This window comes from Urocitellus parryii, chromosome 6 (genome assembly GCF_045843805.1).
Source record: "Urocitellus parryii isolate mUroPar1 chromosome 6, mUroPar1.hap1, whole genome shotgun sequence".
NCBI classification, from domain to species: domain Eukaryota; kingdom Metazoa; phylum Chordata; class Mammalia; order Rodentia; family Sciuridae; genus Urocitellus; species Urocitellus parryii.
This window is the reverse complement of record NC_135536.1, coordinates 134,520,491-134,592,579: the sequence shown is the minus strand read 5'-3', so window position 1 is coordinate 134,592,579 and position 72,089 is coordinate 134,520,491. Positions and strand designations below refer to the sequence as shown.

The window sequence follows — 72,089 nt, the reverse complement described above, 5'->3', positions numbered from 1 at the left end:
CTGATATGTTGTAGAGACCCTGGAGCTGTTATCCTCCTTAGTATAATACTGATTTTTTTGTTGTTATTCTTGCATGCAGTTAAATTACGGGAAAATAATCTTGATCTTGTGGAGCCATTATTTTAAGCTTTGGTGAGGTAGATGGGTGTTTTCTCTTTTCCCCTTATGCTAAAAAGTAGTCCCTAGTCCTTGTACATAGTCTTTACCCCTAGAGTTTGGCTTTTCTGACATTTTGACAAAAGGCTTTGTCAAGTCTCTTTAACTTCCCAGAACCTAGACTTTACATTGGGTTCCCACAGCATTGGGTAGTTATAGTAACATCTGCTTAGTAAGATCCTTAAAACTTTCTTCTGGGACTCCTTGGAGTCTTGCCCTATATCTTCTTAATTTTGGAATCAGATGAGGAATTGAGGGGAAATTATATGCAGATATGTGGGTTCCTTCCCTCTTTCCTTTTTCACACCCCCCCCCTCAATTTTCACCTATTCTAGCAGACCTGAACTGATGTCTGTTAGGAGTTCTGTATTCCAACTGAGCTCTAATCCCACACATTGATAATGGGAGTGTCTTCAGGGAAAAGATATGGGTCTCACCTAGGGTGTTTCCCTTATCTCATAGTTTGTACCCCCTCTAGTTCCTGTCTGCTTTTGATCACTGTACTGTGCCTTCCATTATTTTCAGTATTTTGCTAAGAATTTTTAAAATGTCATCTGTGGGAGAATTAGCCTGATATAAAGTCCTCTGCTATTACGTAAAACCAGAAATCTCTTGAAATATTTCTGTTATACAAATTGAGCCATATCCTAGACAGATGTCCATATATTTTACCACTTGAAACCCAGCTGTCCAGATTTCTGTCATTTACTTCCAGCATCCCTATCAAGTAAATCTACTCTGGTTTAAATTAGCCAGAACAAGTTTTGTTGTTTACAATCGAGGGCTGTGACTAATACTTAGGGTGTATGATCTGTATGTTGCCAAAATCTTATTGCATGAATATCTCTTAAGACCTCTCAACAGAAAATATCACCCTAAGTCAACTGCAACCTTGAGGTTTTTTTTCAATTTTTCATTAACATCTTGGCTTAAAATATTTTTAGTTTTATAATGATAATATTTCTAAGCATAGCTAAGTATACATTTCTTCTTGGCACCATTAAGTCATTTTATCCTCCTGATTTGGATACTGCTTCACTAGCACCCTCACTCTGCACCCTTACTGGTCAGAATTCCTTGCCTTTGTATCAGTAGTGAGGGTCTGTATCGTCGTCACCAAACCATCTGCCTTGCTCTCCACCCCACGCACACCATGCACATGCATTTTCCCACACACACAGACACACACGTCTTCCGTAGCCAGTGAAGGCAGAAATTCCAGATTTTCACACCCTTTCCTCCCAGTGACAGGCAGAGAAGAGTCTCAGACAATTAATAGAAGAGGAACATAGATGTATATTTTGAACAGGGGTGTATGACACAAAAGGCGGAAATACTGGCAGGGCAGGGAAGCCCTGATGGGGAAATTTCAAGAAGTCCCATAAGTTCGTGTGTTTGTGCATCATCCAATTATTTTCAGAATTCCAAACAAAGTTCTGCAGTTTATAATGAGTATGTTAATTACCCTTTAATTTACTCAGGAAAGACAACATTCATAAACTTTTCATGGTTCATTATGTAGGATTTCCCTATTTCTTTGAGATGAATTTCTCCAGGGAGAGGCTAAGAATGGGAATGGGCAAAGTTTCTTTAAAACTGGGTTCCTGGATTACTCTTCCCAATAACATCAAGAAGCGATAAAAATAAAGAGAATGGGCTTAGGTAGTAGACAGACCCAAATCTAGTCTCCACAGAGCTATTTACTATGTTCATGGGCTGGGCAAGTCAATTATGAATAATAATGGCTTATATATATGAAACACTAAGACTGTGCATTAACTTCAAAACACTTTAAAAACTTAATTTTATTTAATCCTTATAGTTATATATTGAGGTAAGTATTAATGTTATTCCTTTATCATAGATGAGAAAGTAGCATTAGAACATGTGATCTGAACCTTCCCACATAGGACAGACTTTACTCTGTTGGATCATTGGCTTCATGAATCCTGTTGCAGCAGGTGAAAGCAGCAACAGGATTTTAGCTATGTCTCATTGTACATTGGACATAGCTCCAGTTGTATCACTCTGGCTTCATGACTTTCAGGCTTGGGCTTCCTAGAAATTCTCTAAGTTTGTTAGTATAACATATTCATTCTCTATTGCTATGTAAAATATTCTCACAAACTTGGTGACTTAAAAAAATACATGGGGGCTGGGGATGTGGCTCAAGCGTTAGCGCGTTCGCCTGGCATGCGTGCGGCCCGGGTTCGATCCTCAGCACCACAACCAACAAAGATGTTGTGTCCGCCGAGAACTAAAAAATAAATATAAAAAAAAGAGAGAGAGAGAATTTTATTAAAAAAAATATATATACATGTATTATCCCAAATTTCCATGGATCAAGAGTCCATCCTGTTTTAGCAAGGTCCCCTGCTCAGGGTCTCACTGAATCATAGGTGTTATCCAATTATATCCTCATCAGGAAGCTTCATTAGGGAAAGACACACTTTCAAGCTTCCCCAGGTTGTTGGAAGAGTTAGTTTCCTATGTACATATGACTAAAGTCTCTGTATCTTAATTGTTGAGCAGGTACTGCTACTTCTAGAGACTGCTATAGGGTCCTTGCCACATGACCTTATCTACAATCTGGCAGACTGCTCCTTCAAGGACAGCAGAAGGGCACCTACTATTATTAATTCTTGTGCCTTAAAGGAATAGCCTGACTAGGTCACATTCACCTGGAATAATCTAACTTTTTATTAATCAAATTCAACATATTAGGGATCTTTACTGCAGCAGCAAAAATCCTTTGGCCATATGTTACAACATAATTACATGATACCCCATCATACTCAAAGTTTCTGCTCACACTCAGAGAGAATGATTAGACAAGGCATGCATCCCACGGGGAGAGAATCTTGGGAACCATCTTAGAATTCTGTCTACCACACATACTATTTTAATTCCTTTCTGCTTAAACTTGACAAAATGGATTCTGTTGCAAAACAGCAAACAAAATGAGGAGCAGATCTTTGAGGAAAAGAGAATATAGGACTGACACGTCCTATATTCTGGGGTGAGGATCCAGCCATGGATGAAGGATGTGAAATTGCTGGTCTAAAACATCGAGTGACAAAAGTATTGCCTAAATATCACCTGGGTCTACCTGCAGTGAAGAGCATAGCATGAAGACTGCAGTGGTCAGAATGGGTGCTCTGAGAGAACATTATCAGAGGCTTGAGGAGTGCAAGGACTGTGGAGTAGACAAGCGATTCATAACCGCATGGGTAAGCTTAGAAGCTAGAAATGAAAGTCTGGGGCTTAAGTTTTCAGATCAAAGAACTGAGCTGAAACTCAGAGAACTGAGTTTCTGTAACTACCCAGAAAAGAATGAGGTACTTATCTCTAGCAGGGCTGATGAAACTAAAATCAGACTGAGGGTCTGCTGCAGTGGTTTGCTGAATTGATTGAAGCTTTTGAAGTCAAAGCCTTAGCATGTCTTTTGAAAGAGCAGTTGTTAGGTTAAAGTAAGACCCCCAGGAACCAGAACAATGATATTTTGGAGAAGACAGACAACTCTGAGTATCCTAATCCCCAAAACCTACTGCACTTCCAACCTCTCTGTCTCAGGAGGCTGGTTCTACCTTGTGTGCAGACACTGTAATGACCCCTCCTGAGATAGTTATATTGTAAAGAGTCTCCTATGACCTCTATCTAGCCTGTCATTGCCTCCAGATCCATTATGAGGAACCTATCACAAGAGGCCAATTATAGAGTCAGACCTGATGGAAAATGATCAATACAGCAAAAGAAAAGCAGGATCTTGTCACTTAAGCTGTCAAAAATATAAGGAGGGGATTCTGGTTCTGGGTAAGATAAAGTAATCTGGCTGTCTTCTGTATTTCTAGTGAATATTCATATGAAACCTGATCAAAAATGCATGTAGCTATTTGAGGTTAGTACAAGGTGGGGAATTTGTCCAGAACTCAAAATGCCAAGTACCAATGAACTGATAGTGAGGGTTCTATTCGTTCTCTGATTATCCCCCAGCCTGAATTCAAGAAAGTTAGAGGGAAAAAAAATTCCAAGCATGAACAAAGAGAGCTAGAGAGTGTCCTCTAGTTCTAGATCAAAGAGCAAGAAAGAGAATTCCTAACCATCAGAGAAAGTGAGCATTTTCTCCATTACCAACTCCTCACCCCACTTCCCTTTTAACCATTCTCTGTGCTTCAACCTAAAGGCAATGTTATTGGCTAGGACAGGAATTGACAGCAGAGGTTCATCAGATTCCTAAACTCTGAGGAAGAAAATCTTCATCTCCAACTGGAGGTGCTATATTCCCAAGAGAATGAGGCTAACCCCAGAGCTACTTTGTCTCTCATTTCTCTTCTGGATTTAACACTGAGGGAGAGTGTTTGAGGTCCCAGCTTTCTGGCTAAAGGATAAAAAAAAGTAGTCCCCAGGAAAATCCCAGAATGATAACAGAAAGGGAAGGACTCAGAAAAACCAATCCTATAAAGTTGCTTATGAACTCGGGTCCTACCCTTGAGCTTCACATATATGGATCAGACCCTAAACAGCAGACCAAAGAACTAAACTACAGGATAGACTGGTACTTGGGTCCAAGATTGGCCACCTGATGACACAAAAATGAGACATATCTAATGAGCACTGCAAAGACTCTGAAAACCCAATTGATATTGAAACTACAACCCACAGATGGCTGGCTAGATGGAACTTGCAGCTTGAACCCAGTTGGGTCAATTGCCTGTTAAAATGAAAGTATTAATATTCTCCATGAGATTTAAATAAGATTCAAAGACTCCTTACAAAATATTTAAAATGTTCAGGATATACTCAAAATTACTCATCAAATGAAAAAAAAATCTCAGTTCACATGGGAAAAGACATTGAACAGATGTCACTGATATTGGAAATACCAAAGACTTTAAAGCAGTTATTATACAGATGTGTAAGAGGTAAGGATCTACTAAAATAAAAAGATAGAAAGCTTTGGCCAAGAAATAGAATATATAAAAAAAAACCAGATAAACCAGATACAAATTTTAGAACTGAAAGACATAGTCACCCAAATTTAAAACTCATTGGATGACTCAATAACAGAACTGAAAAACCCAATAAGACAAAGCTGTAAATTCTCCTCAAATTGACCTATAGTCTAATATAATTCCATTCAAAATCCTAGCAGGAGTTTTTATAGATAAAGACAAGCTAGTTCTAAAATGCATATGGAAATAAAGGAATAAGAATAATCAAGATAGTTTTAGAAGAGAAGAATAAAGTTATAAGAACACATTACCTAATTTGAAGATTTACCATAAAGGTACAGTAACCAAGACAGTATAGTATTGGTGAAGTGATAAGTAGATAGGTCAATGGAACAGAACAGAGAGACTAGAAACCAAAACACATATGGAAACAACTAATTTTAGACATAGATGCAAAACCAATTCAATGAAGAAAGTATTTCTTTCAAAAAATTGTATTAAAACAATCAGACTGCTTCTAAAGAGAGAATGAACCTTATCCTAAACCTCACAACTGATTTCTAAAACTCAAAATGTATCAGAGATCTTAGTACAAAATTTAACACTATGAAACTATTAGAAGAAAACATAACAGAAAATCTTCATGACCTGGTTAGACAGTTTTTTAGACATGACATCAAAAGCAAAATCCTTAAGAAAGTTATCTTCATCTATATCACAAGTTTTTGTTCTGTGAAAAGCATTGTTAAGAGAATGAAAAGACAAGATACATACCAGTAGATAATACATTGTTAAGAGAATGAAAAGACAAGATACGTACCAGTATATGGCAAATGATTTCTGACCAATAAATATTTTTAACTCTCAAAAATTTTCTTAACTCACAATAAGAAAAAGACAACCCAACTTTAAAAAACACAAAATATTTGTACAAAGAAAATATACTGTTGGCAAATTAGTACATGAAAAGATGCATATTATTAACCATTAGGAAACACAAATTAACATCAGGACGTGATACTACTACACACCTATTAGAACACAAAAGTAAAATAAAAAACTGACAATACCAAGTTCTGGAAAGGATAGCAAGCTACTAAATGCTCATATGATATGGGTGAGGATTCAAAATAACATATTCACTCCAGAAAGCAGTTTGGCAATGTATGACAAAGCTAAGCATGTGCTTGTATATGACTCCTAGTAATCCTGCTTATAGTAATATTTACCCTAAGGAAATGAAAATAACATTCACACAAAAACCTCATGTGGACATTTATAGGAGGCTCCATTTACAACACAAATCTAGGGGAAAAAAATATCCTTCAAAGAACAAATAGGTGAACAAATTGTGGTCCAGCCACACAATAGAATGTTTATCAATAAAAAGAACTATTGATACTAACAGTATGGATGAAGCTCAAATGCATTATGCTGTATGAAAAAAACAGTCTCAAAAGCTACATATACTATAATGTAATTTATATGACATTATCAAAGAGGCGAAACTATCTATAGTATGGAGAACAGATCAATGGTTAGGAGTTAGGGAAAGGCAAGGATATAACTACAAACAAGTAGATTTTTGAGTGGTAACAGAATCATTCTGAGTCTTACTCATGATAAGAAGTACACAAATTCATATGTGTATTGAAACATGAAATTATATGTCAAAAAGTTAATATTACTATACATTAATTTTAAAACTTAGGGTTAGGGATGTGTGTGTGTATATGTGTGAGTGTGTGTGTGTATATATATATATATATATATATGGAACATGTATGGGAATGTAGTCTCATAAATCTGGAACAAGGAGAGAGAAACATAATTTTAGTTTGAGTCAAATTTTTAATTTTTAATATGGTAATGCCTACCAGAAATTCTGATTCAAAATATATATACAAGCAACTGTTTGAACCTATTCAATTTGGTTGGTTGATGGACTGAAAATGATAGTCAACAGTAGCCTACTTGAAGTTGAAATCCAGAAAGAACTTGATATAGAGAAAAGACTCCAAAAAGTCAGAGATAGGAACATAAGAGCAGATATACCATGTCCCATCCCCAAAATAACCCCCAACAAAGTTCAGAAGACATCACAATATTGACAAATGCATAGATTACAAGAGCATCAGCATCCTTCAAAATCACATTAGTAGCTATCTACTGTAAGTAGACAATAAAAGTCAGGGCTGCTGCCATTATAATGAGCTCCTTGACTTAAATAACAATGATGGAAACTCAGGATGAAAAAGGTCTAGTAGATATCCCCAACTACCAGAGAAAAGGTTCATGTGGTTACTGTGATAGATAGCAGGGCCAGAGTAACAAACAAAATGGTTTTACCTATAGAGATCTTTGTAAATAATAAAGGCTTGACAGCTGAAATAAATTGTGCTACCCCCTAAGGTTCTACTGATTTGCATGTCAACAAAAATGCTAGACTTAGCAAGCAGAAAATTGATTTGAGTTACCATTATAGAGACTCCCTGCCTCTTACCCAATTCCCAGAACTAAATCTCTGTAAACCAGAGATTTCTGATTGAAAAGGAAACTCAGTGCCCTTGAAGAACAATTATGTTAACAATATCACAGCATGGACTATAAATCTTCTACCTGTTACCAAAGGGACATACAAATATTTTTCAGAGTAATTGTACCCTAGGGAAAAAGGGAATACCTAGAATTTTGAGAGATTATTTGACCCTGACTTTGAACTAACACTAGCCCCAGCAACATAAATATCACTGTGGTCAATGCTAAGATAGAGACTTGTGGAAATAAGGGTTAAATAGAGTTGGATGTGAGTTATGATTATTTCACCACTTCATGATTATATAGATTATAGTTGAAATAGGTAATATTCAGGATCCCTATGTTAACTCTATGACCCAGGGATTAATGGCTATTTTGTAATAAAGGGCCAAGCAAAAGACCTTAGTACTCTCTTTCCTAACAAAATTACTCTGCATTACTGGGGGTATTGTCAGAATTAATGCCACTATCAAAGATTTGAAAGGTGGAGGACTCATTTAATTCTCCCGTTTAGCCTTTGTAGCAAACAAATGAATCTTAGATGATATAATTTTTGTAAGTTTAATACTCCAATTGCAACTGCCATCCTAGATGTGTTAATTTTTTTATGGTTTGGACATGAAGTGTTCCCTGAAGGCTCGTGTGAGACAACACAGGAATGTTCAGAGGTAAAATGATTAGATTATGAGAGCTATAACCTTATCAGTGGATTAATCAATTCAGTGGACTAATCATTTGAAAGAACCATTGTACTGGGTGATAGACTATAAGCAGGTAAGGTGTGGCTGGAGCATGTCTCTTGAGACTTGACTTTGGGCCTCTCCTCCCCTCACGCTTCCTGGCTGCCATGAGCTAAGCAGCTTTCCTCTGCCCCACCTCAGGAGTCAGCTGACCATGGGATGAGACCTCTGAAACTGGGACCCCAAAATAAACTTTTCTTCCTTTAAGTGGTTCTTTTCAGATATCCAAGTCCCAGTTAAAAAAAAAAAAAACTAATACATACTTATTGTGTAATAATTAAGCATGGCCCCTGGAAAATGGAATCTGAGCTATCTCAAATATAGGCTTTCTCTACCCTAATAAATAGAACTCCAGAAGTCCTTTGCTTTCACCTGACAAAGAGAGCAATATACCTTCACATTCACATTCTTGTATAAGAAATATATTTACTTCAGGCTCTGTGCTATATTTAGTCTGCAGAGACTTGAATTATCACATATTTCCATATTTCTATTATCACATGGGACCACTACATTGATGACATGGTGCTGATAGCAGCTAGTAAGCAAGAAATACCAAATACCCTGGCTGGAGAGATAGTGCTTGCCAGATAATGGGAGATAAATTTCATGAAAATTCAGGAATGTATCACCTCATGGCATCCAAAGTTTAGAGTATGTCTCTCCAAAATGAAAGACATATTATTGCACCTTGCTGGATGTTTCTCTTCAGACATGGAAATGACATATTTGATCATCCCCTCATGACTATTTACTAAATAACCCATAAGGCTGCAAATTTTGTGTGGTACATAGAGTAAGAGAAGGCTCTGAAGAGAGCTAGGGTTGGTGCAAACCTCTATCACCAGGCCTTCATGACTTGGTAGGTATGTGGCTGACTGAGAGCCATGGAGAGTCTGTGGCCAGTCCCAAGATAAGAACCACAGTTAAGGCATCTAGGGCTCTGAAGCAAAATCATGTCCTTTCATCAAACAAATGTTCTCTTGAGAAATAGCTTCTGGCTTATCATTGGCCCTAGAAGAAACAGAATGCCCACAACTGTCAGGAAAACTGTTGACTTTGCAATTAAGCTACCTATCATTAATTGGAGAGTATCAACCAGCATTATGTTATGGTTCAGAGCACTTCACAATCAAATGGAAATGATGTATAATAGATAAACTTAGCAGATCAAATAGATAAAAGAAAACTCTATGATTTATAATCCTCTGGCTATCTACTCCCTCCACACTTCCATTCCTCTTCAACTCATACCTATTTCCTTAAGAGGCATTTTTTATAACTAGTTGGCTGATAAAAAACTAAAGTCTGATTTTTCTATGGCTCTGCACAACATGTAGGCATCAGACACAAATGAACTATAACCACACACATGTCCTACAGAACATGAAGAAAAATGTCTCCCAGCAGGAAGGCTTTCAAGGGTACATCTCATGCTCCACTTTGTTTGGGAAGAGAAATGCCATAGGGTATGGATCTTCTAGGACTCAGAGGCAGTAGCTAATGGTTTGATCAGATTTGAAGGTAACAAGATTGGAGCATTGATAACAAGGAGTATTAAAGAAAAGGCATGAGGACGGATCTCTTAAAATGAACAGTGTGAGATTACTTCGTGATTCCTGTTCAGAAGGAAGCTCACAATATTCAAATGATTGTTCTGTGAATGTCAGGCCTCTTTCTTCAGCTACTCTTATGTTTAATCAATACAGGCCTTGTGAAAAACATTACCACTGTAGCAAAGACAGACATTAGGCATGGGATCAACAACATGGACAGGGAGACAGCCGCTGCTAAGCACACAGTGCCAATGGTAATGACTAGATGTACTCCCTGGACAAGATACCTAATGCGAGGGAAATGGCTTACCACTTTGGGCAGATTGATTGCATTGGAATCCTTCTTCATAAAGGAGGCAGTAATTTGTTCTTACTAATAAACACTTATTCTAGATATGGTTTTGTCTTTTATTATGGACTGAATTGTATCTCCCCCAAAATTGTATATTAAAACTCTAAATCCTAATACCTCAGAACTTACTATATTCGGACATAGAGTCTATAAAGTTGTGAATAAGTTAAAAAGAGGCAGTTAGTATAGGCCCTAATCCAATCTGACTGGTGTCCCTATGTGAATAGGAAATTTGAACACACACAAAGAGAAACAGGGATGCACAGGCACAAAGAAAAGGCCAGGTAAGGACACAATGAGAAGCTGGCGAACTGTAAGCCAACCCAGAAGAAATTAAACCTGCCAGCACCTTTCTCTTGGACTTTTAGCCTCCAGAACTGTAAGAAAATAAATTTCCATAGTCACCCAGGGTATGTTGTTTTGTTATGGAAGCCCTAAAAAATACCTCTTCCCTGCTTTTTTTTCTTTCTTCTTCTTCCTTTTTTTTTTTTTTTTTTTTTTTTTTGTACCAGGGATTGAACCCAGAAGTATTTAATCACTGAACCACATCCATAGCCCTTTTCTTTGATTTTTTTATTTCATGACAAGGTCTCTGGGAGTGGAGGGGAGGGGAGGGGGGGATAGGGAGGGCAGAAGAATACAACTGACACTAGTATTGCTGTATGTATATACATGGCTGTATAACCAATGTGATCCTGCAATCTGTACACGTGGAAAAATGAGAATTCATACCCTATTTGAATCAAATGTATGATATGTCAAGATCATTGTAAGCAACTAATAAAAAAAGACAGAGTCTCACTAAGTTGCTTAGGGCCTCAGTAAGTTGCTGAGGCTGGCTTTAAACTTGCAATCCTCCTGCATCAGCCTCCCAAGCCTCTTGGATTACAGGTGTGCACTACCATGCCTGTCTCCTGTTCACCTTACTTCTGAAAACCACAAAATTAATGAAATTTACTAAATGCCTTCTTTTAAAATATTGGAATATTTCACAATACTGCTTTAACCACAGAATTCATGCACAGAAAGAGTATTGTGGTGATGGGTTGTTATGCAAAACATTTGCTGTCTTCCCATGCATTCCATCAACTAAAAGCAAGTGGCTTTGTAGAAGGGAGGAATGACCTACTGAAGTTATGGCACCAGTGTGGAAAAAAACCTGATGAGATTGAGGCATTTCCCTATAAAATTTAGCATATGCTTTAAGTTAATGGCCAGTATTTTACCTCAAGAAACAAAAGGTAAAAAGCAATCTCCTCTCATAATGATACCTAATGAATCACTTGCTCAAGTTTTGCATTCTATGACTTTGGGCTCTACTCTTTCAAGTCTTTGAACCAATGGGAAGGATACTTTCAAAAAAGGACAAAATAATGGGTCCACTGAATTGGAGCCTGAGACTTGCCCCTGGACATCTGAGATTTATCATGCCCTGTTGGACAAAATGACTGATCCAGACTATCAAAGCAAACTGCTATGATACATGTGGGCAGAAAAGACTATTTCTGTAAACAAAGAAATTCTCTGGGACATCTCTAAAATTGCCATGTTCAGTGATAAAAGTTAATATAAAGTAACTTTTAACCCCATATGAGCAGAGCCACTGAGTATTCAGATCCCCCAGGAATGAAGTTTGGGTCACCCCAACAGATAAAGCATCATGATTAACTGTCTTGCTTGCTGAGGATAAAGGGAACATGGATGGACATTATAAATACCAATGTCAACAGCATGACCCATTGTAGAAATAAGTTCTATAGCACAGAAATGTGTTAACATTTTCTTCTTCACTTATTGTATCATGTACATATTTATGTACATTTAATAAATTTTATTTTTTCTTCCTTAATTCTCTCTGCTATGTGTCTAGTCTGTGTGGGTTGTTAACTTTACAATTTTCAGAGTCTGTCCAGAGGTTACAAACTACCAGCATGATATTATGACTGCACCAGAGGAGAAATGAATAGCACCCAGAAAACCTGAATTCAGATTGAGATGTAGCAATAAAACTTTAGGTCCTCCCTTTGGGTTAGTGCATTTCATTTTTGCACAAGTTGTAGTTGTATTCTATCAGACAAGCCACAGGTTACTGTTACTATAATTACTGGTAATAAAAATATGAAATTAGTATACACATTGGTGTTAGGCAGCAGAGGATTATAATGACATCTCTAATTTTTTTAACACTTGCATATTGTAAATTCTGCCTTTCCAAGACGGATTCCAAAACCTACATTTCCCATCTTCTCTTTTTAATAAAGTATAGACATAAAATTAGCTTTGTTTGAATAGATGCATTAGCATGCAATTTAGAGATCAGAATAGAGACTAATGAGATAAATAATTAAAAAATAGTGAGATCAAGTCAGTATGGGGTCCTATGCAGTCTGGCAGGAGCTGTAACAGAAGTTCTAGTGCAGTAGAGGTCTAGTTGGAGCTTTTGTACAGGTTGAGCAGCAGTTCCCAGCATCTGCAGAGTCTCCAAATAATAAAATAATATCATCAGAATTTTTCTCTATCCATCTACACTTCCTGACTTTACTTTCCTCTGCATTGAGATCGTTCACAGTAGGTTCTGTCCTTCATGGTGGATCCTATAGTGTCCAAATCCAGTGGGAAGAGAATTTCTCTTTCCAATAACCACTCTCCACTTCAAAACGTTCCTGGATTGAATCTCATTGACCCAGTTTGGGTAATGTGTTCATCACTCAATCAATTGCCCTATCCAAGAGGGTAGAATATGCCAGGCCTAGGTAGTATGCATGCCCTGAACAGTGAGGGCAGGCTGAAGTCTGAAGGAGAAACTGGATCCCTTCCAAGTGTTTTGTCACTCAAAAGCCTTACAGAATAGAGGCATGGCCTGTCTGAAGTAATGGCACCGAGGAAGACCCATAAGTGAAGTTGACTATTGCTCTACAAAATGCAGCATTTGCTCTAAGTTAGCAACCCCTAACTTGAGGGTAATTCTCAAACCAAAATCAGGGTGTTAGCAAAGGAAAAAGCAACTGGATTGGGGGCAGACAGAAATAGTACACTTCCACTACACAGGAAGTTCTGGCTCTTCCGTTGGGCTTCAAGTGGGATGGTGACTATCGCAGCCTACAACTAAATTCCTGATTCTTCTTGCTTTGTTATCCCAGCAGTATTTTCAGTTTTCTGGGCTAAAATTCAGGTCTAACTTCCATTTTTCTTGATGTCTCTATGAATTTGAGAATCTTCCTTAACTTTTCTGGGTCTCCATCCCCTTCCTTGCTGAATGAAGAATTAATAAACCCTGCCTTATGAAGATTCAACTACATAAAACTCATAAAACTGCTTTGAAATCTGTAAAGCATTCCATAAATGTAATGGATCGTCTTCATTGCTTCAACCAGGGTTGACCCAAGCCTAGTTCATCCTACTGATGGTAGGGTAATGAATCCTACAACAATGGGCAAATGATGGAGAAACTGAAGAAGACAGGTGAAAATAAGACAAGTGGAGTTTAGATTGGACCCATTGCCATATATCCTTCACAAACAGGATGAACCTCTTTCCAGACTTCTGATCAAGGTGTTCTGAGCTTTTCTCCTTCCCTAGAAAAGAGTAAAAACAGTAGGTGATCTGTGACCAAAGGCTTAAACTCTAAATGTGTTTGACAAAGAATTTCTCATTGAGAAAATTTTTTTTAGAAAAGTAATTACATAGGAAAGCAAAGGTTCCTGTAGAAGGAAATTTACTGATTATTAGGATAACAAAAAGTTTGAAAGCCACTCCTCTGCAATAATGAATTGATTGCATAATTATACATACAAATTATGGTATTATTTCTTCAGTGGAATGGCAGGAGTAAAATATTATATAGAAGAATATCCAGGGTATAATAAATTTAAAGAATACCTACAATATGATCCCAGTTTTGTCAAACATACAGACATATCCATACACATAAGGAAAGTTGGGAAATATATACAGTAGAGTTACATCATGTATGCATTTAGTTTCTCTGAGTTCAACTCTATGCACTTCATAAGGTGTTGTGGGGGAAAATGGAGAAAGAGCCGGCGACACAGAAAGAAAGGCAGAGAAACATAAAGACAGAGAAAATAACTTAAATTGTGAAAGAGATCTGACCCAGCACTCTACTCCTTGGGCACATGAATCAGATGGGGACACGAAACTTCTAGAATTTCATTCCCTCTCAGTTTCCATTTGCCTTCTAGGATGTGAGTGTTCTCCAATGCTGACTATGATGCTAATGTTTCAAGATGTATATTTTTTTTATACAACCTGTCCCCTAAATGCAAGCTGGCTACATCTTTCTATGCCTCAACCAACTATACAGAGATCTAGTCCAACCCCAGAGGATAACAACCCCAATGTGACAACGGTCAGGGTAGTTATTCTGATGGACTGAATTTAAGATACTGACCACGTGTGTGGCTGATGAGAAACTTCTGCTAAGAAAATGTATACAATGGTGATCTCTGGGTAAAGCTGTTTCTTTTTTCTTTAATACAATCCAAATCTTCTAGTTTCTTAAAATTAACTTGTATTAGGAGTTACATATATTTTTCTACATGTACATACTTATACATATGAATATATTGCTAAAGGATAGGTAAGACTTCCTTTCTAGTGCATTTGACTGAGTACCCTCTAGAAAGATCTATGGTGGAATCCCAGTTTTGCCAGACTACAAGGGAAGCTTCCTTCCAGGGTTCTACAGAGCCCACTCTCCTTCCACTGTGGCTGGCGAGGCTGCTTTCTCCCTTTCTCCCAGCCTTTATCAATGAAAATCTCTGTAGGTTATAACATTAGACCAGGCTGGGCAGCATTGGATGGCTGCAGGGCCCAGGGTGCCAGGCAGCTCGGGGCCATCTCAGCCCATCGCTCCCAGGCTCCATCAACCCTTGTTAGTCCTCATTACCAACCCGAGCCCAGACAGGCTGCCTCCATGCTGGTTCCTTGAGTTTTCTATTTTGAGAGGGTTATTCAGGCCAAATCAAGTTATGCCCCTGACATCTGAGGCTTACAGTGCTCTAACAGTGCCTCTCGCTCCCACTGCCCACACTCAGTTCCCACAAGCTAGCAATAGTCAGACCCTCATCATCCCCCAAGAGCCCATAAACACATACTCTCACAAACACACGGATCCAAATGCTCACATACACACAAACACCCCAATAGCTCAAAAATTCACAATTTTACACATAATCACAGGAATAAGCATCCTCGACGATAGTAGCCTGAATATCCACACCCAGGGTACACAGGGGTCTTCGGTGGTCATGAGAGACCCAGACCACTTACATTCTTGAAGTTTCCTCCATGTTCAAGAATGAGAAATTGCTATAACTGAGCTCCAAAATTTGTATCTGTTCTAAATGTTTACATTTAACAAATTACCATTGTGTTTTAAATGCCACACAATTGTGTTATCCACCAAATAATTATAGGACTTATGAACTATTAATCCTAGGGCACTGCAGGCAGTGTACTTTGGCAATGTGACGTGCTTAGAGCCAGATGATGAATGCCTTCTCCTCTTCATCTTGTCAGCTCATCTCTCGGGCTGCATGTGTAACCTCATTTGAGGAGAATATCAAGAGCCTAAATCTGAAGCCCTCTGTGAATATGAGGCCAAGTCAAACAGTTCTTGTCAACCCTGGACTGCACACATGCTAGTGAGGCCCTGAGCCCACACACACTAACAACAATGATACCCACCCACCTGCCAGGGGGGAAACCAGAGTCCCATGATTTTCTGATAACCTCAGTTACCTTAGTACAGTATCAGGAATGTCCCCTTTGTGTCATCTGATTCAGCCCCTCTTGGGACAGAGGCTGCTCCTGTAACCCTCTGGATGGATGGCCACTGTACCTAGTCTCAAGCTCCCTCAGAGGCTTCCTGTCACAGCAGTCTGGACTGGTTCTATTGGGAAGGCAGGTGCAGCAAGCCAACCTAGAACTTCCACGTGTTAGCATCCTCTATTTCCTCCACAGAGCAGACTAGAAATGAACCACCATGGCCCCATTCACCTGCTCCTCTTTGAGACAAAGAGCTTCTGTTCCATCCCCTTGTATCTGCAAAAAGCATAGTACGCACAAAGACACAATTAGTTGCTCACACACATGAACATACCCCCATCTGTATACATACGTAAGTACACTTTAGAATTCCCTGACCTTTAGAAGCAAATAAGCCACAGTCTGAAGACCTCTTCTATCCTTTCTTTGTGGTCATTTGAAAAAGACATTTGTCCTCTCTAAGCCTCAGCTTTCCGTATCTTTAAAATAAATCTCAGGACTGAGGTATAGCTCAGTGCAGAGTGCTTCCCTAGCCTGTCTCTCCTCTGCCCTCCACGCTTCAGTGCTAGGTGGGGAGCTAGAGATCAAACCCAAGGTCTTGCACATGCTAAGAAAGAACTCTCCCACTCAGCTACACTCCCAGCCCTTTTTCTTCTCTTTGATGCTTCATTCCATCAGTCCCTCTGCTTGGGACTGATATGTTAAGAAATGACTACGAGTCCCTCTTGAGAAAAATGCCCTAAATTTAAAGAAAAACTTGTTCATCTATATAAAGCAGGGCAAAGAGCATCAAAATAGGAATTCAGAGTCTGAAATGTGGCTTGATGCCACCAAAAATGAATGTGTGTCGCTGGTAAGGCATCTAAATACATTCAAGTTCAGTCATCGTGTTTGTGAGAGTGGCACACTAGAGTAAATCCTTTGGGTTCTTTTCAGATACAATGTTTTATAACTCTTCTCAGAGGCATCTCTGTTATCCAAAGTGTACACCAACTTTCCCAGAGTCAATTGGCAAAACCAATTAATTATACCTGAGCTCAGACATGGCCAGACCTGTCATTATTTCAAGCCATGCCTCTGTCACAGTACAAGAAACCTTAACTCTCCATGTCCTGTCCACTGAACCAAAATAATCCTGGCAGGAGTAACAAGGAGGCCATCCTGAGGTAGAAGGGCCTGGGAACTGGGTGGGATGGGCAGCTAAAGACGGTGTAGGTAAAGGAATACTCCAGAATGTAGACTGGAAAAGAACAAAGCCTCAGTTTACAAAGTCAGAAATGGAAACATCAGAGCTGGGACACTCAGAACAAATTAGCATGTGGAATGTGAAATGGATCCAGACCAGTCTTAGGTGGGGCCAGTTGAATGGCACAAGATAGGACCCAAAACCACAGAAGCATAGGCAAACCTCTAGCCAAGGTCCTGAAAAAACAGGGTCAAGGCTTCCAGAGCCAATTAGACCAAGAAGGCAGAGATGGGCAAATGCCAGTGACATAAACAGCTCACTTCTCAGCCTTGCCTAAATCGACAGATTAAAGACATTCACAATGAAGTACCAATACTGGACTTGACCCAGGAGAAATTATTTTCCCATCCAGAGTACAAAGTGACAAAAATAAAAGATAAGGAAATGCCTGGCCTTCCTCTGTGGCCTTCCTTATACCCTTTCAGAGACTATTTCACTACAATCTCTCAATACATGCTTTTCCACTACCAGCCAGTAAGAACGTCCCCACAAAGATTGCCATGAGCTAGAGCTAGAGGACCTGAAGAACAGAAAGTTACAAGACCTTGCCCAACATCACCCAGTCAGTAAGCAGGTTCAAATTCATCATACACTGCGTAGCTCTTACATCATAATGTACCTCTTATGTCAATTTCCAGTACAGCTACACCTTCAGTGAAATAGGTAAGTGTGGCCTTTGGAGCCAGATGAACCTGGTTTCAAGGTCCAACTTCACTCTTTGCTAGTCATGGGACCCTGGACAATTTTCTTAACCTCTTCAATCTTCTGTTTTATCACCAATAAAGAAGGTATAAATAATGCCTACCTTTCCAGGTTTCACTGAAGTTTTTTTGAGGTCCTTTAATTTATCATATAGTAAGAACTCAATAAATTGCAATTTTCTTTGTCTTTCCTTCCCTGTTCCCATTTCCCAAAACAATATTAAAATAAGATTTTCATGTGACTGCTTCCCCATCTCTAGGAGAAGTAAATTGTGGTTTACCCAAGTCTACCTGGGTCTCAGGTGAGCACACCTGAGTAGTCATAGTCCTTCTGTCTTTCAGCTTTGAATTTTAAGGAAGAGAGTGTCCTGTAAGTGTCAGAGACCCTCCATTTCTCAGGTTATCTTGCTAGACAACCAGGAGCATATCACAAAAAGTCATTGGCCCTCCAAGAAAGTCTTCAGCTCCAAGCTTGTCATTGTGCCTGACCATACAGCCAGATGCCACCCTTCAAGCCTAGTAATTAACCACAGTCATTCAGAATTGTTTTTTCCAGATGATAAGAGTTTCATCAGGTAGGTTCCTTCATATCATCCAGCCTCAGCTGTTTGTTCCCCACATGTATATTCAGTGGAAATAGCCACTCCATCAGGAAATGTCTTCTCAGCTAAACCCTTTGGTACAGAGTATCCTATCTTCCCCTCCTGGGAAGAAAAGTCTTCTTGTACAAGGGCCCTCAGGGTTTTCTTGTGCTTTGGGGGAAATCCTGGGACCAAACACAACCTGTACATTCCTACCCAGGACAACCACCAATTCAAACATCCAAGCCAAAGTTGTGGTCTATACACCATAGATGACTGCTACTGACCTCCATCTGGCCAGTTGTTAGAGAACATACCATCTGATGGGGGTGTAGCCCAGTGGCAAAGCATTTATCTAATGGGTTCCAGGTCCTGGGTCTAATACTCATCTCCACACACAAAAAAAAAATTCATGAGAATGCACCATAAGTTTGGATATAGTGGGGTCCTAGATCCTGCTTCCCTCACCTACCTTCTATTTGTCCCTACTCTTCTCTCTGGCCTACTGTCTTGCTGAAATCCCTGCAGTTCTAAGCCCCCTGGTGCCTTGCTAGGGTTCACTTTGTCTCTCATTGAAATATCTTCCCTATTATTCCCCAGTTCCTCCAAGCACCAGATCAGAAAGTGGGACTAGGGCTCAGTCTGCAGGGATGAGCTATATCACCACTTATCTGCTCAACTCTGACTCATCCCTCCAAACTAGTGTGTGCATCCTCTCCCCCAAAAAAAAGTCATCCCTGATCACCTCACCTCAAGCTAATTCAAAGGATGCACTAGTTAGCACTCTTATGTTGAGATGGCAATTAGTGGTTTGGAGTTGGGTTGACCCATGTATCAGAAAATGGATGGAGCACTCAAATTAGATACCTGAGATGAGGAGATGAGTTTAACAAAAAGACTATGTGCATGGGTTTAGACAGGGTTTGGGAGGAGAGAGAAAGGGAAAGAGAGGGGGAAAGAGGGGGTAGAGGGAGAGAGGCAGAGAGGGAGAGGAGGGCAGAGAGAGAAAGAAAGAGAGAGAGAGAGAGAGAGAGGTACCAACCAGCCATACCTGGGCCTAGAACCAGAGAGCAACCTTACCCACTCCTAAGTGGGAAAACAAGAGAAGCAGGAGACAACAGATGCAATGTATACATGATATATGGAGAGAAAGCAACAGGTCTAGGGATGGTTAATGCCGTGTGTCAGATGATACTAGAATAATAATGTTTATTTAATGTTATCATTCTAATTAACTCTTAGAGTAGGTGTTTTGTACATGTTTATACATATTTTATATTTGAAAGGTATTAAGGTGTTAGTTTCACTAATGATTTAAAAATAAATTTTAAATACTTAATTTTAAAAAAAAACAGTATTACTGCTAGTACAGATGGTCCTCAACTTAACAATGGCTCCACATACAGTTTTCCAACTTTACAATAGTGTGAAAGTAATATGCATTTAGTAACAACTGTAATTCGAATTTTGATCTTTTCTGAACTAACAACATGCAGTGTGATACTCTCTCACAGTTCTGGGCAGTGGTGGCCACAGCTCTCAGGCAGACCCTTATCACAGGGAAAACAATCAAGGAAAAACAATCAACTCTTTACAGTATACCCATGTGACTAAGCCAAGGTGTTTGTAGGTTAGGTATATTCAATGCATTGTAGACTTAGTTTTTCAATTCACAATGGATTTATGCAGATATAACTTCATCAGAAGTTGAATAACAGGAGATGGGGTTTGGGGGCAGGAAAGACAGTGGAATGAGATGAACATCATTACCCTAGGTACATGTATGACTGAACATTTGGTGCACTTCTACATCGTGTACAACCAGAGAAATGAAAAGTTGTGTTCCATTTGCGTACAATGAATCGAAATGCATTCTGCTGTCATATATAGCTAATTAGAATAAAAATAATAATAATAAAGTGGAATAACATCCATATTCTAGCCTCACATGAAATAAATACTCAAATAGGGTTTTATATTTGTTCTGATATTGAAAATCAGTACTCTTTTGGTAGGTGATAGGAAACCCAGCCCAAACTGACTTAAGTAAAAGGGAATCTATTATCTCACATGTGTGAGAATTCCAGGTGGCAGACTAGCTTCAGGCCCTGCTATGGAAGGGCTTAAAAAGTGTCCCCAAGATTATAGCCTAACTATAGTTCAACTCTGTTCTCCGTCACAAACTGTCTAGTCTCTGACAAGTTCTCCTCTCAAAGTAGCCAAGCAACAGCAACAGATTTAGACCTCATACCCATCAACTTCACATCAGTAGGGAGAAGCCTCCCAATCAGGTATCTGCCAAAGACTTACTTCCTCTCTTGGACATTGGGCAGGGCTTGTGTCCAATGTAGCCTCTGTGCCCTGGGTTGTAAGCCTCAACCACTATTGGGAACTTGGGTGGGCTCATCTTTTTCTTAAATGTAAAGATTGTGAGTGTTTACTACAAAACATAAGAACCTATCCCAAGAAGGAAGGACTGATGCTGGGTGACAAAACCATAGGCCCACTTGAGAGAGATTTCTGGGCTTCCACAGAATCTTGGATTTTCCTCTTAAATGATTCCATTCATGATATCTTTTAAAAAAAAGCGTAAGACTAAATTCTTGAAGGACAGTGATAATTATGTATTTTCAATCTCCAGGAAATTCCTGGCATTCTGTAGTTGCTCCATGACTATTTGTAAATACATGATTGGTAGTCCTGTGGAAGCATAGTTTGACCTGGGACCTCTATGCAACAGGCCAAGGAAACACAGTCTTGGTTGCATACTGATCTCTTCAGCGTGCCTAGGAATTATCTGGAGAGTTTTTAGAAGCTGATTTCATGGTTCTGCCCCTAGAGATCCTGATTCAAGAAGTCTGGGGTACAGCCCGGGATTCTGCATTTTCAGAAAGCTCCCACTTGCTGTTGAAGCTACAGGTCTTGAGCCACACTTTGAGTAGCAACTGCTTAAGAAAACCTTCAAGGAAATCTTTGAGCATCACAAGGAGCATTATGCCACCCGAGAGTCCAGCTACCCTTCATGATAAAACAACTGTATTCCAAATGATGCTCCAGTGACTGCTATATTAACTAAGCACTTTCAAATAGTTTTGCTCGATGGGGCTCATAATGAAAGGACTAGAATTTTCAGAGCTATCTGGTAAAAGATTTATTCAATTAATGTGATTCAATTTTTAAAGGTATTTGTCCCTTCATGAACGCAAAGTCATGCTTTTTCTAATTAAAAGCTAATTAGTGGCTAATATGCAGGTCTCACTGATTTCAGCACAAGGAAGCACTGGGAGAGGGAATCTGATGACTGTATTGGAACCTCAAGAGCCAAGAAAAGATGGGCTCTCAGAGGACTTGCAGAAGGAAGCTTACAGTGTCTCCACTCTTTCAACATGCACCTTACACATTTTAAGAGAGCCTTAAGCCGGGCACAGTGGCTCATGCCTATAATCGCAGCAACCTGGGAGGCTAAGGCAGGAGGATCACAAGTTGAAGGTCAGCCTCAGTAACTCAGTGAAACCTTGTCTTAAACTTTAAAAAATAAAATAAAAAGGGAAGGGGATGTAGCTCAGTGGTAGAGAACCCCTGGGTTCAATCCCCAGTACCAAAAGCAGAAGAAGGAGAAGAGAGAAAGAGACTTTAAAATGTGTGTGCAAACCTGACCTAAGTCACTCCCCTTCCCTAAGATCTTTCAAAGGCTCTCAATGCTTAGGATGAATTACAAAATCTTCATTCAGTTCCTGAGTCCTAATCAGGCCCTCTTCACCTCTCCAGCCTCTTCTTATACTATTTGCACCCTAACTTGCAGGCAGCAATCACCCAGCTTCTCTCTGCTGGTTCCTCTAATGCTCGGAGTCTATTATAGACTGAGTTATATATATCCCCCAGCCCGTAAAATTCCAGATTGAAGTTCAAACCCTCAATGTAACAGTATATGAAGAAAAGGTCTTTAGAAAGGCATTAAGATTAAATGAAAGGGAGGAGGATCACAAGTTCGAGGTTAGCCTCAGCAACTTAGTGAGACCTAAGCAACTTAGCAAGACCCTGCCTCAAAATAAAGAAACAAAAAGGGTTGGGATATGGTTCAGTGGTAAACCATCACTAGATTCAATCTCCAGCACCAAAAAAAAAAAAAAAGATCAAATGAGGTGCCCTAATCTAATAGCACAGGTGTCCATATAAGAAGAGATATCAGGAGCATAAGTGCACAGAAAAAGAGCCATGTGAGGACACAGCAAAAAGGCACTAAAAACCACCCTTGCTGCCACCTTGATCTTGACCTTCCAGCCTCCAGAATTGTGTGAATATAAACTTCTGTCGGTTAAGCCATCCTGTCTGCAGTATTTTGTTATAGCAACCCTTACAGACTAACCCCAAAGGCCTTTCTCTCCTCAAAGCCCCCACACATGCCGTTTTCTCCTCCTGAAAGGCCCTGCTACCCTCCCACACTTTGGCAGTCAATTTCAACTAATCCTTCAGGCCTCAGTTAAAATGTCACCTCCATAGAATTTCCCTGATTATTCCTCCCCAGTCTGTCCTTTTTCTTTAGAGAACCCATCAACAAAACAGATTTGGGATTCCAGAAATTTGCCTAAATACAAATGAAAATAAAACACAGGATAACGTGACATTTCAGATAAGTAGACTCAATGATACAAGATTCATGATGTTAGTATCAAGGTCTCTAGCTAATTAAAAAAAAAAAGTCCAATCTCAAAAATGAAAATTTGGGGGCTGGGATTGTGGCTCAGCGGTAGAGCACTCGCCTAGCACATGTGAGGCCCTGGGTTTGATCCTAATCACCACATAAAAATAAAGAAATAAAATATATTGTGTCTTACTACAACTAAAAAAATAAATATTTAAAAAATAATAAATAAATAAAAGTTTGATCTCAACCTTATTATTTACATCATAATTAACCCCTAATGGAAGAAATGTTCAAATGTGTAAAATAAAATCACAAAAGTACCAGAAGACATTTTACATTCTTAGAAAGAAAAAAGGCCTTTTTAAAAATATGATACAAACTCAAAAAACTATGACAGAAACGATTGATTACACTAACTTCACCAAAACAAATTTTTTCTTTATGAAAAAATAATATTCATAAGAAAATTAACAAATTGAGGAAAGCACAACACAAGTCATGACAAAAGGCTAATTTCCATAATATATAAAAAGCTTCTACAAATCAATAAGATCAATAATCCAATAGGAAATTGTAGGAAAGAAAAATAGTTAACAGTAACTGAAATAAAATGGATTTTTTAAAAACATAAGAAGATTTGCAAATTAAAATGACATATCATTTTTACCTAAATGTTGGCCAAGTTGACAAAGCTTAATAACAGATTGTTGGCAAGAGTATGATGAAACTGACATGCTCATTCATATGCACTCTCGATGCATGCGACCTTTATGGAGGCAATAAACCATAATATTTAAAATGTGTAGAGTCTTTAATCCAGTAATTGCAATTCTAGAAAATTACCCTATGGATATGCTTGCACATGTGTGAAATGGCATATGTATAAGAATATTCATAGTGGCATACTTAAAAATTGAAAAGACTGGAAACAAACTAAACCTCCTTCCCTAACAGGCTGGTTAAATAAATTGTGATATAATCTACGTAATTGAATATTATACAGCCTTTAAAATGTAGGCGGCCACCCCCATGAGCTGATGTGGAACATTTTTAAGATATATTGTTGTAGGAAAGCAAGTTATTAAAGAGGGTGTATACCATGCTAGAGTGTGTTTAAAAATAAAAGAATGTGCATGCATATACTTATATGTGCATTGATTAACTTTGGAAGGAAACACAAGGGACTGGTAACCAAGGCTGCCTTCCAGGAAGGGATCTGGGGGAGGGAGACTTCTTTTTCACTGCATAATCCTCTGTAAGGTTTGAATTTTATATGTACTATGTATCAAAATGAATTTTGATTAAGAATAAATGAATTAAAAGCCATTTCACAGTGAGAGAATACCAAAAGGGGAAAAAGCAGAAACAAAATGTTACAGTGGTTGTGTGGTGGTACTAGGAGTGCCTTTACTCCCCCCTCCCTCATATTTTTCTATATTCAACCCTGTTTCTCTACTGAGCATGTACCAATTTAAAATAAGAGAAAAAATCATTTTTCTTTTCAAAGCATTGGCAGAGTCACTAATCAGCATTTTTCCTGTTGAGCTGCATGTGTTCCCAGCTGGATATGGCATGAAATCTCTCGGCCACATCTGTTAATCCAGTGCCATCCTTGTAAAGACCCTCTGAGCCTCTGCATGTGACTTTGGGAAACCAAGTCATCCCAGCTGCTGCTTGGGTCCCACTCCAAGCAGACTGGAGGCGGGACCTGTGTTTAAATGACAGCAGAGCTCTGACTCCAAGAGGAGGGGAAGAGGCACTGCAGGCTGCAAACTTGGAAAGATGGCAAAAAACACAGCTAACGTTTGAACAACACTCTGACATTTGCCAAATGTGTCTTACACAACATCTTATTTGGTTCTTCTAACAGCCAGAAGATGAGGCTCTGATAATTTCCCCCCTTTTTTTAAGCTAAAGAAGATGATGTTCTGAGAAAGTGTGACTTGTCCAAGCTCACACAGCTACCTGTTTTGGACCAGGAGTTCAGTTGCTGCTTCTAATTCCAAATATTAAGCTCTTTCCTGTAAATTGCTGCTGTAGACACTAAATGAACTTCCCAGATCAGAGTGCCACATTTTCCTGGGCACACATCTAGGTTACATTTCCCTGTTTTCTGACAGTTACACGTGGTCATTGAATTAAGCTTGTCTTCTTAACCTCATATTTTGACATTTCGGCCCTTCCTGACCTTGGGAAAACTACTCCTTCCTGGGTCAGCAGATTTCTAGAGATAATAAATGACTCTCCCAAGCTGGGTAGAGTGGCACACACCTGTAATCCCAGCAACTCAGGAGACTGAGGCAGGAGGATTGTACAGTGGCGCACATCTGTGATCCCAGCAACTCAGGAGACTGAGGCCAGCCTAAGCAACTTAGCAAGGTCCTAAACAACTTAATGAATTCCCAACTCAAAATAAAAATAAAAAGGGTTGGGTATATAGTACCCCTGGGTTCAATCCCCAGTACCAAAAAATAAACAAAAAAAGACTCTCCCAAGTGCTCCTTTTCATATTCAAACCAACCAATTCAAAGCCAACACCCAACACCTGCTTAATGGTCTGATATAGTGGTAAACTATTCCACCCCACCCCCCAACCACCCAGGGCCATTCATCAGACTAAAGGCAGCCCCTACACTCCTGACACCCTGAGATCATTTACACTATCAATCAATCCTAAACCTGCTTACTCTGCTCCACCCATTCCTTCCTGAATCAACCACTATAATTTCCCTAAGTCTCCCGGGGCTCCCTCTGCCTCCTGAATGATCCAAGTGCTTCCACCTGAGGCTCCACGTGACATGGCATACCCCATCCTCCTAACTGTCAGTGGTAAACTATCTTTTCAATGGCCATTATCTTCTGGAATCTCCATATCTAAATAATAAAACTTCTATTTTAAAATAGTCATTAGGCTGAACTTCTAGGCAAGTGAATGTAAACAGAATTGAAAAAAATGCCACTTACAGGACTAGCCCAGGAAAAAACCTCCTATGCAGAGCTAGAGGGCTCCCCTTCTCTGCACCTCCCCCTCTCCCTCTCCTTGATGTAGAGCATCTAGCAGAATATTTTGAGGTGGTGAAGCTACAAAATGGAAGCAGTCTGGGTGCCTGAATTACCACATGGCAGACCACCTGTCAAACACCCATATCACACACTTATCTGAGCAAAAAATAAACTTCTATTCTGCTAAGACATTGCAATCTCAAGTTTCTCTGCTATAGCAATTGGACTATCCTCAGTAATTCAGTTGCCAAAACATTCAGTTGGTTACTTCCACCTCCCCCAATACCTCTAACTGTCCCTCACACTTCTGTTCCCCCTCTTCTCTATTTTGCCTCAGGACCTTGTGGCTCTATAACTCCCCTTAGATTGTGAAAGCCTTCCTAAAAGAACATCCTATTATGCCGAAGTATGGCTGGGCACAAAATAACCGAGCCTCCATGAGGCACTTGTAGGTTCAAACAGGAACTACTTTATTGCCCGAACTCTCACCGGCACTCCACGCACGGCTTCCCAGGAACTATCTTACCCTCCACTGGGCTCCGAGCGAACTCAACTGGGAACTCAAAAGTATCAGGCACCCGAGGCAGCAGGAGCCGCCCTATTGCCAGACAGCAGGGGTCTATATACAACTCAATACACAGTCGGTTTCAATCCAGCATCATCCAGTCACAGCAATTATACACAGCTTAACTTAATTATCATCATCTTAATGGCTGGCGTTACCTCTCAACCACTCCTTCTGGCAATGCCAGGCGCCATCCCCACTCGACTCAGCTGTGGCTCTCAACACTATTATATCAAGTATGTTCCCCCAAATTCGATTTCACAAATGTCTCCTAAGCACCTACCATGTGTCAAGCACAGAAGAGAATGGAGACAAAAGTCCCAGGCCTGAGGGTGGGCTGGATTCCAGGACCCAGGCAGGCCCAGAGGACACAGGGATGAATCACAGAGTATTGGACACCTTATACTACAGACTCTTTAACTGCTAGGTATGCTTTTTGAAACAAAAGAAAAGAAAGAGGAAAGAGAATGAGATTGAGACTCAAAGAATCAAGGTAGGACTAATTAAGGGTGCCTTGGGGGGCCAGGGAGAATTTCAAGTCAGGCTAACAAGAGGAGAGAACAATGGGGATAAGTAACACTCATGTCCCACATGGTTTTTGTTTGTTTCTTTAGCTGTTAATTTTTTTTAGCTTTACTTTCACCCAATATATTTTTATTTGTTTTATTATACATGACAGTAGAATGCAACTAATTTTTATTGTGATAAAATAAACATAACATAAAATTTGTGATTTAAATTATTTTAAGTATACAAATTCAGTGGCATTAATTATGTTCATGTGCAAATGGAGATTATTCTTTGTTCTATTTAGATATATATAAAAGAGTGTATTTTGAATATTATACATACATGGAGTATAATGTACTCTAATTAGGATCCCATTCTTGTGTTGTACATGATGTGGAGTTTCACTCACAGTATATTTATACATGAACATAGTAAAGTCATGTCCATTCATTCTATTGTCTTTCCTATTCACATCCCCCACTCCCTTGCCTTCATTCTCCTTTGTCTAATCCACTGAACTTCTATTCTTCCCTCCCCTCCTTATTGTAGGTTAGTATCTGTACAACAGAGAACATTCAGCCTTTGATTTGGGGGCTTGGCTTATTTCACTTAGCACAATAGTCTCCAAATCCATCCATTCACTGGCAAAAGTCATAAAGTTATTCTTTTTTATGGATGGATAACATTCCATTGTCACACATAGTTTTGAAGAAGACACTAGAGCTACTTGTCTTATGTCCCTGAAACTAAGCCTCTATTATGAACATCCCGGAAACACCCAGTGGCTCCCTGTTCCCAATGCCCCCATCAAGTTACAAAGCATTTGTGTCTACAGTTTTGGTCTTGGGCCAAGGGCCTTGTGGGCTACTGACTGCCTCTCTATCTCAGTAGTACAGCCCTGGTTGGCATACGTATACATTCAGCAAACATGCAGGAGTCACTTCAAGAAGTTAGGGATGTAGCGTATGTAAGAGACATCTTCATCAGGGATCACTTAGTTGCAAGAAACAGAACCCCCAGCACAACCCCTTCAGGGTTTAACTGAAGGGCTATTGGAGAAACTCAAGGAAATACTGAAAAGGAACTGAAAGTAATTTTCACAGAAGCTGAAAAGTCATTCCCAGCTTTTCTCTCCTATTTCTGGGTAGCATCATCATGTCTCCAGGTCTTTCTGTAGAATGGCTCCATGTTGGGACTGTGGTTCTATCTAATCCATAACTTCCTTAGGCCTCCCTAGGCCAGGCTGACTCAGTTCTGACTCCACAGGGCCTCCCCCTCTCAATCTCACAGTTTACCAACTCATTCTCTTGGAGTTTTAAGAATCAATTGAAATCAATTGGAAGAATTTACTTGATAAAGGAACTGATCAAATAAGGTCATCTGTCCCAGCCTGATCTAATCAACATGAGACAGAGCACTGCCCCTTCCAGAAACTTGGGAGTCCTATCAGATAAATAAGTAGAGTATGTGGGCAGAAACACAAACTCACTGGCATATCCACTGCAGGCTGGTCCCAGCTCTCTAAAACCACAGTCCATTGGGAAAGCTTGCCCTCCCACAAGGAAATAAGAGCAACTCCTATTTCCCAGAGAGTAATAATGAATCCAAAGGAGAGTGACCTATGGCAGCTCAGAAACCCAGCAGGGCCCCAGTGAGAGCAATCTGCCCAACTTCATACAGACCCATCCTGTGTCTCCCCATGACTGACTGAGGTTCACTCCACCTGAGCCTATAACCCAAAACAATCTTCCACCTTATCATCAGAACCTCCTGCTAGACTCTTTTGTGAGCAGAACACAAGATCAGAGGCAGTTTTATGATCCAGATAAACCAACACCATCCCTGTTCTACAGAGCTTCCGTGCCAAGGTAGACCATACTGGTGGTCTAAAAGCATCTGAGATATTGCAGTGCAAACATACATAATGGGAAAAGGAATAAAAGAAAAAAAATAGTCCCACAGTGGTAGAAAGAGGAATGGACTAGAAATGAAGAAACCTGACCCTGAAGCTAGTGTACCAAGTGAAGGTGGACAAATCACCTCTTCTTTCTACAGCAGAGCTAGCCTTCCAACTCTACCCTTCTTTGGTGGGGGGTTACCTTGGACAGGGGGCATGGGGTATGTCAAAGGGAAATGGCTCATGCTTTCCCTTTACTTAATAAAAAAAAAGATTCTCTGGATGGGGCTGGTCCCCAGATATGTTTAAAAGAGGAGAGAGAGAGGGTAATAGAGAACAGAGATCTAAAACTAGAAAGAGTTCTCAGGCCTGGCATCACTTGGGAGAAGGCTCTCAATCTTCCCACCCAGTAAACTGGCCAGCAGGGTCCATTTTCCTATGGACTCAGAGGTGGTCCTTCTTCCATTCCATGCGGTTGCTGATCTGAGCACTGTGATGCCAGCTGACCAGACTGATCCTCTACCAGAGCCCCCAACTCCTAGCACTCTTCATACCTCTACTGAGTTTAGAATCAGGGCGAGGCTGAGTTGTGAACCTCATTTATTGACATATAAAATCCAAAGGTTTGTTTCCCCAAGTTTCTGCTGCATCTGATTTCAAAATAATGACTCCAGTCACTGAAAAACATGTCTGACCACTTGGTCACCGCCTTTGAAAGAATTGATATGCTTTAAAGCATTTGTTTATTTAATATTTCCAAATTAAATTTAGAATTTTTATAGCAATGCTATTAAATATGTCACCTATTTTGAACTGTATGTAAAAGTGTTTATAAGTGTGCATTTCCAAGTATTTATTTAATCTTCTAAATTAACCTTTGAATTTCTGCAAAGTACCTCATTAAGCATGTCACCTCTTCTTCTCAACACAGTGCATAAAGATATTCATGAGAACTGCATTGTTTTCAGCATTTATCTACTTAATCAGAAATGGATATGTATTTATATACATTTATTTAATTAATTGGGGGTTTTCAATTTTCAAGAAAGATAAAAATGGCTAACCAAATGTTAGAACTCTGAGAAACCACAGAGGAATCACTTATCCAACTTTAGAGTAGCAATCAAATCAACTCTAATGCGTAATGAAACAGTCATGGTGAAGATGAGCAGAAGCCTGAGGGTAGAAGAAAAAGACTAGAAATAGAAAGAAAGAAAATGCTGCAAAACAAAGACACAGGGATATTCCAGGTATAAATCATTGACAAACTACAGTCAGCACCATGGAGCCCCAGGGAGGAAATACGTAACAAATACAAGCATCACAGTGAGCTGGGACACTCTTCACCTCTCACTCGCCATATTGCTCTCCATACTCAAAAGAACAGGTTGCTGGGGTTTTTTTACTGATCTGCTAGCAGCCCCAGAGAAAGACTTTTGACAGAACTTCAAATCCTAGAGAATGATAGGCTCTGTCAAAAGTTTGATCATTGGCCTCATTAAAAGTTATATTTGAGGAGAATAAGATTAACTGTTAACAATGAAATGGATGGGAAAATGTGATTTTATTAATAGCAAAGTAAGATCTGCTGGGATGAGGTGTATTGCACTGGGAATAGCTCATTTCCAATCAGCCCCTGCCCTTGGGGCTATTCACTATTCTTTGGGTCATCTGGGAGTCATCCTGATCCATGCTTCAGGCACTCACTAGATTTGGAGAAAGAACAGTCTGGCATGATGCCCAGAGTGTTGGCATTATATACCATATTGAATGTGGTGATTTAGACACCTGGCTAATTAGTTTTCCCAAATACATATACACACACACAACTCTGGCAACCTGAGTTCTTGCTCTTCTCCCTATCAGGAGATCCCATCCCATTTGCACTCAAGGTAGGCCTTGTCGGGATCCAAGGACTTGAGTAGTTGGAGAACTGTTGACTTTGAGTATCAACAGACCTTATCAAGTAGATTTCCCCCACCCTAACACTTAAAAGAGATGTGAAGAAATAAACACAACACTCCCTAAGTACAAGCAGATCTTAATAAAACCTCATACTGTTTTTCAGGACAGAAAGATATTACAATAATTCACAGTTTCCCCATGAATAATGGTGAATTATTTAAGATCAGGGGGCTACAAACTTTTGGCCACAGGCTAAAAGCAACTTAGCCCACTGAAACATTTCTTTTGCTCGGCATAACATTTTCTAAATATTTGAATTTTTGGTCACCTTGAAAATGAACCTGACTTTACACTAAAAGAACAAGATCTGGGCTTCTAGTTAGGATGAACAAGGATATGAAACATGTCATTCCAACAATAACAATGACAAAACTTCAGATAAACTGTAAAATAATATTATGTAAGCCCACCAGAGAACTGAGGATGCAGAGAAATCTAAATGAACTAGATCCTAGAGAGAGAGACAAGCCTTTTATAAGTGAATAGAGACCAGTGGCTATTTTCATTCTTCAGTATATGGGCAGGCTGAGAAGAAAACCTGCAATAAATAGAGATATTTTACTGAATTAAAAAGAATTAAGATTCACTTGTAATGACAATAAAAGCTGGAATGACAGACTGGATTGTGATTGAGCCCTCAAAGTAAAGACAATGCTCACCAGTGATAATTCTCCCTCACAGGACTTTTAATGAATATGCAGTAGCATGCTGACCTGAACTGAAAGCAGAGCAAGACACCTCCCATAGAATAAGAATCTGGAAGCAGGAAAGGACTGAGAGAGAAAGGTCTTTTGTCATTTTATATTCAGATTACAAGGGAGAGGTCTGATTCCATCCTCAACACATTTAGAATCAATGAAACAGTTATTTTTGCTGCTAGAAGAAGAAAGAACATGATCTTTCTGAGGGTAAATATTGTTTACTTCAGGTTTTGACTGTTCTTTTACGTAACACATCTAGCTTGTGCTAAAATTCCAATTAATGCAATGAAAAATGGCACCTATAATCAAGAGACAAATAGCCAAGAGAAGCAGACCTACAAGTGACCCAAATAATGAAATTAAAAGACAGGAACTTTGAAATAGCAATTACAATGTCTTTAAAAAGTTAGTGGAAAGCATAAATGTAATAGACAAAAAGAAAATTTCATAAGAGAAACAGAAACTTTAAAGAAGAAAATTTCAAGCCAGATAGATAGATATCTTAAATATATATAGATAGGTAGATATCCGAAGTGTATGTATGCATATATATGTGTGGGTGTATATATGAAATGTATCTCAAGTATACACACACATTTCTGAAATGTGTGTGTGTGTGTGTGTGTGTGTGTGTGTGTAAATGAAGAAGCAACTTTGATTGAACTGGGCAAAGTAAATGAAAGGATCAGTAAACTCAAAATTAGGGCAATTAAAAAAACAGCAAAACTGAAGCATGAAAAGGAAAAAAAGAATTGAAAAACAAACGCAGCATCAGAGTGCTATAGAGGGGGAAAAATCAGTTAAATATAAATGAGAGTCCAAGAAGAAGGGAATAAAGAACTGGGGCAAAAGAAGCATTTAAGCAAGGAACACACCTCTTATTCCAGTTACTAAAGAGGCTAAGACAGAAGGATTACAAGTTTGAGGCCTTCAGTAACATAGCATGACCTTGAAAAGGTTGGGGGATGTAGGTCAGTGTCAGAATGCTTGCCTAGCATATGTAAGACTCAGGATTTGATCCCCAATATCACATACACACAAAAAAATTGAAGGATGATGACCCAGAATTTTCAAAATTTTATAAAGCATATCAACCCAAAATCAAAGAAGCTATCCAAAGAATACTGTATCTAAGCACATTAATGCCAAACAACTAAAAACCAAAGATGATGAGAAAATCTTAATATCAGGCGGAGAAAAAGAGAGACATTAAATTTAGAGAAAGAACCATAAGATTTACAGATTTATAGTTAACTTCTCAATGGAATTCAGCAAGTAATGAAAAACACTGTTTAGATGATGAAAGAAAAACTGTCAGTCTGTAATTCTATATACTATGAAAACATAATTGAAAATGAAAACATCTTTAAAAAAAAAGACATCTTAAAAAAAAAAAAAAAGGTATTCATTGCCAGCAGACTGAACTAAAAGGAAGCTCTCTGGACTGAAGAAGAGATGGAGGCCTGGATTTTTTGTGTGAGTGTGTGCATTTTTTTTTTTTTTTTTGGTGGAGGCACTGAGTATTTAACCCGGGGGGGGGGGGGGGGGACCAACCCCTGAGCACATCCCCAGCCTTATTTATTTATTTATTTATTTATTTAGGGTACCAGGGATTATCCCCGGTCCTTTTTGTATTTTATAAAGAGAGAGAGTCTGAGTTGCTTAGCGTCTCACCATTGCTAAGGCTGGCATTGAACTCACCATCCTCCTGTCTCAGCTTCTCGAGCTACTGGGATTTTCAGGTGTGTGCCACCACACCCTGTGGAGGTTTGCATCTTCAAGGAATGAAGAATACAGGAAAAGGGCAAATGTTTGCAGTGTGTGTGCATATATGTAATGTTATTTAAAGCAAAAAATAATAATAACTTTGAAGTGTGGAGTTAATATCTTATCTAGATGAAAAATAGCACAAATAGTAGGAGAATAAGCAAAAGGAATCATACTCTGTACAATTTTTACATTGACCTGAGGTGCAGCACAGTGACAGAGTGCTTGCCTAGCATGCATAAGGCCCTGGGTTTATTCCCCAGCACTAAAAAAAGTAAAAAATATAAATAAATACATATATACATACATATGTACATACATACTTACATGTTTTGTTAAATGGTATTATATTAATCAGTACTAATTACATAGTGTTATGGCTTGGATCTTAAACGTCCCTCAAAAGCCCATATGCTAAAGGCTTTACCACCAGCCTGTGGCACTTATTAAGAGGTGGTGAAACCTTTAGGAGATGGGACCTTGGTGGAAAGAAGTTAGATCATTGGGGACATGTCCTTGATGGGGATATTGGGACCTCTCCACTTCTTCTCTCTTTGCTTTCTGGCCTTCATGAGTATACAGCCTCCTCTGCCACACCCTTTCACCAAAGCAACAGAACCAAATGACCATGGTCAAAAACTCTGAAACTGTAAGCCAAATAAATCTTCCCTCCTTATAATATGGTTATCTCAGGTATTTTGTCACAGCAATGGAAAGCTAACACATATGATTTGTTAAATGTGGAAAGTTAAGAATACTATAATTTCTATAATAAACACCCAAAATGATATAAAGAAGTATAGTGTGTAAGTCAACAAATTAAATAGAATAAAAAATGCTTGATTAATTCAAAAGAAGGCCAGAAATGAAGAATAAATACATAAAAAGAGATGGAACACATAGTAAAAGGGCAAACATAAACCCAATCCTATCTTCAACTATACTCATTGTAAATACACCAGATCCTTAAATTCTTAAAAAGAGAGAGATTGATTGATCATTTGGATAAATAAGCTCAAATTACACTGTTTGCAAGAGAGAAACTTTTTAAGTATAAGGATACAGTTTGAAAGTAAACAGATGAAAGAAGATATATAAACGCTAATCAGAAGAAGGTTAATATAGCTATATTTGTCCATATCAGACAAATAAGCCTCAAGATAAGGAGTATTACTACAAGTAAAGAGGGTACATTATAATGACCAGGAAGACTTAAGAATCATAAATGCATATGAACCTAATAACAGAGTTTCAAACTACATGAAGCAAAAACTAGCAGGAAGAAATATACAGATCTACTACCACAACTAAAGATTTTAACATAACCTTCCCAATAATGGATAAAACAACTAACCAAAAAAATCAAGAAGTATATAGAAGATTTGAGTACTGTCAATACAACTATCAATACAACTATTTTATCTAATTGATATTTATAGAAAACAATATTTAACAACTCCAGAATATAATTTTTGTCAAATCATATGGAATAGTCACCAAAATAGTCCACATAAAGCAAATCTTGATAAATCTCAAAGGACTAAAATTATAAAGAGTACTTACTTTGACCACATGGATCAAAATAAAATCACTAACAACAAAAAAAAACACTAAATATAACCTAAACAAAATAAATGTATATAACACATAGGTAATAAAAAAATAAGAAGAGGGCATCAAATTGAAAAGAAAAAAGGAGGGCAAGGAATTGAAAAGGGAAATGTTTTATTTTGCTTTGTTTGCAGTGCTGGGGTTCAAACTCAAGGCCTCATACAGGCTCCACAAGAGCTTTTCCAATGGAAAGGGGAAGCACTGGGGAGTGATAGTGGGCAAATTATTTTGTAATATTGTGTGCATGTATGAACGTGTAACAACAAATCCCAGCATTATATACAACTATAATATGCACCAATAAAAAAAATGGAAAAAATTGCTCTTCCACTGAGCCACACTCCCAGCCCTTAAATGAAAACTTTACAGAATATTCTGAATAAATATGATTGATATCACCATTCATCAGGAAAATGTAAATTAAAATCACAATGAGGTAAGCTACCTACCCATGAGAATGGCCTAAAGTGGCAGATGAAGATGTGCAGCCACTAGAATTCTCATATGTGGCTGGAGACAAGGTAAAATGACATAACCTTTATGGAAAACTATTTCTAATAAAGTTACACAGACCTCCCCATAGCCCAGCAATACCCTCTCATGCATATGTATATGATGTAAACTGAGTGCACATATCCAAAAAAAAGAAACATGATGGTTCTTGGTAGCTTTGTTCACAATAGCCCACAAGTGAAAACTATCCAAATATTCAATAAGAGCATAAGTAAGCAAATTTGGGCATTTGGTCCCACTCAGCAATAAAAAGGAATAATGGCGCATACAACACAGATTGGTGGCTACTGTGATGCCCTTGCTCAGGACTCCAAGCCTAACCGGTTCACCAAGGTAGTTGTATGTGGGTAGTGTGGAGCCAGATAGGCAGCAGAAATGAATGCTGTACATGCAACATGGATAAATCTCAAGAATATTATATTGAACAAGAGAAGCTGTACAAATTATATGATTTTAGTTCTGGGAAGTTCAAGATCAAACAGTTTATTGCTACAAAAGTCAATGATTATCTTTGGTAGGACAGGAGTACCTATTGACTAGAAAGGAGCACCAGAAAACTTCCTAGGTGATGGAAATATACCAGATTTTTCTATGGATGAAGGTTACATATGTAAAATATACATATATATGTGAAAATTTATTGTGATTTGTGTGTATTATACATAAATTGTACCTCAAAATAAAACTCCACATGTATCTGATTTCTTTTTGAAAACATGAGAAAACCTGGCAATGCAGGGTCCTTATTCCTCATGGCCACAATAGGCTGGGGGAATGCACAAGCCACTTTTTTCACATCATGCCTTATTGTTCATCTCTGGCTATCACATTCATTTCTGCTGCCTGTCTGGCTCCACACTGCCCATGTACACTACCTTAGTGAATGGGTCAGGCTTGGAGTCCTGAGCAAGGGCACAACAGTAGCCACCAATCCAGACTGGCAGCTAACCCATTATTCAGACTCTAGTTGTTTTTATCCTGGCATTGGGAGAATATCTCCTTCCTTCACAGTGAGCCAACAACAATTCAATGGGGCAGGAAACCTCAAAAGAGAGATCCTAAACTTCTGAACAATAAAGACTGCTCAAGCAACTAATTGGAGAAATAAAAGAAATGTGATGGTATTTGCATTTCAAGCTGGTGAAGCAAGTCATATTGATTACATTTTAATCATTTAAGCAAACCTTGTACAAACTCTATTTTAACAAAGATAGACACTCCCTCCTTGTTGCTTTCAATTCAGCTTCCAGATACAGGGCTCCGCCTTGTCATATAGCCATGCTGGGGGAAAATATGGGGAGGGCATCTTTCAAAGCAGCTGACAGTGGTGGGCTGGGCATCATGCCCATAAGTGAGGCCATTCTGTGTACTGACCTGGCTCCATTTGGGCAGTAGGCCTGTGGTAGTCATGGTATTCAAACAGTTTATCTACTGGTCTAGCATAACCTTGACCAATCAGAACTAATAGTGACTAAATCATGGGAGCAAAATGAATCAGAGGTTGGAGGCTTGGTAGGGGAGGTTATTTACAAATGTTTAGTAATAGAAACATTTGTTAAGCAGTCTTCTCATACCAGTGGGTACTGGGCTAGAGCTCCACTAGAACCAGCTCACACCAACACTTGGTGTGTGTACTTCTTCACAACTCTGCATTCACTGATGCCTCAAAATCAGCTATGATGGGAATATTTACACCATGGAAATGAGCAGAAGCTATGAAACAGCACAGTACCACCACCATCACCACTACTCACCCACTGGTGTTTGTTTACAACTGGAACTAAACATCAGCTACAACACCACTAATAATCAGGATGCTCAGGATGTATTCTGGGACCACGGTGACAGGTGTCCACCCTGGTGATCACCCAGATGACCTATGGGTTTTGAATATACACACTTAAGGACTAGAGGTGCAGCTCAGTGGTAGAGCACGTACTTAGCATATGCAAAGACCCAGGTTCCATTCCCAGCACTGCAAAAACAAGTGTTTTTCCTTAATCCTCACAGAAACGCCAGAAGGTGTGGCTATTTGTATTCACATTTAACAGATGAGAAACAGAGATACAGATAAGTCAACTTATTTGCCCAAAAATCATGCAGCTACTAAGCAACAGTTCAAACTTGGTGGGCTGGCCAGAGCCAGAATTCACATGCTTCATCTCCATAGGATACTGCCCAGTTTCTCTTCTTTCCCCTTCAATAGCTTCAGTGGGCTTGTACTTCCTGTTAGCCATGAATGCAGAACCCAAATTACCAGTTGCAGAAAATCTGACTCTAATTCTTAGGAGGCAGGGAAGGCCCAGGGCTTCAAAACCATACTCCATTGCTCAGGCCCCACTTCTTCAAAAGGATGGGAGCTAGGTGCATCAAATCTTGAAAAGAATTCTCTCCCCACCAGCCCAGAAATGTGCCTAATGATGCTTTCTAAAATGCAAAGTCGAATTTTCATTACCAAAACAGGTGGACCATCCATATGCAGCATTATTGGTAATGAATGACATCCTGCATCCCTGATCTGGCTACAGCTGCCCTGCCCTCCTCTTTCAGATACTGAGGGCACAAACTCTCCCAGCCCTCTAGGCCCCTTGGAAAATGCTGGCCTGGCCCCAGACAAGGAGCATGTCCAACCTTGGCCCCAGCCCTGCATGAAGGCCTAAGGGGCTTCTGGGAGGTCCTAGCTAGTGACATCAAGACCAGATGGCCAGGGAGATTACTACAATTTGATTTCCACATAATCCATAAACTTGGATGAGTTAATGTTTCTTCATATGTATTATCGTGTAATCCCAGGGAAAACTGTGCAGAGCCAAGAGTCTGGTTCTCCCCATCTCCTGGCATGCTGGGTAATCCCCTGCTCTACCCGACAGATCTTATGAAGGCCAAGAAGCTCTGCCAGGGGCTGAGGAGATACTGTCACCAGGGCAATGCTGGCTCCTCAGAGGCCTGACATCTGAGGCCAGTGCGGGAGGCCCTGAGGCTTCCTAAGGCTCCCAGCAGGCACCAAGGATCTCGCACAGGGGCCAGGCAGATCCCACATGGATCACTGGGAAAAAGTCCAGGTGGGGATCAGGACCCCAGAGGCTCTTGCCTTTGCCTAGGCTCTGTTTGAGACCTAAGACAAGCAAGTCTCCAGCTCTGCACTTTGTTACTCCCAAATGTAAAGGAAGGAGGTAGAAGCAGGTGACTTAAAGAGCCCAGCTTGCTTCATTTACTGTCATGTGTGAGCCCAAGGCCAGCACTGTCTCCCTGTTACATGCCAGGAGTCACTGATCAGATAAGACATCCAAGCCCACCCCAAGGCAACAGGGTGCCCCACCACATTGATTCTTTCCAGTACCAAAGGGTGTCCTTCAAAGGCCTGGCCACCCTGGTTCATGAGCACTAGACTCAAGACCCATCTCTGCCACTGACTAGTTAGCATGCCACTTAATTTCCCCGGCTCCACACTCCCCTCATCTGTCAATTAATAATGCTTATAGTTTCCTCAGGCATCTTGCGAGGATCACAAAAATTTAGGGCACTGGACTACAGGGAAAATCTAACAGATCCATCTGCTCAAAGTGAAGATATGTTAAATTGAATAAAAAACATGAGAAAATGCTTGGATGTTGGTGTCATTACCATTTTTCCTACTTCCCTCTTACCCTTTCAAATTTTATTCTCCTGAATCCTCACACCCTCTCCCTGATTCTGCTTAATCCTGTTAGCTCACTCTAATGCACTAACCTAATGCTTGAACATGGTTCAGTAACTTCTGCCTTGCAGTATTGCTGTATATTCAGTGGCCTTCAATGCCTTGACTCCATTCGAAATAGGCAGATGACCACCAGTGGCACTCACATGCTAGAGGCTTTGGGGAAGGGATAGCATGGCCTTTTTGAACTGCAACACAGTCTTTGGCCTGTGGTGCCGGGATGGCCCATACATTTGGGTATGGTGCCTCCCTGTGGAAATTACATGTACTGCATAGGATCTGCCCCAATCACCAATGCTCCCAGTAGGCTTGTGAATCCACCGAGGAAAATGAGGTCCACATGCTGGCCATATTTGTTCAAGGTTAAATAGTTCCTCAGGCATTTTGCAAACAAAAATAAGTGATTGGTAATGCCTGTAATTATAAAACCATGAATGGTGAAGCTGTGGGTGGCTTGCCCATACCATTTTCAGAGCTAGGATCATAAGTACAACTAAGTCTTTAGAGAGAGTCTTTCCTATTTAACCCAATCGGTGAAGGTCACCTTGCTTCTGAAGTCACATCTGGACTACTGAGGCAAAACCTGGTTATGCCTACTGTCCCTTTAAGTTTCCACAAGAATGACTCAGTTGAGGGAAGCTCACCCTCCAGCCTCCAAATGGGCTTTGTCCAAGATCAAGAACCCCATGAGGCTGGTTGCTATCACCGTTGTTCATAATCCACCTAAACAAGACTGAAGATGCCCCTACGTTCAGGTACTTAAGGATGCAACAAGCTCCATCCGAGAAGGATCCCAGCAGTTGTCACTATACTCATTCAGCAAATACTGAATATTCCAAACCAGGGTTTGATCCAACAAAGTTCTGACCACAGTCAGAGAAAAGGCTGTACACTAGGGATGAGAATATTCTAAAGTAGGTGTTGGCTGAGCATCAATCAGGATCCAGTTAGGAAAAAGCCATCCATGCCAGGTAGTTCAGAAGAGGGAATTTAATATTAGTTACAAAGGTGTTGGTAAGATGGATAAACAAATGCAGGAGGGGATGGTGAAGCAGCCCAGAAATTAAAGCAGAAGCTACCACCACTCCTCGGGCTGGAGGAACAGAAGGAGGTGATGTTACCAGGAGCCTCATCCATCCTGCAGACAGGGAAGGCTGCCAGTGGTATCTGGGACCACAGAGATACTGGAAATGCCACCAAAGCAAAGAATGAGGAGAAATGCTTGGCATATCTTCTCTTCGGTTTCTCACCAGTACCTCTTATTGGCCAAATCCAGCTGGATTCCAGTGGGCAAGACAACTTGAAAAATGTGATTTACAGGGATCCTCATGCATATCTCCCAACATATGCACACACACATGCACAAATACACTGCTCAAAACAGCTGGGGAAGAATCTGAGGATCTGAAAGCAACAGGCAAAACAACCTGAACAGTGTGTGAGGTCAGAATATTCATGAGCATGTGACATGAATGCTCAAGAATGTGTATGTGCATTCTATCAAGTTTCAAAGATGTGTGAATAGTGTGCATGTGTGTTAGTGAACATTCAAGGGTATATGTGTATCAGATCTCAAGGGTCTGTAGCTATATGTGATAAGAACATTCAAGGGTTTGTGTGTGATGTGAACATTCAAGGGTATGTGTATGTGATGAGAATATTTAAAGAAGCTCTTGGTGTGTATATGTGCACTGAGTGGCCCAGGAGGTGCATATGTGATGTGAATGATCAAAGCTGTGTGACATGATGCTCAAGGGTGTATGGACAAGAGATTTGTGAGAGAGATTTTTGAGAAAAAGTGGGGATAAAAATGTATAAGTGTGCAAAAACACTCCCTATGTACATGGCAGAAAAATGCAGTCATGCATCTTGGAGGATAGATATGCATAGTAAACTTTTTTGCTCACAAAATAGCTTTTTGCACACAAAATGGCTAAGAGGACGGTGTTCAGAGAAGGCTGCACAAGAGGTGTGACATCCAGAAAACAAAATTTGTTTTTGTAAACATACTTTTCCATCCAAGTGTATCTGCTTCAAAGGAGTCCCTTAAAGAGTTAAATTCTTATTTTATTGTCTCAGCCATGGCTCAGTGAAATCTTCAGACCTGCTTTCAGAGTCCTTGTGCTGAACAAAAAAAAATTCCAACCAATTCTCATAATCACATACTTTTTTTTTAATTTTAGGAGAGAGAGAATATGAATCTTTTTTTTTGTAGATGGACAAAACAAAATGCCTTTTTATTTTTTTTAATCCTTTTTTGTATTTTTTTTATACTTTTTTAGTAATTGTTTTTTACAGGGCTGAGGACCGAACCCTTATCAAACCCGGGTCCCGCTCACGCTAGGCGAACGCTCTACCACTGAGACACAATCCCAGCCCTCACATACTCTTTTATTAGCAGAGGCTGCAGTGACGCAACTTAGTCACTTAAATGACGGCCATTGTTGGCTTAAGAACCTCTCCCAAAGGGGGAAACAAAACGACTTTGTCACCTTTGTGGCCAAGCCTCCTTTGGGTATATAGATTAAAACACAACCTCCTTGCTGGATAAGAAGCTTTGCAGACGAGAGATATGCAAACAACCAGGAACCAAGGAATACTGCAAAATCCCATAAGCACATCTGACTTTTATGAATTCAAGCTATTAGATTGGAATTTTTAAAAGTAAGATAAGTAATGTTATAAACAATATTTTCATCCACTATTCTCTTCAATAGGCTCCTGGAGTAAGCCTGAGATGGCTGAAGCAACTCCATCTTGAGTCCCAAGAGTCTGTTTTTGTGTGAGCATTTCACAAAACTCTGTGTGATTCTCTTCATATTCTCTCCGTGTGATTATTTTCATATTTTCCCAAATGTCCAAATTCAGGCCTTTCTAGCGGTGGGAGGCATAGACTCACAATTAACTGTGGTTACAGATACAGGAATCTTAAAATTTTATATATCATGGTTCCTAAAAAAAGCCAACCAGTTAATCCTATGCTAAAATAAACCACATTTGGTTCCATGATTACAGGAAACACTAGCCATGTTGGATTCCCAAAGGGCCCAGGCCACTTAACAATGTAACACTGTATTTCTTCTGTTCTGTTTTGTTTTGTGGTACTAGAGACTGGGTCCAGGGCATTTTACCACTGAGCTATTCCCAGACCTTTTTTCAATTTTGAGACAGGATCTCACTAAGTTGCTGATCTTGGCCTAGAACTTGTGATCCTCCTGCCTCAGCCTCCTTCAGATCTCAGCTCAGCCAGGACTGCCTGGGAGGCCTTCCCTGGGCCAGACAGGATGGAGTGTCCAGCACACAGTCCCATGTTTCTGCCCCAACCCTCAGCACTGAATCATCATAAGGATGTTGACCAGAAGTATTGTGATCACTATTTTATCTCCAGTACTTAGTAGTAAAACCACCTCCTCCACAAGTGTTTGTATAAAGGTAACTGGAATGTTTCGAAAATTCCTTTCAATGTCCAAAGAGTTCTTTCCATGTATAACTTCTCAAAATTCCTACTGTTGTATTTTAGGCTTACTTCCTGTAATTCAGACAAAGATGACTAAATGACATCCCTGTATTTACAGTACATACACTGAAGCCCATGACTCCCATCAGTCTCCTCTCCAAGTTCAAGAAATTTAACCCCCCGAGCTTCATGGTTCTCTACTCCAAATCCTCTTCATATTCTTAAAGTTGCCCCAGTTCAGGCTTTTCCAAGGGTCCCTCAGCCTGCAGTAAGTTGTCCAGATGACCAGTCAGGGATTCTGATACAAAGAGTAAGTTTCCAGGCAACAGGGAACATTGGGGGCTGGGGAGTGGCCTTCAGAATCATACAGCTCTGGATTTAAATCCTGGCTCCATCACGTTGACTACGTGAACTCCATGGAGTCTCTTCACCTCCCTAAACTGGTCTGCTGATCCAGAAACAGTAAGAATAAAAACTTCCACACAGGGCTGATGTAAGAATTAAGTGAGGCAGACAGTGTGGACAGGCAGGCTAGCACCAGGCTACACAAAGTGGTCCCAATGTGTGGGACCCATCCTGAGGACAGAACATGTCTGTGGCACTATCAGAGATGGTCACAAAAACCCTAAATCCATTCTGACTGGTTGTGTTCCAGCTTCAATCCTAGAAGGCAGGGCAGAAGATGTCACCTAGCCTGAGGCAAGAACCTGCTCAAATAGAGCAGCCAGGACCAGGTGCAGTGAAGGTTCCAGAGACAGCCTGCTGCATCCAACAGACAAGTGCTGCCACCTTGTGGTGCTCACAAAAATGGCCCCACCCACCAATCATGAAACCCTGCCCTGACCCTCCACCCTCTTGGGGTTTCTCAGTTTCAGGTATCCTCTACTCTCAGCTCTACTACCTCAAAGTGTCCTGATCTGCAGGTGTCCTCCCAAATCCCCTATTCTCAGCATGTTCTTGACTCCATCTATCAGCCCGTTAGCCTCCAAAGAGCACTCCTCTCAGGGCTCCTCATCTGACTTTATTAGGACAGTTTTCTGGGCCAAGGAGAACTTGAGGGGTCTCTCTCCCCCACCACCTGAGCCTCTCAGTCACTCAGCACTACTAGGACCCCAGAGATCTGCAATTTCAGTGATCAATGGTATGTCTGTACTTACAAAGCCTTTGTACAAAACCTGTTGCTGGCTTTTCCAGTCTACTTCAGGACTGTTTAAGGTAGGGTAGCTGAGGACTTGGGTATGCATGCACAGGAATGCTGTGTACCCATTCCTTGCTCGTAATGCCCTCTTTTGTCATGCCCATCCTTCACCTCAGTCCCACCCCAGCAATCCCATCTGGAGTAGACCTATCACTGAGCCTTACAGCAGCCCATGTGCTGGATGCCTCTCCTGGATACAGGGGATGAGCAGCTCACTCCCTCACTTCGTGTTTTGAGAATAAATTCAAAGGCAGGTGAAAGGTAACTGACAGTCTAAAGTGACCAGCCATAATCCAGGCTCCAAGGGCTTCTAGGGAAATAAAGTCCTGAGATTTCAGGCAAAAGAGCTTTATCTTATGGTGTGTGCTTGCAATTTAACAATCCATGAGCTCTTAGTAATTGGGTTGCCAACCTTTCAATGGTCCTCCTTTTTCCCCCTGATAAGGTAACAGAATGGGTCAGCAGGTCTATTCCATTTTTAGTGCCCTATAAGCCTGTGCCCAACAGTGGCTCTGGGTTTCCTGGCCCAGGGTGGGACAGAGTGAAAGTGTCCAAGCAGCTGGATGTAGTGATGGGACTGACCTGCCACAAACCCATTTCAAGATTGGCTGTTGGAATCCATTAATGTCCAAATTACCCACGTCCCTTTCCAAACAGGTCAGAAATGCTTGGTTGCCATGATGCATAACCTAGAGAAGGTGAGAATGAGAGTTGTAGAAGCTACAGATAGAGCTGAATCCAAGAGAATATGGAAGCCTAACTATGTTGGAAGGAATTAAATGGAGTGTTTACAACTAGCCATGAGAAGCACTTTCAGATAAATCATCACATTACCTGAGAAGTAGCAAATTCATTTTACAAATGAGAAAGGTAAAGTGAAGACAGGTGTGTTCACAGACGTAAGCTGGCCTCACTACTTACTAGGGAGTAATTCTTTTTTTTTTTTTTTTAAAGAGAGAGAGAATTTTTAATATTTATTTTTAGTTCTCGGCAGACACAACATCTTTGTTGGTATGTGGTGCTGAGGATCGAACCCGGGCCGCACGCATGCCAGGCGAGCGCGCTACCGCTTGAGCCACATCCCCAGCCCCTAGGGAGTAATTCTAAGCAAGTTAACATGAAACTATTCTCATCAATAAAACAGGGATAATGATAGCTGCCCTGTTGGTTTAAATAAAAATTTTCATTGTAGGTAAGGGCTTTCACACCATCCCTGATCCTAAGGAGTCACTCCAATGCCATGAATAGTAATAGTTGCTATAGCTTTCCTGAGGTCATAAAACAAATTCAAACCCTAGTTTTCTGACTCCCAGTTGGATATTCATGGGGAGAAAAGGTAATTAACTAATGTAGTTTTTTAAGTTCAGTTAGATATGAGAGTCAGACTAATTACCCTATGAAATGCTAAGTGTAGAAACACACACTAGGTGCAGAACTGGTCCAACAGGAGGTTACCTGGAGGGCAAGTGACTAGGAAAACAAATTTATAAGTGTGTAGTATTTTCTCCACAGTACCAGCAAAGGTGGGTCAAGAGTGACTAGAGCCAGAAACTGTAGCACATACCTGCAATCTCTGACTCAGGATGCTGAGGCAGAAAGATTATAAATTTGAGGCTAGTCTCAACAACTTAGCAAGGCCTTAAGCAACTTGGTGAGACCCTGTCTCAAAATAAAAATTTTTTTAAAAATTTTTTTAGTTGTCGATGGACAACTTTATTTTATTAATTTATGTGGTGCTGAGGAAGGAAGCCAGTGCCCCACACATGCAAGGCAAGCACTCTACCACTGAGCCACAACCCCAGCCCCTCAAAATAAAAATATTTTTTAAAAGGGCTAGAGATGTAGCTCAGTGGTTAAAGGTTAAGCACCCTGGGTTCAATTCCCAACACCAAAAGAAAAAAAAAAGTGACTGGAAATCATCTGGGAAAGAAATGATGAAGTGGAGGTCTAAACCTACATCTCTGGAGGATCTTTCTAGTGAGTTGGATGGCATTTTTTGTCTTATACACATACATACATACATACACACACACACACACACACACACACACACACACACACACCCTCTTCTATTTTTAGGTTGCACAAACACACCTCAAACTGCAACTCCTAGTCCCCACCACCCACACCACTCTCCTCCCACAGTTTCCTTTGAAGGTAGGCACCCATCTCCACAGAGAATATCACTTCTTATTTTGTCACTGGTCATCTTCTCCCAAAAGAAACAGTAGAAACAATTTTTGGTCAGTGGAAAGTTTAAGCTAGCAATCAGCAAATAGTCATTTATACTACAATGCTGAATATCCTACATTCTGCAAAATCACATTTCAAAAATAACAGAAAAGGGGTTGGGAGAAGACCCCTAAAACCTATGGAATTTTGTAGCCAGAGCGCTAACAGAGCATAAACAAGCCCAATGAGACTAATAATGCTGTTAAATCCCACAACTATATACACTAGTCCCTGGCTTTAAATCTTGGGCATGTGCCATTTCCTGAGATATAGGTCCTAGTAGAGATCAGTTCCATCAAAATTAAAAATGTGGTCCAGGATGGGGCCCTCTTCAATGATTTTTTTAAAAGAAAGGGAGTACACAGAATGAAACTGAGCAAATTATGTTATGTGCATATATGAATGTCATAATGAAAACCACCATTATGTATAAATTATAATGCATCGATTTTAAAGTTAAATAAACAAATAAATAAATAAAACAAAGGGAGTAGAATATTTTCACAGCTTTCTCCTTTTCACTGTTTCCCCAGACAGCTAAACACAGTGGAAGGGCTATTAGTGATTCCTGAAGCTACTAAACCAGTTCCTATTTGCAAAAAAGGATAACATTTCTATAAAACTTTCACCTTTTTCAAAGGTGTTCAATCTTGTATGTGATCTCAAAATGTTCCAGGGGAAATCTCACAGGAACTAACAGAATTTCAGCTTCTTCTGACACGATCTCTCTCCTTACTCATTACACATATGCTATTTCCCACTAAGGAAACGATGTTGTAGGCTGAGGCTATAGCTCGGGGTACAGCACTTGCCTAGATCTAGGGCCAGGGTTAATCCCCAACACTGCAAAACACGTAAACAATGTTATAACAAGCAAACCTTTTTTTTTTTTTTTCCCACAATACCTCTCTTCTATTTATTGATTTTTATATGGTGCTGAGGATCAAATCCAGGGCCTCACACATGGGCAAGTGCTCTACCACTAACATCTCCAGCCCATGCATGGTTATGAACATAATTGCCAATTCACCTAAATGATTTTTGCCTTTCTAGGTTGGAGGTGCTAAGGCCCTAAGAATGGGCAATAGAGATCATGTACTCAACACACTCTAGAATCCAGTAAAGTGCACCCTGGTCCTATGGCTATGCTCAAGCTTCACTCCAAGGTGCCACTATTGCTGGTGATGAGCAAGCCTCACTTAGAGGACATCTCCCCTCAGTAATGAGGTACAGGGCAAGGAGAGGAACCTAAGTACTAGACACCTTGCTGTGATCACAGAAAGCAATTTCCCTGGCCCTGTGTAAGAACACAAGGCTACATCTGATGCAGAAATAGAAACCCCATTTCACAAGTTCACATCACACCAGCCAGTCTGTTTATCCAAAAGGGTCTAAGAGGAAACCAGGAAAAGTTTAATGGAACCTAGGACCATAGTCTTCCTACTGGAACCACTATTCCGGGTGGAAATGTTTCTCATTCCTTGCTCGCCTGCACTCATGTAACAAATATTTATTTGTACCTTCTATGTGCCAGGCACTGGAGACCAGTGGTGACACAAGCAACAAACAATAGTCAAAAAGCCCCAACTAAAAGCAAGGGATCACCATTCTCTAGCACCATCAGGAATGCGCAGCATGACTCTGGGCCAAGTTACACCCTGGTCATGGTCCCTCCATTTGCAGAATGGACATAAGCTGAACTTGCTTATTTCACATGTCTGTTTTCAAAACAGGTTAAGGCATAATTAATTACTTTTTAAATATAAATGCTTTATGGAAAGGGAAAGGAAAGGGAAGAATGGGGAGAGGAAAGGAGGGATAAGAAGGCATTATTTCCTAGGCAAAATTAAAATTCTTTCATATCAAATGGAAAAGGGAAAATAAAATGGAAAATGACTATGAACCCAGGTTTTTCTCATGGGCCTAGAAGTTTTTACAGAACTTAAGGCTTCAGGTTGATTCATATCCTTCTGTTCTTTCTTCCTGAACCCAGTAGGCCAGTTACTTCATTATAAAGTAATACAATACTCAATTATCAGCTTGGGGAAAATAGAAAGGCATCCTAAGAGATGGCCCCCTCTTCACTGGGAGAACCAGGCATCTTCAAAGAGCAAATCAGCTGAGACAACATAATAACAGACTCATTTAATTCTCAGAATTTAGTTTCCTGCTTGATATTCCCTGCAAATATGGGGCCACCACACAAATGTCCTTGAAGCTCTAACCCCTGATTTGTCTGAGCAATATCCACAGGCATCTCAGTCCATCAGAGGTCCAAAAGAAATCTTCTAACCTGGGTCAAATATTGTGGTTTCAAATAGTCACTCAACTCCTCCTTACTGACCCAAACATGACGGCCTTTCTTCCCAGTCTGGGAAAAGTCTCCACTTAGTAGTAGTGCTTTGAAGAAGAATACTTTTGCCCCAAGGTTACTCTCTGTCCGCATTGCCTGGGGGAACTTGAACTTGTAGTGGCCACAAGGTGCATTTCCTAGGAACTTGGCTTCCATGTTGTTTTCTAAGGGAGAAGAAAGAAAAAAAAACAGAATTGAAAGATAAGGTTACACTCATCCCCAAATTACAGGATGTCCCTAGCAAAGTCACTTTTCTCCTGAGGTAAAAAACATTCCTAACAATGAAGACAAGGGCCATTCCAGCAAAAACCCTCCTCATTCTCAATCCAAACGCTTTCTGGCCTGAGGTAGATAGCCTCTGGATCACTCCCAGATGCCAAGCTACCACTTTTAGACTGTAAGTCAGCAATGCAATTAAAGTAGCACTATCTGGGAATCAGAACAGCCAGACACTACATTCAGTCCATTCACCATCTGTCAGTGAAGGACCAGGATACCTTGTATCTAAAAAGCAAAGTTCGCCCACATTTAAAAGGGATATCATGTGCAAAGCACAAAAAGGTCCCCAGAAAATTTCTGCAGTCTATAACTAGAGTTAATAACCCTAAGCCAAGCTTTCAAGGGATGAAGAAATGATGGATTAATTACTACATAGCATCTAATTAAGACTAGCTAGCTAAATGGAAAAACAGAGTTAGATCCCAAACTCAGTCCTCATATCAAAATTGATACCGTAAATTAAAGATTTGGCAGAAATTTCAAATTTCTGTAAAAGATTTGTACATTCCAGATGATGGCTTCATGATCAATTAATTATTTCTGAATCCTTAAGTTTTTCATTTAGAAAATCCTAACCACATTAGAAGAAAATGTGGAATACCTCCTAAATCATTATTGATAAAGGAAGCCCCTTATAAGCAAGACAAAAAAAAATTCAAATACATAAAAACTTATATTTGTCTAAATAAAAACTAAATCTTTCTCTAAGAAAAAAAACAAAGCACATAAAAATCAAAGACAAGGGCTATGGTTGTAGCTAAGTGGTAGAACACTTGCCTAGCACATGTGAGACACTGGGTTCAATTTTCAGCACCATGTATACATAAATAAAGGTCCACTGATAACTAAAAAAAAAAAAACTTTTTAAAAAGGGGAGTCTGAAGGTAGTGCGCCCCTGGGTTCAAACCCCAATACTGGGAGGGGAAAGATAGATAGATAGATAGATAGATAGATAGATAGATAGACAGACAGACAGACAGATAGATAGATAGAAGAAACACTTAAGAGAGCAGCAACTCAGGAGAGTGGGGAAAGAGAATCATAAATTCAAGGCCAGTCTGGGCAAGATCCTGTCTCAAAAAAAAAAAAAAAAAAACATTTAGAAATCAATGAGGAAAAAAAAAATTCAAAAGAAAAATGAACCAAGCATATGAACAGGAACTTCACATGAAAATAAACATTAATAATTAAAGAAGTACAAATTAAAACAATAATAGCATATCATTACAGTCAGGTCCTAAATCCATGGATTCAACCAACTATAGGTTGAAAATATTTGGGGGAAAAACAATTATCTCTGTACTGAATACATACACACTTTTTTTCCTTGTCATTAGTTCCTAAATAGTATAGTATAACAACTATTTACATAACATTTCCATCGTATTAGGTATTGTAAGTAATCTAGAGATGATTTGAAGCACACAAGAGGATATGCGCAGGTTACTTGCAAATACTACACCATTTTGTAGAAGGAACTTGGCACATTTGCAGAGTCTCATATATAGGGGCAGGGTGGGGTCAGGAATCTATCACATACAGATACTAAAAAACAATTGTAAAATTAATTTTTATACTATATTTATTAAATACCATTAACCATATAAATAAACTGAAACTTACCATAATAAATTTTAAAAAGTTTGATCTATACTCTACTTGGGGAAAACTGGTACCTTCAATATATTATGGGGATATAAATGAATATAACTGCCATTGTTTGGCAAGAAGTATCAATTTTAACCATACATACACTTAAACCACTCCATTGCTAGAAATCTATCTTCCCAAATATAACTTATTTGCCCATGTGAGCAAAGATGAGTACCCAAAGATGTTCACTGCAGCTTCACTTGTAAAAGCAATGAACTTTTTACACAAGGTAGTATCAATGTATTATAAAACAGTATGCAGGTGTTAAAAACACTTAAACTTAGTCTTCATAAACTGATCTGGAAAAATGTTAAAAAACTATGTAAGGAAAAAGGAAGTGTGTGTATATATATCCTTCCATTATGTAGAAAAACAGAAGTATAAAATACTATATGCTTGAATATGCATAGAAAATTTCTTAAAGAATACACATAAAAAAAATCTGTTACTGAAGGCTGCCTCTGAAAAGGGGAAATTACTTCTTATACCACATTTACCAAATACTGCTTGGTAATTTTTTCATCATACACATGAACTGCTTTTCTCATGTTCTTTCTTAAAAAAGCACTACTAGTATTAGATGAAGAATTTATATATGGTATGAATTCACATACAATACAAAATCTTGCAGCAGATATCTGTGGTAGAATCATACTAGATTATTTATTTACACTTTTCAGAATTTTCCAAACTTAATTCAATAATGCATGTTGCCTTTCTATGATCTGGAAAAGAAGCAAATCAAAAAGATAAAAACAGCTCATTATACATATAAGCAAAGGATCTGAATAGGCAGTTAAAGAAAAACATAGCCAATAAACATGTGAAAAGATAGTCAATCTCACTAATAAACTGAAAATAATCCAACAGAGATGATTTTTACTAACTGGAAAGGCAAAAACTAAAAAGGGACTATTTCATGTGTTGTTGAGGTCTAGACAAACTGGCACTCCCATATACTGAAAATGTCAACTATTACTTACCTACTTACTAGAGACAAGTAAACAGTACTTATCAAAAATTTAAGTATGCATAACTTTCACCAGTGAATTCCACCTCTAGAAATTCCACCTTGCATATATTGGAAGTATGGAGTCAGCGGGGAATGTATTTCCACTTTTTTCACATATTGTTTGAGCTTTTCTTTGCCTTTTTAATTATTTTCTATTATTTGCTACTTTAGTTTGTGTAGACATTTGCAATAAATCAACATATTTTATATGCAGCTAATAAATATAAACATCTTTTAGTATCATTTATATATTTCCCTTAACATATATTTATTACAATGGGAATATGAAAAAGAGGGAAGAGTAGGACCAAATAAGAACCCCTTCCATGTGACACACAGAAGACAGAATTGACCAGATATGTCACAGTGGTTTGATGCAAAACATCGGGGCACAAGGGTTCTGGCAAGAAACCCAGCTATCAGTTTAAATGTGACAACTGCGTGACTGAGAGGAGCAAAGCTTCATACGTTCCATTGTGCCTTGCTATCTCCTATAGGCCAAAGAGGCCCGTGGTGGGAAGGGGTTAGGGGGCATACACTGCTAATGCTTTGCGAGGAGTCTTATGCTGGTAGCAGGTCTGTCAAGTGGTTGTGCACCACAAAATCCATTTACTCAACAAACACTCAGCAAGCACCTACTTTATTGGGAGTTGAAATCATAAAAAAGAACACATACTGGCCAGACTTCGAGAAATTCAAAATTCTGGCTGGGGAAATTTAGTATATAATAAACAATTATAGTGCAATGGCATATGTGAGAGAATATATTCTCCACTAGAAAATGAGGTCCTAGAGAACAGGGATAGTGCCCAATTCATCACTGTGACCCCAATGCATGGAAAGAACCCAGATGATGGTAAGCACAGAGTAAGTGTCTGGTCTTCTGTATAAAGTGCACAGGCATGCACTGTGGGAACCCAGGAGCAAGAGGCACTCTCTCTATCTAAAAGCTCAGGGAAGGTTCCACTACAAAAGGTATACAACATATGACCTATGTCTTACAAATTGAGCAGCCAGGCAATGAAGGACAAAACCATTCTGTCCAGGGACCAGCATGCCCTAAAGCAGAAACGTACAAAAGACTACATTATTTATTCAAGGAATGTAAAAGCTTTACTAGGTTAGAACCTGGAATATAATAAACTCAGCAAGACAGAAGACTATCGAGATCAGGACCACAGCAAAAAGGATTTTTAGGCTATGCTGAAAAATTTGAATTTCTATGAACAACCTTTAAAGAATTCTCTGCAAAGCATGACAAGGGATTTGTGTTTCAGGAAGCTCATGCTAGCAGTATGGAAAGGTATGACACAAAAGCAAGGGGAAATTCTTTGGCATCCCCTTCAACCATCTAATATAATGGTTCCCAACCACTATAATTTTGCTCTCCAGTGTGTAAATATAATTTTGGTAGTAGATGGGAATAGGAATGAGGTTGTGCTTTTGAATTGTGTGGGCAGAGGCCAGAAATACTGCTAAACATCCTACAGAATAACCCTTTATAAACATGAGTATCCATTAACCTTCCCACTCCTTACTCTTAAGCCCTTTATCACAATCAGCCTATAAATCATCTGGTTGAGTCCGAAGTGAATCTTGTAGGATTCTGAGGAACTCACCTGAGAGTGCAGACAGGGTTCGCTCAGCTGTCCCTCGGAGGGTCTCCCCAGGCTGCCATTCTGTCTGGGGCAGCATCCAAACATCCTCATCTCCAAGCTTCTCTCTGACTAACAGAATAAGGTTCCTGTCTAGCTTCCGGTGCAATGAGGTTCGGTCATTTTTTTTATCAGCTTCTATGAAAAGGGGGTGAGTAAAAGCAAGAAGGCTGTGATCATCTGGGACCAATGAGCTTTGAGTTTTAAAGTTTTTCTTTAAGGGAGTGTCATAATCCTTTCTCTCAAAGAAATTATAGTCAAATCTCCCCTCTGACCCATCTCTTTAATTCTAATTCTGACCTCTTTCAGGGTATAGTCTCATACTCTTAAGGAAACTGAAAAGTAAAAAAAGGAAACCAAGAGTTGAACTTATCTAAAAAGTAAAACATATTCTGAGCCTTTAAAAAAGAAGCAACAACCATAACTCAAACACAACTGCTTAATTCAACTTAACACTATTACTGATCTAACTAACCCACACTTTCTCTGTTCTTCAGCCTGCATCTGTAAAACAAGGACAACAGAACCCCCTTCCATAAAGGTGATTTCCAGGGCTGGGGCTGGGGCTCAGTGGCAGAGTGCTTGTTTAGCATGTGTGAGGCACTGGGTTTGATCCTTAGCACCACATACAAAAAAATAAATAAAATAAAGGCATGCTGACAACTACAAAAAAAAAAATTAAAGAGTAATTTCCAATAAAACACAGAACTAGAAGAAAAAGGCCTACTTTAAACCACTCTCTGTCCCAGAATGGGAGTTAAACTCAGACAACATTCATAAAGCTTAACTAAGAGAAAAGGCTACCCCAACATTCTTACCCACCCCCCACTCAAAAATAACATGGGCCTTTTAAAAACCATATTAGGGTAGATGTGAGGAATTGGGAAAAGAATTTATTTTCCTCAAAGTTGTTTTGTAACTAAAAATTGTTAGGTCGGTGCACACCTGTAATCCTAGCAGCTCAGAAGGCTGAGGTAGGAGGATCATGAGTTCAAAGCCAGCTTCAGCAACTCAGCGAGGCCCTAAGCAACTCAGTGAGACCCAATCTCTAAGTAAATTACAAAAAAGGGCTGGGGATATGGCTCAGTGATTAAGAGCCCTGAGTTCAATCCCTGGTACCAAAAAAAAAAAAAAAAAAAAATGTGTTTGTTAGTTAAAACACAAAGCAGAGGCTAAGTAATTGTCCTATATTTGGGAACCAGAATACCCCTTTCACTTCTTTTTTTAGATTAAAAAGATCATACCTGTTATCCGAGCTCCAGGTTTGAACTGTAGGAATTTCTGCTCCCACATATCTTCCAAATCTTGCACAAGCAATATATCCTTTTCATCTTGCTCTTCATCATAAAGATCAGCTTTCTTCTTTGCCAGTCGCTGGGCTTCATCTAAAGCACGAAGCTCATGGTCTGAATATAGGCTGTTTTCTATCTCTATCTAGGAAAATTAAAAAGACAAACAAAACTAGGAGAATATAACAAAGCTACAGCATCCTTGATAGACTCAGAAGTTTATCACTTAATATTACTAGACATACAATTAAAACACTGAACAGAGAGAAAAACAGAGACAAAGAAAAAAGGTCACCTGCACTTAAGCATAAGTTACATTTGCCAAAATGTCAGAATGTGATTGGAGATCAAAACTGCTACAAAGAACAAAGGAATGGGACAGGCATTGCCTGCCTACTTACCATGCTCTAGTCATAGTAGTAGTCCTTGATCATCATCTTATTCATCAAGGACATTCCTGCCTCAAGGACTTTACAGAAGTTGCCCCTTCTTCCTAGAGTGTTTTCCCTTGCTTTTTTCTCCTAGAACAATTTCTACTCATTTGTATGATCTCGATTTAAATATCACTCTCTCAGAGAGACATTCCTTAGCTCACCCATAAAATGTCCCTGTGAAGCACTTTCATAGAACCGTTTTCCTTTAAAATATTTATCAGAATCTGCAAACAGTCATTTGATTATTTGGGTACTGACTCCTCTCCCCTACTCCACTGAACTCAAGGACTCTGATAACCAGAACTACTCCTGTCTTATTCACTACTGCATATCTGTCGAAAAACACATGTCTGATATATGCTACGAACATCTGTAGGGTATGAATATGCCAAGTGAGAAAATTAATAAATTTAGCAAAAAACAGAAGAAAAGCTTAAAGCTATCAGTAACCTAAGACAAAACATCCCAGAATCTGAGGAAACCTACACCCTTTAATCACTGTATGTGGAGATATAACATCTTCACAGCCACTACACTCAGCTTTTACCCATATTTCCTCACTTGCCCTTCACAGAAATAACCCGGTGAGGTAACAGAGCAGACTCTATCGCAGGCATCTCACAGATGTGCCCACTGTCTCCTATACTTCATTCTAAACACTCATCACATCACAAAGATTGTATCCCCTCCAGTCTATGAGTTCCTTTTAACAAGGACCGATTCTTGTTCGCGACCAGATCCCTACTGTTCTGAATGAACAAAAAAGAATGTTTTACTGTATGGAATTTGCATTTAGGTTCTAAAGAAAAGAATCTGTAGAGAAATCTATGGAATGTATAATTTGCCCAGATTAGTTTTCATTTGAGGAAAGGAGTTCTGAAATCTCTTCAAAGTTTACTCATCAATTGAAAATCTTTCAAAAAGAGATTATTAGGAAACTGGTGTGTGGTGGTGGAAAAGAAAAGCTCCCTCAGTTTTTGGAGGGAAAACTTTAAAATTACTTTAATGGCTAAGTTTACTTGGTGCAGTTAAGAATTAAACTTGTCAATTTTAACATTGCTGTTACATCTGAAATAAACTTATGTGATGTTCTGGTAAAGAAAAAAAAAAGAATGAATCTACAAAAACTGCCCCAAGTGACAATAATAAGGCCATCAAAAATAAAATATTTGTTAAATGCCCATTACATACCAACCCACCTTAATAAGATTTGTTTCATCTTGCAGACAAGTGTACGGAAGTTCAGGGTAGTGAAATGTCTTGATCAAAATCACACGGACTAAATGGTGCCAGAGTCAGGATCGAACCAAGGCCCGTGAGCCGTTATTACCTCCCCTTGCACTTGTGTCTCAATCCTACCTGCTGTAGCAGAGCTGCCATCTCTTCCTGCAGTGGGGTCAGCGGCTTGGAAACGAGCGGTGGTCGCTGCAGACACAACGCGCCCAACAAACGCCATGGGGATTCCCTTTTTGAGGGTGCGGCCTCAAGGACCAGGGTGCGAGAACCCAGGCTACTTGCCCAGACCCTTTCGAACCTCCGCCAGCCCCCCGCCACACCTGACAGAGTCCGCCTAACGGACACCGCCATCTTTCTCCCTTCCCACAATGCATCGCGGCTCCAAGCGGAGTCCTCAACCAACCCCGTATTCCCATAAGGCAACGCGGATGGCAAGATCAGGAACAGTACTATCCCAAGAACTATTGGAACAAACCATTCCTATATGGCGGGTGGTGCAGGTGAAATTCTCATATTAGAACATTAAAAGGGGAAGCGAGTCCCAGGTGAACATGCAACTATAGTTTTCATAGAGCACTTAAATTTGAATAAAAATACTTAATGGGCCTTTTAGAGAGCAATCAGATGACTTTCCTTTTTTTTTTTATGTCAGCCCCTCGACTTTCCTTTCTGTACTCTCCAGTACAGGCGCTCAAGGTGCTGGCGTCACTCCAGCTACGCCGGAAGCGGCCGACCGGAGCTGACTGGGGTCAATTCAAATCATGCAGGTTGTGAGAAACGCGGGGTCGAGGATCTTGCGGTCTTGGGCGCTGACCCCGACGACCGGGTAAGAACGATTGCCTTCTGGAGCCTATGGCTGTCTTCAGGACTGTTCTCCTAACAGTGTCCTATATGTTACTTGGGTTCCGGTGGCCGGTAGGCCGGGGCTTTTTTGAGCTTTCCTTCTCCGCAGGATTGTAGTCCGAGACCCATCCCGGACTGTCCACACCGGAGCCCAGGTACTGCAAGATGCGGCGGCCAAGCCGGAAGTTGAGGAGGTGGCTCCGAGCCACAAGAGCTTCAGGTGAGGGCCACTTCTGGTCCAACCCTTTGGAAATACGCACCCATGCAGTGTCAGAAAACCAATGAATTCCCACTCTTGTCATTTGACTTCTGTGGGGCCTTGTGCAGATCTAAGTCTTATCTAAAGTGGGGGGTAATACTCAAGATTATGGAAATTATAAATGAGATGAGCTCTGGCACAAAGTAGCTTCACAGTGAACATTAGTTGGTTGAATGACTGAATGTCAGAATCTGTGTATAACAAATATGAGCTTTCTTAATCCTTTTGAAATGAATTTCATGTCAAATTAACAACCTCCCTCCTCAGACACAAAATGGAAAGAGTGGGGTGACACACTATGGAACAGATTATCCTGCATTTCTTGGAGCTGATTAAAGGTCCAGGGTGAGTTTTGTGTTCAGCCCTAGAAACTGGCACCTTGCTTCCCAGCAGTGCCACTACCTCTGTGTGCAGGGAGTGTATATGTCCACTTACCCTCACATCCAGTACAATGCTAATTGCTGGATATATAAAAGACTATTTCCCTCCTTAGTAGCATAGGGTCGTCCAAGAAAGGCATATGTGCAAACGTTTTCAACATAATCTGATTAATAGTATAATGGAGTTAGAACTGGTTGGAAGTATGAAAGAATAAGTATCCACTCCCAAGAAAATCATGCAAGATTATGGTAAGACAGTAAGCTTAGTGAATTCAATGGGAATTCAGCTGGACAAGATAAAAGGGATCATTGTAAGCAAAGATAACAGTCTGTGAAAAGGATGCCTCAACCTTCCAAATAACTGGCATTACACTTGTGCACTACCATGCCTGTCATGGTAAAGGTATTTTTCTGTCACCCTAGAGATTTCATACTCTCCACTGCAGACAGTAAGAAGCTGCTGAAAGGATTTAAACCAAGAATCTGTTGCAATCATTCATTCAACAATGCCAGGCACTATTCAAAGTGTTGGGGTTATAACCCTGATCAAACAAGCAGGGCTTTTTTTTTTTTTTTTTAGCCCTGCTTCTATGCAAGTTAAATTTTAGTGGGCAGGATACAATAAATAGAAAATAAGTAAAATATGGGAGTTATAACAGTGGGAGGTAGGGATACCAGCAGGCATGTACAACAACATTCTGTAGGGCTCACAGGCCATCTCTAGAACTTTAGCTTTTACTGAGATGGAAAGCTACTGGGGAGTTGAGTAGATGGCTGACATGATCTTGCTTACTTTTTAAAGAGAGTTTATTTGCTATGTTGATATTAAATCACAGGGAGCAAGGATGGAAGCTGGAAGAAATCTTCCAAGGAGTTAGAATAATAAATAAAAATAATTTAGGCAAGAAACAATGGAGGTTTGGGCCACGGAGATGGCTGTGGAAGTAACATAAATAGACTGATTTGTTAATATAAGGTGTGAGAAAAAGAAGAGAGTGAAGAAATACTCCAAATTTTTGGGCCTAAACAACTGGAAAGATGGAGTTTTTATTTTATTAATATGGAGAGGACTGCATGAGTTTAGGTTTGGCTGGTTAAATTGGAGATGCCTAGTCACTAAATGGAGATATAATGAAGTCTGTTAGAGATTAAAGAGATGTAAAAGAACCAGCAAGAGACAAGGAACCTCCAGAGAGGTAGTAAGAAAACCAAGAAAGTTTTTGTTGTTGTTGTTTTTTGTTTGTTTGTTTTCAGTGTAGTCAAATGGGAAATCAGTGTGTCAAACACACTGATATGATAGGTGGGTGAAACAATGTCAAGATTGCACATTGGATTCACGTGTGGAGGTGGCTGGTGACCTTGATTAGAGCACATTTAGTGGAGTGGTAAAGGCTACTGTCTGATTAGAGTGGGTGCAAGGAGAATAGAAGACAGGAAAAAAATGAATATAGTTAGTTCCTTAAGGAGGCTTTGCTGTAAGAGGGAGTAAAATAATGGGCAGCTCAAGGAATCTTTGGGTTCAAGAGGTTTGGGTTTTTCCTTAGATTTTAGATATGACAGTATGTTTTGCTGCTAGAATGATGCATAGAGAAGGGAAAGAATGAATACTGAAGTGGAACATTGCCGGAGCACTGTCCTTGAGGGACTAATAGGCAAGTGGAACATGGTAATGGGATAGACAGCAAAGGCTGTGGGCACAGGTGTTTGGTAGTGGGAGCCAGAAGAAATTCTGATTGCTGCTCTTTCTCTGTAGAGGTCATCAGCTGGCATTGAGGAAACAGGAAGGAGTTGGAGGTTTAGGGAGACAAAAGAAGGAATAAAAGAGTCATCCAGAAAAATTGAAGGGTAATTGGACTAGGGATGATTGCCAGGCAGTGCTGAGTGTCCATCTGATGCTAGAAGTCATTCACATAGGGGAGTGATTCTCAATGGGGATTGATTTTGCCCTCAGAGGACTTTTTTGCAATGTTTGACAACATCTTTGGTTATCAAAATTTGGGGACAGTATTTAGTGGGTAGAGGCCAGGGATGCTGCTAAATACCCCACAATTCACAGGGCAGCCTCCTAAAACAGAGAATTATCTTGCCCAACTGTCAATAGTGCTGAGGTTCAGAAGCCCTGGTAGAGAGGTTAAGTCAGCATTACTATGTATTTGCACAGCTCAGAATGACTGGCAAGGTGGATTTGACCACAGTTAAGGATTTGCTAGGAGAATACAATGAAGTAAGAGGAAACAGCATCAAGAGTGTCTGCAAGGGAGTAATTGTCAGAAATTGGCCACAAGATTTAGTCTAGGTGAGGAGAGAAGTGGGGACATGAGGAGTGTGAGGGACAATGGAAGGCTGGTAGAGTTATTGGATTGTAAGTCCTTGTGAGATTGAAAGATCCCAGAGTGAAGACAGCAGGGGAAGTGAGTGGGTGTGTCAGGAGGTGGTTGCTAGAGAGTGTAGTATTTGAAATCAAAGTTATGATGGAGTTACAAGTATTGGTAATGACAAAGGTTAGGTGTGACCAGGGCAGTAAGAAGCCAAACTAGAACAGAAGATGTGATCACTGAAGGAAACAATGTTTAGAAATAGAAGCCAACAGGAGTTTTGTTAAGGACCACTAAGCCAGGAGCTGTGGTCTTTGCCTTTTTCTACATTTGTTTGCATTTTTAAAAAATTATCTCTGGCAGCAGTTACAAAATGGTTTGCCTCTCTACGTTTTCCTGGTGTGAGTGTAAATAGAAAGAGGTAAGCAACCAGTACCAAAAAGCTTTGTCTTTTATGTTTAGGGACTTCCTTAGATAAACCACTTGTTTGTTTACACATTGAACCTGGGAGGTTTAAAGGCCTGATCTTGCCTATGTTTTCAATTAAATGGCTCAACATCTGAATCCTTCCTAGTTCCAAAACCATAGTATCTACAAAAGGCATTACACTCAGACTTAGTAGGTTTGTGTTTGTTGACCCCCAAGTCAACAGGGGGTAATTATCAGTAGGGAAATGATTATCATTTCTTCCCCCCGCCACCCATAGTACAGGGATTGAACCCTGGGTCATTTTACCACTGAACCACATACCCAGCCCTTTTTTACTTTTAGAAAGTCTCACTAAGTTGCCCAGGCTGGCCTTGAACCTGCAGTGGTCCTGCCTAATTCCCTGAAGCCAGTGGGATTACAGGTGGGTACCATCACGCTACACCCAGCTGAAATGATCATCTTATAAATGTTAATGTCATCTACAAGATTCACCCAATTTCCATCCCAGCATATAGACTGATAAGCCAAAGCATTGGGAGGTTCTAAATCAAGATCAGACCCACAGGAAAGAATACACTTGTAACTAATGTGCTATTGTTTTGTTTTGTTTTTGAACGTTTCTCTTGGAAAGCCAGTAGGGCTGAGGGAGAGTGGCAGAGTTCATTGTAGTAAAAGTCGAGCATGGCTGTGTGGAGTACACACATGAGTTTGATGTGGGTGTACGGGCAGAGTAGAACAGTGGGTTTTCTCCCATCTGCAATACTGAATGACATCCATATGTGTTTAAATTGTGAAAAGCACAACTTTGTGAGTAAAACTCGCAACTAAAGCAGATCTCCTAGGTCCACCGCCTGACTTCTCTTGCCGACCTTATGCTCCTATTTGTACCTGAGCTTCTCCATCTGAAAATAAAAGAGTACTTACCCAAAGAAAACTAGAAAATAGATCAGGCAAAGCCAAAAGGTCTTGAACTCAACCACAATGTCTAGGCCAGTGCTCCCAACCCTTAGTGCACATCTGAGTCACCTGGAGTATGTGTAAATAGGTTCCCAGGCCCCATCCTTAAGTCTGAGTGGCATTAAGCATTTGGATGCACCCAGGGGACTCTGCTATTCAGTCCACATTGAGAGTCGCTGGTCTGGAGTTGGGGTTAGCAAATTATGGCCAATTGTCTGTTTTAGTAAATGAAGTTTATTAATTTGCTGTTGTATATGGCTGCTTATGTGATAGCATGACAGAGTTTAGTAGTTGTGACAGAAGCCAGGCGTGGTGGTGCACACCTATAATCCCAGCTATTCAAGAGGCTGAGGCAGGAGGATCTCAAACTATAGGCCAACCTGGACAACTTAGCAAGAGCCTATCTCAAAATAATTTTTTTTTTCCTTGGAATCAGGGATTGAACCCAGGGACTTAACCACTGAGTCACAGCCCCATCCCTTTTTTTCATTTTTCATTTTAAAGCAAGTTCTCACTAAGTTGCCCAGGGTCTTGCTGACTTTCTGGTCTCAAACTTGCAATCCTCCTACTTAGCCTCCTGAGTTGCTGGGATTACAGGCATGTACCATCACACCTGATTCCAAAATAAAATTTTAAAAGGGCTGGGGATGTAGCTCAGTAGTAGAACACTTGCCTAGGGTGCACAAGATACCAGATTTTATCCCCAGTACCATAAATAAATAAATAACCCCCTTGGCCTGCCAAACATAAAATATTTTTATCTGTCCCTTATGTGCTGATGTCTATAATTCTAGGGGATACTTGGTTGTAGTTGGACATAATATCTTTTTTTTTAATTTATTTATTTTTATGTGGTGCTGAGGATCAAACCCACGGCCTCGCACATGCTAGGTGAGCATTTTATTGCTGAGCCACAACCCTAGCCTGTGGATTTTTTTAATAATAATGATGAATGTTAAAATTACTTTATCTCATTTTTATAAAGTATAGATAAGATATTGTTGGGTTGATGAAACAAGAAACAGAAGTTTGACTGTTTTTGAATTGCAGAAAAAGTAGTCCATAAAGGACTTGAAAACAATAATATAATTATGCTACCAGAGACAAGAGGAGGTAAGGAGTATCAATTAAATTTCCTTTTCTTATAGTAGAAAGTTACTCCATTTGTCTGAGGTCAACAAGCTGAGAAATAGCCCCAGGCTGGGGATGAAACTTGGTGGTAGAGTGCTCAGCTAGTACTTGTGAGACCTTGGGTGATCCCCAGCATTGCAAAAAAACCTAAGAAGTACTGTGTTCACAAATATTGGAAGAATTGAAAAGGAATTATAGGGGCAGCTGTCTTCAGAGTAGGACAGGGCTGTTGTCTTTCATCTGGGTTCATCTGTGCCATTTGATTTATTAATTTCTTTAACCATGTGATGTATTTCTTTGATTTAAAAAAATCCGGGCAATTTTAAATAAAATGTTTTTTCTACTTGCAGCATTTACCCTCCAGTTCCAGGCCAGGAGAGCTCTCTGAGATGGGCAGGAAAGAAATTTGAGGAGATCCCAGTCGCACACATTAAAGCATCCTACAACAAGTAGGTGGGAAGGGAAGCTGTTCCACCCCTTGTCGGGTCTGGGTGCTGTGTGATGATGCTAGAGCTGGGGTTCCCCAGGCAAATACCTCTTGTTTGGGGAAAACAACTTTGTCTTTACAAAATTTCCTTAAGTTTTAAAGAAATACACAATCTCTTTGCCTTCTTGGGAATAATATTTCCTGGTCCTGCTTAAAGGTTGTTGGAGGGAATATATTAAGGACGATGGTTCCACTAATATGGTGGTGCACACCTGTAATCCCAACTATTCAAGAGGCTGAGGCAGGAGGATCTCAAGCTGAGTACTAGGGAATGGGGTGGATGAAATATGAATCAGAGAGACTTATAAATACATTATTAATAAACTAACCCTTATATAAAACTTCAAATACATGCTCCCCCTTTAATGTTTGGGCCACTATGCACTGACTCTTGCCTTGTAGGGGCTACCTGCAAATAGTAAATTCAGAGTGACAAGACTGGTGTTCTTGTGTGGCATATAAACAGATGTCCAAGGTGTTTGGTCATGTGTGGACTACAGAAACATTGCTGGCATTAGTGACAACCTCACAGATCAGGCCCTCACTTGGAAATCTGTATTTGGTCACAGCCTGACCACCAGGCAGCTTAAAGAATAGTACAGGAGACCGTAGTCACTGGCTAGAGTGTGTGGCAGAGGAAATGCTGTAGGATCCATCTGTTGGGTAAACTTGAAATGAGAGCAACTGGATTTTTTTTTCCTTTTCCCTCTCCCCGTCTCAAGCTATTAGGGACACAGGTTAGATCCATGCTTTTGTGTAAGTGTCTCCTCTTTCTCCTTCTCTTCCTCCTCCTCCTCCTCCCACCCCTAGATGTCTCAGTGGCATTTTCTACACATCACTGTTGAGGTCATCTCAGAAACAAGCAATGATCTTACCCTCCTGTTCAAGATAGAAAATGCAAGAAGCCCTGGCAGGGGGAATTGCAGAGCTGAGCCAGGCCAACAAGCAACTAAGCCCAAGGCCACCTCCCAGAGGAGGCCCATACAACAGCCTCTACTCCCCTCTGCTCTGAGCTCCCAGGCAGCTCTCCAGACCAGAAAATAGGGGGATGATTACTGAAAGGGAAACAGAAGGCATGTCTTAGGATTTCTAAAAGTGATTCTTAATTGTAATTTAACATTTTAGAGATAATTAGGGAAAATGTTTCACTTATTTAAAATTACCTTTGATCACGGAATAGAGTGTTATAATAAGCATAAGAATTATCCAGTGTGACAATTTGATTATGACAATCATGTTGTGGGTTTTGTTTTAGTATTCCTTCTGTTTTAGATGTATGAACTGAAATATTTGCAGATGAAATGATAGGTGTGAGATTTGCTTCATAATAATCCATTGGTGACGGGACTAGGAACAAGGTTTATAGGCAAAGCTAAATTGGAGATGAGTTGGTAATTGAAGCTGAGTGATGAGTCCCGGGTTCATGTACTCTTTTCACTTGTGTAGGGAAAGCATATTTGAAAATTTCAACGAAAACTCTTTAAAAATTCCCTGATAATTAAACATCTAATTTCTTAGGAGGGGGGAAAAAAAGACAAGGACATCACACCTAATTTAAATGCCAGCTACGGGGAAGGCACTTCCTCTGGTGATGCTTAACCACCCTCAGATTGTGGAGCTCTCTTCAGATCATATGACTTGTCAGTTTTCTATTAGGCTTAGGGGATGATTCGACCCTTCCTGATACTTCTTAAAGGGATTTAAAAAGCATTAAACTCAAGATAAAGCAAATGAATTTCTCTTTCTTACTCGGGCTTTTAAGGGCATAGTTAGATCTCTTTTATTTCCCTGAACAATACTTACATCCATTTTGTCTCTTCTCCTTTACCCAGCACACAGATTCAGGTGGTCTCTGCCACTCACCAGCCCCTGGCCTTTGCTTCCTGTGGCACTGAGGGGTTTCGGAATGCCAAGAAGGGCACAGGCATCGCAGCACAGACAGCGGGCATAGCTGCAGCAGCAGTAAGTACACATGCTCTGTGGTTCTGTCTCAGTGTTTCCACTCTTTGCATGACTGATCAGTGCAAAGGATTCTCCTTGGTCATTCAGAAGCAATGAGGAGGTACCCTGTTAGATACCCTGACTCTGCAGGTAGCTTGAAGAGGTCTATGTGGCAGGGTTCTCTCTTTTTTTTTTTTAGCTTCATTAGAGGTAAAACACTTGGTTGTTTTAGGAGTAAGAGTCAGGGTGCTAAAGGCAAAAGAACCAAAGACCCTTCAATTTAAAGACCAGAAGGGTGAGGAAGGGATGATAGTACTCTACCTGGGGAACATGTGGCTTAATGAGGACTCACACCGTACCAGTTCCACCATGAAGTATAGTAGATTTTTCTAGAAGCAAGTTGTCAGTGTGCTGCTATTGAACAACTACTATGTTCCAGGCAATTTTAATTTATTACCATAATTCTTCAAAAAGCCTTTAGTATTATCTAGTTTTTCAAGAGCCAGTTGAGAATCTGAATGTGTGTGACTTTAAAGCCAAACTGCAGTTCAGTTCCCTGATTTGGATCTAGATTGGCCTATAACCAAAACCTGCATACTTTCTGCTATAACAGAGGCCTTACAAATGAAAATCTTGACCTTCAACTAAAATTCGATATCCAAAGATGTTGATTGCTATATAATAATGATCATCAAAAATCAAAATGCTATAAAGATCAAGTAACAGTGGCTTCTGCATGGTAAGTTATGTGTGTTTTTTAGTTTCTAGAAAGAATTGCCTTTATAATCAAGAAAGCAAAATTTAACTCTAATACTAATTAACACTTTTATTTTTCATGGTGCCGGCCCTTCGTACATGCTGGACGAGTGCCAGATCACTGAGCTACCCCCCCACCCCCCTCCAGCCCTAAATAACACTTTTTAAGTGGGTATTTAGAGTCAGTCTTGAAGTTCAGGGTGGTACCTCATGGTCTGAAATTCTACATTTGTGAACCTGAGAAGAATCTGAATGATATTTCAAAATCTCCATAAGGTGGCGATACTATCCTGAGTGAAAAGATCACAGTCAATTTAGTTCTTTGACTTTTGACATTCTGTGGTCTCTGCTGTCTCTGTCCTCCACTGCAGCCATCTCTGCTTTGCTTCCTTCTCTGATTCTGCCCCACTTCTTTCTTCTGTAGGTACCATTTCCCTCTTGCCCCACTATGGCAGTAGCAAGAGATTGGGGTGCAGTAACCCAGGCATTAACCACTTGCTGCTTCTTTCCAGAAAGCTACAGGAAAGGGTGTGACCCATATCCGAGTGGTGGTGAAAGGCCTGGGGCCAGGGCGCTGGGTAAGTAACCTCAGTCCTCCATGGTGCTTGTGCTTGCTTTAGTGAGAAAAATTGGGGCTTGAGAACTAGGTGTAGAGAAAGTGTAAAAGTCTCCGTTAGTGGATTCCACAGCATGGCTTCAAGTTTCTTTCTGTTGTTCCTATAATTTACTGAGCCCCTCAAAACAAACTTAGATCGTTTAGTTTAATTCATCAGACCCTTTTGAGTGACTACTGGGTGCCAGGCCCTGGGAATGGTTCCCCAGGGACCACCACAAACAGATCCCTAAGTGAGTGAGTGCAGTGGTGAAGCATGTGCCCATGGCACTGGAGTCTGTAGAGGGGTCCCACACCCTGCAGGGACATCTCTCGGACTTTACAAGAATGAAGAGGCCTGTGTGTGCGGATATTCCAGGGAGAGGAAATTGCTCAGGTGAAGCTACAAAAGATCCTTAAGTTGCGCCAATGTTCTACAAGGAGACTTTGTCCTCAGTTTATAAAGCATAAGATGGGAAGTGGCCAGTGTGATTTGAGAAGCACGCAGTATTGAGAGGTTGGTTAAGGGATTTGGGCAAGAGAGTTTTGTGAGAGTAGAATTAGATCAGGATAGTAGGTATCCCAAGCCCTGTTCTTCTCCCTTCCCTGCAGCACCCCATCCCTCTCAACCCAAGCCTGAGGTCCTGGGTCATCACTTCTGCAACCACACCAATCTCCTGTTTTCTGCTTCCAGTCTGCCATCAAAGGACTGACTATGGGGGGCCTGGAAGTGATCTCAATCACGGACAACACCCCCGTCCCACACAACGGTTGCCGCCCTAGGAAGGCTCGGAGGCTGTAATGGGAAGAAAGCCTGCTTGGAGCCTGACCTCAAGTCTCGCCTTCAGCTGGACCTTGTAGGAAGCTCCTGGCCAAGCTGCCTCCAGAAGAAGGCCTGTTGGAGACCCGTCTGGCTCTCACACAGCGAGCTCTGCCTCCACATACCACAGCCTTTGCCGGCTCTTCCGACAGGGGAATGTGCCCCACAAGCAAGTTCAGACCTCTCCTGCATTGTCAGGGCTAACTTTAGCATGCCCACTAACTGTGAAGTCTTCTATCAGTATCCAGAGGTGGACAGCAAAAAGCTCTCTATCGGGAGCCAAATTACAAGTCACATGCTTCTCTCCTACACAGGAGAGCTGAAGGGGCAGCTGAGGCCCAGGCTTCAGTCTCTGCTTTGTGAAAATAAAAGACCATCTGTACCATCTGTAGCAATTGTGAGTTTTTACTCTTGGAGTGACAAACTAATCCCTACTTCCTCCTAAAAAGACTGTGAACTGAAGCGAGACCTTCAGTGGAAGGGTTAAAGTGTAAATTTGAGCTGTTCTTTACCACACCCCTTCTTTGGTTTCACATATTTCTATTATAACCCTTCAACCAGGGTTTCCAGAGCTCATCTTACGAACTTTTCATACTAATGGCCTGTAATTTGACCCCAAATGGAAAGCATTTTTACTATCAATCCCTGGATTCTGACAGAAGATTTCAGTCAGTGCGCATGCTTAAAGTTAGCCCCAACAGTACAGGATGGTTGTCTGCAGTTCAGATATTCTGGTAGTAGACACAGATTCCCCACCCTCAAGTGGCAGTTCTTCCTAGACTTTGACAGTCCCAGCACCCAGGAGGGAGTATATCAAAATGGAGAATGGTGGGCTTAGAAATGAGAGAATTTTCTAGAAACTAGGGAAGATGGCAAGATGGGCTGTCCTGTACGTTAAGCACTGCTCCCTGAAATGGCTTCCTAGAAGAGAAGGCACCATGGAGTGTACCTCCATGCCCTGCCGGTTGAGCCCCAGAATCTGCCTGTACTCATCATAGTGAAATCCACAAATACCCCTTCACATTGGCAGGAAGAGCTGTTAGAGGTAGAGAAAGGGAAAGACTAGGAACCCAGATTGGAGCTTAGAAGGAAAAATGTTTCCCTTCTACCTTATCTTATTCCTCAGTAGGATCTATCAAGACTATCTCGAGACTAATGACTAAATAAACCTGACTGGAGGTTTCTACTTTTAAAGCCACTACCAAAAAGGAGTTATATTCTTTTTACCATAAAACTACATATAGGGGATGTGGGTGTAGATAGTAGAGCACTTGTTTAGAGTGTATGAAGCACAGAATTCAATCCCCAGCACTGAAGACAAAATAAATATATATATATAAACATTTTAAACAACTGCTATACAGTAAAAGATGTGAGAATTTCTGTAGCAGTTATATCTATGAAAGTAAAAGTAAAGATTTCAAACACAATATGAGTAAAGGGGGGGGGTTGTTCCCTGTGATTTGATATGGTTTGGCCTTTATTCAGGTGGATAGAGGGCCTAGAGCAGTTGAACGGTTATCAGTTAGGACCCGAAGCAAGACACAGTTGAAAAGGTTGAGGATAAAAACTTAATAGAGGCTCTTTGCAGAGGATTGGGCAGAATTGAGGGAAAAAGCAAAGGTTTTTCCCTTTGTTTTTGCACAAGGGAACACAGGATTAACATGAGCCCAACCTAGCAGCCAGCCTGGACCTAAGGGGCAGGGTAAGAACACTCACCAGAATGGGGCAGGTACCTGACAAGAACTGTGGTCACAGAAGAATGTCAAAGCTTGGCCTGACAGAAAAGAAAAAGTGCCTCAACTTCTTCTGCCTGCTGGCCTCTGGTTGGGGTTCTCCTGGTGGCATGGTTTTTGGGGGCTCAGCCTCTCAAGCCACAGGATGAATCTAGAGGGCCCCATACAAATAGCAAATATAGGGGGTTCCTGTGCTTCCTAAAAGAAATCCTCCATACACTAGTTTGAGAAAGTGTCACTTTATTCACAAGAAGGCTTTGAAAAAAGGCTGCAAGCGTGGATAAGAAACAGAGGACCCAAAGGAATCAATGGTCTTATACCCAGAAATAATTCCCTGGCCCAAGTCCCAGAAGTCAGTTCTGCACAAACCTTCCTTTCCAAAGTACAGGGAAACCCACTGCTTTCTGTAGTGATCTGTCCGTGCACACCTTTTCTGGGCTCTTGAGTGGCCAACAAAACTGTGCTCTCTTCTCTCTTCAACTGTTAACCATTTCTTCTTGGCTTCTCAAAGTCTGGTCCCCAGCCCCTTGGGGAAACCAAGGCATCTCCCCTGAAGACTGGTCAAGCAAGGCAGTGTTTGTTTACCTAAATTAAGGCTGCCATTCCCCTGCTACCACCAGCTCTCAGCAGTAGGTATGTCCTGAGAAAACTTTGGAATGTGTACTTGTGCTTCCCTCAGGCAAAGCCCCACATTTGGGTCCTGAGTGTTTGCACAAGCAGAGTGTTGGCATAAGCGTGTGTGACACACATCCTTGTTTCCTGGCAGCAGGACCCTGGATAATTTCTATGCGTATATTTGCAGTTTTGCTTCTAAAGCTGGTGGCACAAGGCCTGGCTACACCAGAGATATCCTACACAGCAGAAGTACGAATCCAATATCTTTCAGCATAGATGGGGTGTTTTTGCAGCCTTTTGCCAAGGCCATTACCTGACACTGAGATGTATGATTGCTGCCAAAATAAGCCAGTTTAATACTAGAGTCCCTGGTTGCTACCAGAATGTCACTTGGCACTTAGGGAGAAATCACCTCCCTGCAACCTAGCTCTGAGGTGCCCATTTTTAAAAAATGTATATGTATCTTCCCACAGGCTTCATTATTCATTTTATTTTATTTTATTTTTCATTTTAGAAGGACATGTTGCTTGTTAAATCTGGATACCATCAGCTCAATGTGATGGAGTGGTCATTGCCAAAAGCAAAAACTGTCCTTTCAGTCAAATTGAGCCAACAGAGGTTGGCCACAAACAGAGTCTGGGAACTGAGGGCACTGTGTATCACTACCATGCTGGAGTTCACGGTCTATGGAGACCAGGCAGGGATGTGGCTGAATTAGCATAAAGCTTAAAAGAGGCATAAATGTTAAGAGTTTGACTGCAAGTGATCTCCATTTAAGTGAACAGAAGGGAAGACCTTTAGGAGAAAATGACATTCAAGGCAAACAGATGGGTCAATGTAAGGACTTGGGATTAGAAATTAGCAAAGTAGCACACACACCCAAGGTAAGGGAGGTGGAAGGTCATCAGGTTACTGGTTATGGCTTAGTTGGCATAACAGGGGTCATGAGGTTTAGACTAAATAGGGAGGTGAACAGAGGTCAAAATTTCCAGTCAACATGGAGGATAACAACACGTTCAACGGATGCAATGAAAAAGAGGGAGGCGAGTAGAAGGATATGGTTAGAAACTTGAGAATCAAAGTATGAAATAAAGTACATGAGTGTCAAAAATTCAGTTGAAATAAAATAGTTTTAAGTCAAGTGTTACAAGATGTGGACCAAGAAAGTTATCATGCTGAAACCCAAAGTTGATGCCAGGGCAAGGGACAGAGAAGGTCTATGAGATTCAAAGTCCCTAAGCAAAGTGGAGTGTCCCAGAGTCTAGGAAGAAATACAGGAGTGTAAGAAGAGAGAAGGAAAAGACAATAGGAACTTCAGAGGCAAAGGAATGCTGCATGGAAGGGCAAAACAATGTCCAGGTGGTGGTGGTAAGGAGTGGGGAACATGCTGGTCACTGGGGATGTGCAAGTGGGCACTGTCAAGTGAGCAAAAGGAAGGAGGAAGGAGCAAGGAGCCTGGGGAAATGACGGCCATGAGAGGCTCTCTTAGTAGGGTGAATGGAGGTAGGACCAAGGAGGCAAGGGAGAAAGGGTGAGAGTTCAGAAGGCAGGCTGTAAGCTGGAGCAGGGTGCCCACATAGAGACTGGGTGGAGATGCTGACAGGTATATAACCAGAAGAGTCAAGCAGTGCCAGAAGGGCTAGTGCCAGAGCCTTGCCAGAGCCAGGATCTGGACTGGAATCTGTTTCTAACATCCAGTGTCAACTCTGCTTCTATATAGGAAGAAACAGAAGGTTCCACACCATGAAAAGACACTTAATCTAACTAGTCATCAAGGAAACAGAAATTAAAAGGTGTTACCATCGTTCCCCAATGTAGAGATGTTAATCAAAGTCACAGTGGGGATGAAACTGGCAAGGGAAAAGTAAAGAACAAGCGAAAGACGCCCCGTCTTTAAATGCCACCAGGAGGAAAGCTGGCAAAAGTGCGGGGTGGAGTGGTCATGGAGAGGAGGGTGGAGCATCTCAGAAGCCAAAGGGACCAGCACTTCAGGAAGAAAGAGAGTGGATGGCAAATGCTTCCCAGAGGTCAGCTAGGCCCACTGTAGGATGAGCCCTGGAAGGTGCCCATGGAGTTTGGCAACGTGTATGGCAAGATTCACCAAAGGGTGAGAGCTTGGGAGACAATGGAAAGGGAGGAAATGGTGCTGTGGGCCAAGAGTGGAGTCTCCAGGAAAGGGCATCCTGGCAACATGGAGTATGAGGAAATCATCACTTTCTTTTTGTGACATGGTGGACCACATGCTGGGGAGAAGCAGATCTTGGCAAGGTAGCAAGAGGTCAGGCCTTCAAGAGACAACACCAGGTGGGACCCCAGGGACAAGTATGCCCTTCATTAATTTGGGTACAGCAGCATCTGATATAAGCAACACGAACACCTCAACAGAAACAGAATGTCCTTGGAATCAGTACACAGGGAACATTTCTTGTACTTTCCAACATTTCATACAATTGTTCTCAAACAAAAGAGCTCTCCTCTCCTTCAGCTGTCATTGGGGGGAAATGCATATAACTAGAGCCTCTTCAGGGCGGAGGTTTGGCCATA

The 72,089-nt window shown here is 40.5% G+C and overlaps 2 protein-coding genes across 4 annotated transcripts; one reads left to right on the top strand and one right to left on the bottom strand.

Moving 5' to 3' along the window:
• Positions 1–48,503: 48,503 nt before the first annotated feature.
• Mrpl46 (mitochondrial ribosomal protein L46) lies at positions 48,504–56,635 on the bottom strand. Of its 3 annotated transcripts, none has more exons than XM_026388140.2 (4): positions 56,408–56,635; positions 54,570–54,759; positions 53,290–53,463; positions 48,504–48,890 (listed from the first exon to the last, which is right to left on the bottom strand). In XM_026388140.2, exons 1-4 carry the CDS (start codon positions 56,633–56,635, stop codon positions 48,640–48,642), a joined length of 843 nt encoding a protein of 280 aa, XP_026243925.1. In that variant the 3' UTR covers positions 48,504–48,639. The 3 variants fall into 3 exon arrangements, with proteins under 3 accessions (XP_026243925.1, XP_077655905.1, XP_026243926.1); XM_077799779.1 differs by having other exon boundaries at positions 53,290–53,460; XM_026388141.2 differs by having other exon boundaries at positions 54,570–54,755; positions 56,408–56,588.
• Positions 56,636–56,987: 352 nt separating this feature from the next.
• Positions 56,988–67,577, top strand: Mrps11 (mitochondrial ribosomal protein S11). The gene is made up of 6 exons (XM_026388139.2): positions 56,988–57,110; positions 57,237–57,347; positions 62,949–63,047; positions 64,918–65,047; positions 66,295–66,360; positions 67,069–67,577. Exons 1-6 carry the CDS (start codon positions 57,046–57,048, stop codon positions 67,174–67,176), a joined length of 579 nt encoding a protein of 192 aa, XP_026243924.1. The 5' UTR covers positions 56,988–57,045; the 3' UTR covers positions 67,177–67,577.
• The last annotated feature ends 4,512 nt before the right edge of the window (positions 67,578–72,089 follow it).

Bases quoted from the DNA above. Each gene is read 5' to 3' on its own strand.
- Mrpl46 (XM_026388140.2), bottom strand. From the start codon at position 56,635: ATGGCGGTGTCCGTTAGGCGGACTCTGTCAGGTGTGGCGGGGGGCTGG. The intron at 54,760-56,407 runs GTAGGATTGAGA...TAATTTTCCTAG, and splicing joins TGGCAGCTCTGCTACAGCAG to ATAGAGATAGAAAACAGCCT. The intron at 53,464-54,569 runs GTATGATCTTTT...CCCTTTTCATAG, and splicing joins ACCTGGAGCTCGGATAACAG to AAGCTGATAAAAAAAATGAC.
- Mrps11 (XM_026388139.2), top strand. From the start codon at position 57,046: ATGCAGGTTGTGAGAAACGCGGGGTCGAGGATCTTGCGGTCTTGGGCG. The intron at 63,048-64,917 runs GTAGGTGGGAAG...TCCTTTACCCAG, and splicing joins ATTAAAGCATCCTACAACAA to CACACAGATTCAGGTGGTCT. The intron at 66,361-67,068 runs GTAAGTAACCTC...TTCTGCTTCCAG, and splicing joins GCCTGGGGCCAGGGCGCTGG to TCTGCCATCAAAGGACTGAC.